We start from the raw sequence: 72,089 nt of genomic DNA, 5'->3' as shown, positions 1-72,089 counted from the left end.
CTTTCACTCCCAAACAAGGCACGTTCATGTAGGGAGCTACTGCCAGGGACCTAAGTTGCAGGGATACTATGTAGGGAGTTTAGTAGCAAGATATTTGTTTACATTATACTTGAACTTGTGCATGTGAGTACAATTGGGGAAGCAGGAAAATGGAAGAGAATTCCAAATCCTGCAATTCTGGAAAATAAGCTATTAGACTAAAATGCTTTCTTACATCTAGGGATCTCAACTGCTTGTCGGCTTTGTCGGTGATATTTTCATCGAGGGGGTACAAGGGCTTGTAGTTTGTCAGAGCATCTACCAGTAAAATACTTGTAACACAGAGGGATGCAACATTACGTCGGTGGGACAGGGGCTGAAAGTTTAGATGACAGTTCGGGGCCTATTAGGTTGGCAACTCTCTTTTGGACCCGGTTCAGGAGCGAAAAACTAGTAACAGATGCATCAGCCCAAATATGACAGCACTCCATACATGGACGAATGGTGGCTTTGTAGACCCACTAGATACTTTCAGGCGTAAGTAATTTTCTAGCACGATAGAGAGAGCCCATCTTCTTTGCAGCAGCCTTAGCAATAATCTCGATGTATATATTCCAACTCATGTTTTCTGTGAACGCTAATCCAAGGAGTTTGAACGAAGTGCTCTCAGGTAAAGTATCGCTAACCATATCTATTGTTGGTTGGTAAGGTTTCATGTAATTATGAAAGGAAACGAGATTTGTCTTGGCAGCGTGTAATTTTACCATACATTTTTTACCCCATTCCACTGCAGACTGAAGGTCTTCCTCTAGGGTTTCGGCCATTATATTAGATATATTCTCATTAGTTTTCCCCACGTGCCTGCTATAGAGTGTTGTATCGTCGGCAAATGTACCCATCTCAGAGACAATTTTAACAGGTAAATCATTTATGAATATAAGAAATAACAAATGTCCAGGAATCGATCCCTGAGGCACACCTGAATTTATATCAAATATTTTGGACGTACGCCCATCGGGGACAACCTGGATTCTTCTCTAATTTATGAAGGATTTAATTATGCTAAGCATTCGTCTAGTAATACTATAGGATTTTATTTTCATCAGAAGACCATCGTGCCATACCCTGTCAAAAGCCTTATATATATCAAGGGCTACTGCCCTCCCATCCCCTACCTTATCCATTGCTTGATATAAACGTTCAGAGATTACAGTTAAAATATCTGCAGTAGAACGGGCTTGCCTAAATCCATATTGGTGGTCTAACAGAAATTTAGCAGGTGTAAGGTGTTGGACTAGAGCTTGATTAATTAAGGACTGAAATATTTTGGCGAAAAGAGGGAGGAGGCTAATTGGGTGATAATTTAATGGGTCAGTTCTTTCGCCAGAGTTTTTGTAAACTAGTACCACAGAAGCAGTTTTCCAGCAACCAGGAAAGCAAGATTCGTTAAGACATTTGTTAAAGAGTTTAGAGAGAACAGGCGCGACCTCAGCGGAGCATTTTTTTAATAGCACAGCCGAGATGAGGTCAGGTCCACATGCTTTTGAGGTGTCTAGGTTTTTTATAATATCATGTACTTGGGAAGGCGTGATCTTCAGATAATCTAACGCGGTTTCTGTCCGCAGAGGAAAATTAGGGAGGGAATGGCTTGCTAGGTCCAAGGTAGAGTTTTAGGCAAACTGACGGGCAAGCATGTAAGCTTTCTCAGTTGCTGTGCAAACAACCTCATGATTGTTTGATAGTGGGGTTATTGTCGACTGCCCATCATTTACTACACTATTGTAGATTTTCCAGAAATCACGAGTTCCTAATTTTTGCGCTTCAATGCGTTTCCTGGTAGTTTCAGTATATTTACTCTTAGCTGTTGCTACTTGTTTCTTGCAATTATTTCTAGCTTCTATATATTTTTGTCTGTTTGTACAGGACTTATGTCGGATAAATCTACGGTATGCATGTTGCCTCTGAGCAATGGCAGCTGCGCATGTAGAAGTAAACCATTGGGGAGAATGGGGTTTACTGTATAACATCCGTGTAGAAACATTTGCTCCAATTGCTGCTTTGAACCATTCAGTAGTCTAATTTGCGCACTGTTCTGCTGGAAGAGAAAATATATTCCCCCATGGGGCATATCTGATGTGATCTCTAATTGCATACCAGTCAGCTTTATTGTAGTACCTTGTCGTTTTGAGCAACGGCTCTTAAACTTGGGGTTGGGAGTTTAGAGTAATGTCTATGATTATCACAGCGTGACCAGCATTACCGAGTGGGCAATGAGCATTTGTTACACAATTATAACGAATAGTTGTAATAAATAGATCCAAAAGTGAGGCTTGCTGGTTCTGGCGATCTGGGAGACAGGTCGGGAATGTTACTGTCTGTGACAGGGAATGGGATATAGCAAAGTTATGGATGGTGCTAGCAGCTGTGTCAGTGTAGTTAGAGAAGCCAAACCAATTTCTTTTGTGAGCGTTAAAGTCACCAAATACATGTATTTGGGCGCTAGTGTCAAGGGAGAGTGCTACATCTATGCTGTCAGAGACATCATTGATTATAGTACAGTCCTGAGTTGATGGAGAGCGATAAAGAAAATACAGGTAGCTAACGCTATGTTGTAAAGTTAGTTTAAATCACATGAACGACTGGTTACCTGATCCTAGTTTAGATTCCCTAGACATGTGGAGGGTGTTACGAATATAGACTCTAAGTCCGTGCATGTTCCTCTCAGAGTCTTTACGACAAAGTGGAAGATAACCAGATGTGTTAAAGATGTTATATGGGACTGAGGAGTGCAAGTTAGTTTAGCATAATGCTAATATATCCGGGGAGTTAGCTAGGAGAAATGATTCTGCATCATCTAAGTTAGTTCTAAGTCCTCGGATATTTGTAAATGCAAGCCTCAAGAGTGCAGGCGAATTGTTTGAGTGTGTGTCTGGTTTGAACGTTTTTTTTTGTTAGATTGAGATGTTATTTCATTTTATTTCATAGTTTCCGATCTGTTCAGGTTCTAAGCAAAATGGATGTGCATAGCCACCATCATGCAACACGAGTAGACCATCAGCCGGCTCCTCATCCACAGAAATGTGGCCTCGAGAATGCTCACAATAGATGAGTGCAGGGTCCCTTTCCATGCGCGGAATGGCACTAAAAACATCCCGATATTATACAACTGATGATAGAGCAGCCGCTCTAAGCGCTACGACAGAGTCAGGACTCCTGTACTGTCAGTCGGAAACAGCAACCATCAACTGTCAAACCGGTACTCTCAAACGTGTCCGACAGTAGCAGCCCAGTTCAATCATGCTAGCATGTATAATAAACAAGCACCCCAAGATGCCCGGATGTAGAGGAAGGAAATGAGGCAAATGTGGGGGACGGCAATTATTGCCCTAGTCAGGAAACAAGGCTAAGCACTGGACGTCTCTAATGAGTGCCTGCAGCCGCACCTCTGCTCCTGGCTAATAAACAAAGAAGGAGTATGGAAGCCGGGCGATAGGCGAAGTCTATTTACTCCTTAAGCAGCTTAGGTTTGCAAACCAGTAATATGATTTTCACCAACTTTAGGGAGGCAGTCATTCAGGAGTGAGGAGGCCTCCCTCCTCCGTTTTGTGCCAAGACGTATGAGGTCAGTGGCATAGGTTTACAAATCGGAGTTTTCCTTCTAGATGGATGACCTGATCAGATATACGGGACCATCAGTACCGAGAGGGGTTTCCCCGCGCATGGTGTCAAGGCCAGGTATTTCTATCCCCCCCTATGGATGGTTAGGATTAATAGAGTTAGTATCCAACTATTAGTACCTGCTTTGAAGTTACACTCCTCAAATTAGGGTTTAGATTGGAAGATGTGATTACGTTTAGAAAGGAGTTATGTGTAACTATGGGTTGTAGATTTGAAATTAACTTTTACTAGTAACAAAAAGATAAAATATGGATTTTGGATTAGTGACTAATTAAAAAATTATAGTATAAGGGTTAGGATGAGTTTCGAGATGCAGTTAGGTGTTAGTTTTCATGTAAAGATAATCACTAGTAAGTTTCCCATCTAAGTGAAAGAAATGTAGTTTGCTAATATAGATCACTTATAGTCAGGGCACAAAAACTGTGGTTAATAGGTATCTATTCTATAGAGTATAAATATGCATGAAAGATGTGTTTATATAAAAGATGGCTTTCTATGTGGTAAGGATATCTCCAGAGAATATCATAATTTACCCTATATGTGCTTCCGGGTTGCACTTACTCACTGCATTTATATTAGCTCTCTACTGCCCCCACACCAGCGGAGTTACTATCTTTCAAAGCATACCTGAGAAAATTGACCACGTCCTATCTACCTATCCTTGAGCTGATATTCATAACTGTGAAGACTTTAATGTTCACAATGTGGAATGGTTAACTCACTCCAAGAAGACAGATAATCAGGGGAGGTTTTGTCATGATTTCTCCATTGCTTATGACCTCACTCAGATTCTCACGAACCTACCTGTGTGCCCGATACTGACGGCCAGTGTGCAAGTCTCCTGGACCTTTTTCTCACAACTTGCCCTGAACTGTGTTCATCTTCCGTTCTGTCCCCACTTGGATCCTCCGTCCACTCTGTAGTGTCAGTTAAGAAAAAAATGAAATGTAATAAGTCCTCAGATGTACCTCTGCATCGTACAGTATATCGATACTCTGTGGTTGAATGGGATAGCTTCGGGACATTTATATCAGATCTACCTCTGCGTTTCATGTTTAAAACGGTATCCTCTATAGTATCAGACCTCATGGATGGTTAATTACAGGTATAGACCGTTTCATGCCCTCGAAAAATTCCAGCAAAAACCTTACAGACAGCCGTGGTTCTCTCCAGAATGTGCTGTTGCCATTGCGCACAGAAATCACTTTTTCCATTGCATCCAATGTACTGAGACTAAAGCCGCTTTCAGGACTTCCAGTAACCACTGTAAAAAAGAAATAAAGAACGCAAGAGAATTGCTCAGTCCGTCAAATTCAAAGTAGCTGAGCAGCGGTTTGGTTCCCACCAGTTTTGGCAAATAGCAAACAGGATCCTGAACAGAAGCGTGTGCTCTATCCCAACTATCATCAATGGACCTGAAGTAATCTCGTAAGCATCAGACAAAGCCAAACTCTTTGCCAAGAACTTTGCAGCTTATTCTACCCTTTGCGACCAAGGCCGCCACCCTCCAATATTTCCTCGTGTATCAGAAAACACGCTATGTGATATACAAACACCTGTACGTGATGTTGCCAAGCTAATAAAGAACCTTGATTCCAGTAAAGCAACCTGCCCTGACGGTATTCCAATTATAGCACTCAAAAGACTTCAACCAGAACTCCCATCTTACAAAACTGTTTAAACGTTGTCTTAAGGAGAATTGCTTCCCATCATCCTGGAAAATCTAATCAGTATGCCCTGTATTTAAGAATGCAGGTGATCGCTCATCTCCCTCTCAGTACATGCTCATAAGTCTCCTGTCCGTTATGAGTAAGTTGCTGGAATCTGTGTTAAATAGAGAAATAATCAACCATCTCATCAAAAATAAACTTCTTAGTGACACGCAATATGGTTTCCGTTCTGCTAGATCTACATCAGATGTGCTTAAAGTTATATCTCGTAGAATTAGCGAATCTCTGGACGGAAGCTACCTTTCTAGAGCAATTACTCTTGACATATCAAAGGCCTTCGGTAAGGTATGGCATAAGGGTTTACTTCACACGGTATAGCTTGAATTGTCTCCTCAATTATTAAATCAATTCTCTCTGATAGGTTCATAAGAGTAGTGATTGATGGGCACAACTCAGAATCACATCCTTACATCATTCGTAGCCATTTATACTGATGACACTACCATCTATGGTAGCACATCTAAGACCGTAAACGACCAAGTTTTCTCTCTCCTCTGATCTTGAGCAAGTGGTACAATAGGGAAAGAGGTGGCTGGTTCAAGCTTTTTTTCTTTTTCTCAAACAACGCTCTGATCCTCATCTGACATCAATTGAAATGAATGACTCTTGTCTTAGGGAGGCCTCAAGTTCTGACAAGCTTCTGAGCTTTACTTTTACTCCTGATCTTAAATGGAACACATACATTAAATGGACGAATTTGAGAACAAGCTTCTTGTTGTCTTTAATATTGCAGATTAGGAGCATCCCAGCGGGAGAGTTGTCCTATTTAGAGTATTGGCAAACTCCCACAGCGCACTGATAGAGATATTCAATTGTACATATCACTTCCCTCGTGGCATTAATGATATTGAACAATAATATGCTTTCACTTTCTTTATATTAATACGAGTGTAAATCCGATATCACAAATGGCGAAACATTTAGTCTTCGCTTGTGTTCACACTAATAAACCCGTCTAAATCGATTAAGTTTAAAAAAGAAAAGAAAGAGGAAAGAGAAAAGCGTTTGAAACTACACAATACGAAAGTAGCGAATACAATAAGACAGCATTAAAGTAGAGAAAAACGTATAAATCTATTAACAAATTAGAAAGCAAAAATAAACTCATTTCATTATGGAATCAGATTGTTTCACTAAATTTCCCTAATGTTGATTAGTTAAACAATTTAAAACTTGCATTCTTTCCTTTAACGACACCCCCCCACACACACGTATATATATATATATATATATATATATATATATATATATATATATATATACTAGTAAAAGAACCGTCGTTGACTGGGTTCAAAAACAGCCTACAGAAAATGGACTCTGATTTATGAAAGTATGATAGGTTATGAAAACGAAGGGTTGTAAAGAGATAGCTTCGAATTTGGGGGTATCAAAACCAAAGCAAAATATGATGAAAGTAAAAAGAAAATAGATAAACCCCATAATTTATTATACCATACCTGTTCACACTGAAGCACTTATCACAATATTATGTGGATCTATATTAAAAACCCTTGTTAAACTTTGTGAGATATTTCCATTTTATGGAGGTAAGACGCGAACGAACACCCTATAATTTTATTACACCATTTTTTATCAAACTGAAACATACTTATCAAAGTATACTTACGCAGATATATATGAAAAGTCTTTATTAAAGTTTGTGCCTATTTCCATTCTATGGAGGCCAAGCGCGAACGCAGACCCCACAATTTTATTATATATATTATTGTAATCAGTTTTTTTAAAATAGTGTGCAGGAGCCTATTCGCGACCACACACACAAAAACACACACACACAGACAGACATTCAGCTTCATATTATATATATATATATATATATATATATATATATATATATATATATTCATGACATGAAATGGGGGCTCGTCTAGCCGCATCGATGAGTTCTAATATAGATAAACAGTCTCTCTGTGAATGACTATATAAAATACACTTTTTTAGGTAGAACACTTTCGTAAATTATTTCGACTCATTCTTAACGTAATGCAAAATTCGTTGTACGAAAATAAACAAAAAGGATGCAGCACTGTAAAAATAGCAATCATATGCTTATATAAAGGCAGATGAAGATATCATTCGCAGGCGCCGATCCCATATATCAGACAGTACAACGGGCGTCTATCAACTAGATGGTTGAAGGCTTGATTAATTTGAGTTAGTTATCAAACCTTCAACCATGTAGTATATGGGTGCTAGTCAAGCCGCGTTGATATATATATATATATATATATATATATATATATATATATATATATATATACTAGCAAAAGTACCCGACGTTGACTGGGTTCAAAAACAGCCTACAGAAAATGGACTGATTTTTGAAAGTATGATAGGTTATGAATAAGAAGGGTTGTAAAAGATAGCTTCGAATTTGGGGGTATGAAAGTAAAAATAAAATAGATAAACCCCATAATTTATTATACCATACCTGTTCACACTTAAACACTTGTCACAATATTCTGTGGATCATTATTAAAAACATCTTGTTAAACTTTGTGACATATTTCCATTTTATGGAGGTCAGCCGCGAACGAATACCCCATAATTTTATTATACCATATTTACTGAAACTGAAACATAATTATCATACTTACGCAGATAGATATGAAAAGTCTTTATACAAGGTTGTGCCTGTTTCTATTCTATAGAGGCCAGGCGCGAACGCAGACCCCACAGTTTTATTATACCACCCCTATTTAAGTTAAAATATACTTATCAAAGTATTATTATGTACATCTATATCAAAACACTTGTAAACATTTTTTTTAATGTTTAAATTTTATATTTCCATACTTCGTGAACCAGGCGCGAACGAAGACCCCACAATTTTAATGAACCACCGTTCTGCCAGATCAAACATACCCATTCCTGTGTCTCGATAATCTTCTATCATCATATGTAATCAATTTTATAAAACAGCCTACCATATAGGAGCCTATTCGTGACCATACACACACACACACACACACATTCAGCTTTATATATATATATATATGTATATATATATATATATATATATATATATATATTCAGCAGTGCGTCTTTTTCAAGTGTTTTTTTTTTTACATTTCTACTTTTTTTACATCTGATGTAAAATGTTCTCCAAAATAACATTTCAAACTTTCACTTAAAAAACACTTTATATAAAAATATCTGAAGAGAACTGAACAAGGCTTAAAACGCGTTGGAACTGCACAACCCTCACTTTATATATATATATTTATATATATATATAAGGGAGATTGGAACAATAGTCTAAAGAGCAGAGTGTATTTCAATGTAATAGTAAAATTACTAATTTAATTAAAATACAGGAAAAGAAAAAGTGCTGGTTGTAATTTAGATATATAATAAGCTCGATAGGTACATATCTTAGTACTAATGTAATATTCAATAATGTGATTGATAATTTAAAATTCAAATTAGAATTAAATTAAAAATCCGTTTCACAAGAAGGAACAACAACAAAATCAATAATTTGTACGATCGTTTCGGAAAACAATGTTTTTATTATGGTAGACATTAAGCCACGGACAATAATTTTTACATATAGTATTTTTAAAAAAACAAAGTTTCCTCATCAGCAAAAGTATTGGGAAGGGTTTTTAATATATGTAAAAGACACCATAAATAAACCTAGCCTTAAAAGTAAGGCAGATGTAGCTGGAAAAAATTAAAATAAAAGGTATGTATTTATTGATAAGCAAATTAGTATGGGTTAAAGATAGAAATAAAATAGAATAAAATTATAAATCTGAATTTGGTTTAAATATAATATTATAATAATATATTTCTAATAAAATTCATAGACACACACACATACATATATATATATACATATATATATGTATATATATATACACATACATACATACGCATACACACAGATACATACATATGTATATAAATATATATAATTATTTACATTTTAATTCTTCGCCTTTTGAAATCAGCAATTAAGGTCAAAGTATTCATAGGGATGTTTATTGTAGCTTTTCAACTTATGAAATGATACATTTTTAAAAAGAACGCTAATAGAATATTTTATATCGGTTAGCGTACGTTTGATTAAAACGCTAAATTTAAAACTGAAGAAAGAAAGGGGAATATAATCTTATTTCTTTTATTAAACAATGCAAGAGAGATAATTAGTATTTAATTCATTATTAAGGAATAATAAATCAAGCAAACAAAATATTATATTATATTTTGAAATTACTGAATTTAATATTTGATAATTTATTTATTTATTGAAATAAAAAAATATCATAGGTTAAGGCTAAGAATATATTTAATAATATATAATAATGGTCGATATATCAGATCAATTAATATTAACCATAATATTGATGATCAAAATTTTTATTAATAAGCATATCAAGTTATAGTTTAATTTCAATAATTTTTACATATAGTATTTAAAAAAAAACAAAGTTTCCTCATCATAAAAAGTATTGGGAAGGGTTTCTAGTATATGTAAAAGATACTATAAACAAACCTAACATTTAGGCAGATGTATCTGGAAAAAAATTAAAAGGTATGTATTTAATTGATAAGTAAATTAATATGGGTTAAAGATAGAAATAAAATAGAATAAAATTATGAATCTGAATTTGGTTTAAATATAACATTATGATAATATATTTAAAATAAAATTTAAAAATTAAATACCAAGAGACACACATATATGTATATATACATATATATACATATATATACACATATACACATATATACATACATACACACATACACACATACACACATACACATATACACACATACATATACACATACATATATATATAATTATTTACCCTTTGATTCTTCGCCTTTTGATATCAATAATCAACGACAAAGCATTCATACAGATGTTAATTGTAGCTTTTCAACTTATTAAGTGTTAAGTTTTGAAAAGAATGCTAATGGAATATTTTATATCGCTTAGAATACGTTTGACCGAAAGCGCTAAATTTAAAATTAAAAAAAAGAAAGGGGGGATAATCTTATTTCTTTAATTAAAACAATGCAAGGGAGATCATTAGTATTTAACTTAATTTAATAATAAGGAATAATAAATCAAGCAAACAATATATTATAATCTATTTTGAAATTCTTGAATTCAATATTTGATAATTTATTTATTTACTGAAATTAAACAATATATAATAGGTTAAGGTTAGTAATATATTTTAATAATATATAATAATGGTCGATATATCAGATCAATTATTAATAACAATAATATTGATGATCAAAAATTATTATTAATACGCATGTCAAGTTATAGTTTAATTTTAATAGTGAATATTAATAAGTGACATTTTTAATGATTTAAGGTGGTTTATATTTATTAAATTTGAACCAACTTTTATGACTGCATGCGAAAATAAGTTCTTCTCTTGAATTTAAGAGAGTGGTTCTATTTTTTATATCTTCATATTTTAAATGTTTAGGGTCTTTTTTGTACAAAGTGCACATAATTTATCTCCTGGCTTGTATGCTTTGTAAGATCCTATTATTTGCCATTTTACATTGAAAGAAATATTGTTATCTTTGAGTCGCCAAATATGCTTGGATAGGGTAGTTTGGTTTAACAGGGAGTGATTTTTAAAAGAATATTTGTGCGTTGAAATTTTATGTTTTATTAAGCCAGATGTGGAACCAAAATATATTGCCTCTTGTTATGTGTAATTATTTTCTGGTAGATTAGGTGTTGGATTATTATATGGTGGGTTGGTCCGTATTTGATTGGTAGATTGGTTAAAGTTGGTGTCATTATTTAATCGGGTGGTTGAGTTATGGTTGCTATTAAATTCATTTAGATTTGGGGTTTTTGATACTGTGCAGCTATAGACTACATTTTTTATTTTACATGAGCCTTGTAGGGGACATTTATTTTTTCTTCTACCTTAAAACAAATACTTCAGAATATTTTTTTATTTAACAATCAGTTGGTATGGACACCTGTGATTCTAATATTTACAAAATATTACTGGCGGTAATAGTCTATAAGTTATCCCATCTAAATTAGAACTGCTCGATATGCAAGATAGAGCAAATAAATTAAATTGTGATTCAATGAATTTAAAAAAAAACCCTTATTGAAATGAAGTGGTTTGGTTTCATATTAAAGATTTTTATTATTCTAAGCAAGACAAAGAATACTTTTGAAAATGAATCTCCTTAACCAATAGGGTTTCGATGTCTACCATCTCATCAGAGGAGGGAAAATATTAGCAAATATTTATAAAGGTATGTACCCTATTTGCTAAAGTCGGTGAGACATGGAAAGTCAAAGTTAAAGTAATTAATTAGTCAGAAATCCTGTAGCAAGAGGATTTGAAGAAAAGGATATGTAGATCCAGATTGCTTGGTAAAATCCATGGTGGACGTTCTTTACAGCAGTTAGGTAATAAGGTCCAAGTTGTATATTTGGTAATCCGCATAGCTGAGTAGAAATCCGATTCGGGAAGTTCTTGTATAAATTTGTTTGTGTGCCCAGCGAAAATAATTCAAAGTCTGGTGGAAGCCTTATCATTAGAAGTCTATATTATTATTAGTGGGGTGAGGTGTTAGTTGTAGGGAGAGGAGGTAGTTGTGAATGGTAAAACGTGGGGTGAACACATGTGCATATATATATATATATCCATATATACATACACACGCACACATATATACATACGCACACATAGACACTCACACACACATACACACACACACATATATATATATACACACACATAGCAGGATATCTCTTTACATAAAGTTCAAAACTCATAAAAAAGTTTGACCGGTCGCTTAATTGAGGTCAGGTTGTGTACTGGATATAGAGACAGGACCAGTGAAGGAAAGGGAAACAAGAAGAAACATAGATATAAGAATAAAAATAAAAAGAAAAAGAAGCTGGCAAAACGCAAATGGAATAATGCGTTTTTTCTAAAATTTATACTAGTTTCATCTTAAATCCCTTTGTCAGTTTAAATCGAATTTGTTCAGTCATCTCAAATTATATATATTATTCATAAGATGTTATTCTTGATAATTTTATACGCATTTATAGGTTCCCTTAAAAGGGAGCATATGAACTTGATTTCATCTCAGCTGTACTATTACAAAAATGCTCCGCTGAGGTTGCACCAGTTCTCTCCAAAATCTTTTAACAAATACCTTTACGAATTTTGCTTTCCTGCCTCCTGGAAAACTGCTTCTGTAATACTAGTTTACAAGACTTCTGACCAAAGAACTGACCTATTAAATTATTGCACAATAGCCTCCTCCGTCATTCGCCAGAATATTTGAGTCCATAATAAATCAAGCTCTATTCCACCACCTCACAATTGCTAAACTTCTGTCCGACTAAAAGGATGGGTTTAGACAAGCCTTTTCTACTGCAGATGTCCCAATTGTAATCTCTAAACTTATATACCATGCACTGCATAAAGCAAGGTGGCTAGCGCAGTATCCCTAGATATATCTAAGACCTTTGACAGTGTATGACACAATGGTATTCTCATGAAAATCAGATCCTATGGTATTACTGAGCGACTACTTAACATAATTATATCTTTCTTAAATAAGAGAAGAATTCAGGCTGTCCTCGATGGTAATACGGCAAAACAATACGATGTAAATGAAGGTGTAGCTTGGGGGTCGATACTTGGGCCTTTATTATTCCTATAACACAGCTTTTCTTCTTATTGACCACTGTTTAAAAATACTGGAGTCTTATTGGCTTAACAAGTTGGAAATGATATATATATATATATATATATATATATATATATATATATATATATATATCCTTTGATAGTAAAATATATATAATGCCAATGTGTATATTAAATAAGAGTGTTGTTTATAAAAAATATTGCCAGATTTATTTAAGCTCAATAAAAATGAATTGCAACTTGAAATCGTATATATCATTAGTAAACATTTCCAATACAACAAGTATATTTGAATAAAATGCATAGTATTGCTTAATTGCATTGTACCTCTTACGCAGGTTTCGTTTAATGAAAAAACTAATAAGAAATCTCTATTAATCCGTATAAAATACAGTTTTTTAAGGACAAAATGTGAAAAAGGAAATCGAATGCATTTAAATTCATAAGAGTAAAACATTATATAATATTATAGGTTATTTCTGGATCGTTTCCGGAAGAGAACATTTTAAACTCAGATACCACGAGGGAGAGGTTGCCGCGTATATGCCGCCATCTTTTAATATCCTAAAAGTTATCGTGTTTAATTTTTAATGAAAAGGTACAATAATTCAGCCTAAAAGCCATGAGTAATTTTGTTCTTAAAATATAGACAATAAAAATCTTTAGTTAAATCATATAAGATTTACAAACAGTTTATCACAATTAAAGGGAAAATACGGAACTAAAATTAGCCAGCAAAATTACAATATGGTGTACACAGCTATTATAAAAAAAATCCTTTATCATCGTGTAAATTATTCCTAAATGAAGTAAAATACAAGAATCTTACACTGTTATTTAATTTTTTTTCCTGATAATAGCGCACTCTGCTGGAATATATATGCATATATATACATATATACATATACATATATATATATATATGTATATACATATATATATATATATATGTAAAAATAGATATACATTTTAGATGTGTGTAAGAAATTTTACTTCTGTTATTAAGTGAGTAATCTCGATTATACTGACCCAGAGATTAAAATAGAAGGATAATATAAAAATAAAGAAAATAGATAGAAAGTAATTAATCGAGATTACGTGATTGAGAGAAAAAGGAAGAGTTTGAATGTGTATACATGTGCTAATAGTTGTGAGCAGAATATCTGACAGCAGGTAGCACTCTCTAGGGAGAGTGCTCCATTATAAAAATCCAATACCCTGAAGAAATGTTAACTAAGTATTCTATTATTTAACTGACATTTACTAAAATATAACTTCCAATTCCAATTACGAGTATCACAAGCTTTTACCTACCATAGTAGGCAAAAGCTTGTGAGACTCGTAATAAATGTAGTTGTTTCAACCAAGCAACAAACAAAATAATCTGAAGTAACATAATTCTACCAAAGTTATCTCCCTTAGATCAATAATTAGTCTTTACACGTTAGAATTAGTTAAGTAAGCTATTTAATTTATAAAACTATATCCCTATCAAAATAATTTACTACCCCCTAACGATTCCAGTACCTTTATAAATTTACAATTAAAAAAAAATACTAAAAATATTTAATTACTGATCATTTAATTGGATATATAAAGATAACACTACATCACTAAAAGCCACCACTTTTGTTCTACCGTACCTTTGAGCAAATGACTGGTTAAATTTTTCGCAGGAACAAATAAGAAAAACAAACATACGAAATAGGGTGTTAAAGTGGACAGAAAAAGTAGCTATACACTGTGCGCTAATGTCTTAGTAAAATAGAGTTATCTCCCTCAGATAAGCGACGGCATCTCCAACAGCGCGGACAAAATTTATAGCCATTGACTTGTGATAAGTGCTTTCGTTAAGAGTCGGGCTTCTTTGTTTACAAAGCACTTTGGTGAAAGTGATATCAAACAAATTTTAAGGTTCGGATGACCAACATTGTATATAATGTAGCTTATTTAATCAAATATAAAAATTAAAAAATTGTTAAATTTTTACTTGTTTTCTACCTTAACTTTTTCTTTTAAAATTACAACTTTTAAAGGTTTTCGGGCATGCTGAAAACGACTATCGCATTTAACTTTTCCACATTTTTTTTCGGATATCAAGCAATGTAATTCATTATGTTTTAAGATGTGGTCATTATTACACGTGCAAGCGCGCAAATTTAGCCAGAATAAATATACTTACTCTTCCATAGCTAGCCATAACATATACTGACCCAACGGGTTACGGGTAGTGTAGTTAATAACTAAAATTCAAGAAAATTTCTTATTTGAGATTCAGAAGTAAAAACATTCGTCCCGTGTTCATAAATAAATTGAACTCTGTTTGCATATGAAACAGTAACACTTTTTAAGCTAAGAGGTTACCCCAGACACAACTCACGGAACCACGTGCCCTCCAAGCGGATATATTTGTCTGGCAATATTTCAAGGAGATAAGACGCGTATTGGTCCCCATCCCCAATGTAGGGGTGAGGAGACCGTACAATGTGACTAGACCTAGCGAATCGAGTTATTCGTTTATTTATTTATCTTTCTATTATACGCATATACAAGTGCCTGTACTTCTGACCTCTTGCTTGAACAGGTTTCTAGATAAACATCGACGTATGTTTTCATCCACATACAAACAAGAACATGGGTTCAGAAGGACGACACACATTAGTAAGTGAAAATATGATCCTAGGTTTTGAAATATTCCAGAGTTACATATTTTATTGCATTATAATATAAGTTGAAGTAAACAATAGAATCATGTTTCCCTTTCTTTACTGTTCCATGCTGATGCTGGTTTAAAGTCCATTTCCCACCAGGGATTTTATTTACATTAATCGGTTTCTCTTCGGCTTTTAAACGTTATAGACTTGTTAATATTTACGCATTCAAATTCGCGCGTTAATATGCATTAAGACTTTCAGGAAATGTAAAACTTGATACGATGTCTCGACTTAATGCCAAATGTATGTAAATTTAACGCATTACCATAATCTACACCATAATGCACTTTTGTTTTGCGACATTCCGATCAACTAACACATTAAAGATTTTAGTTTTATAAGTCTATCTAATAAAAAAGACGTATGGTCGATAACTTCATCATTCTCACTATTATTCAACATTTCGGGAATCGCCACACTATACATACATATATATATATATAAGCCTGAACAGTCCTAGAGTGGATGAAACGCGGAATATTCAGTGTAGCTTAATCGCCATATATATATTTTATATATATATATATATATATATATATATATATATATATATATATATATATATATATATATATATATATGCAAAGTAACTTTGTTAATTTACTTGTGTGTGTGAGGGAGTGAGTTCCCTATAGACTCTGAAAGGACTGAATCAATTTCTATGAGATTTTGGACAAATGTACTTCATGTAAGAGATAGTGTTCTTAGATAGGTGTGGTATCGGAATGTTTTTGATAAGTATATAATCGATAATCGAAAATATCCGAGGAAAGAAGGAGCGCTTTTGACTAAAATTAACACATTATGCAGCTTAATATCACAATTGTATTTGAGATATTTTTAGCACACAAGCAAAGAGGTCTGTCATATAAAAGCAACAGTAGGTTCTTTGATATGATATGGACGCGTTTGAAGTGAATGTTTATATTAAAAACACAATTAAACCATGATACTTGAATTTTGCATTTTAAACTTAAATTCAAGCCGTTATATATAATCTTTTTTTTTTATAAAATCAACCGCAAGTTTTCTTTACAGTGAAAAGTAGATTACAGTGTATTGTTAATTTAATCACTGCAAGTATACGCGTTAAGCTTCCTTCCTGTTCATCGTGATGTGTACTCAAGCAAGCAAGCAACTATTGGATTGAAAATATGGGCGATTTTATCGAATCGATGACAATAAAAATATGAAAATTTGAAACATTCGTTGAATATATATATATATATATATATATATATATATATATATATATATATAATTTTCAGAATCTGAGAGATTATATATAATTATTCTCACAGCCCAAAGAACGCCGCAGCCACAAGAGCCACGCCAGCCAACGAATCAGAAGTCTAAACCTCGAGTTTCGCCCTCATTTGAGCTCATCAATCAGACATATCCGCACCCTAGCATCCTGCATGCGAGGCAAGCACTCTACCAACTGAGCAAATGCCCCGCAGACAAGAAATTCTATTAACCAACACAGATCAAGCAAGCACCGACGAAATCCAGCTGGTGAATAGAACTACTTCATCTCGACAAGGAGCGTGGTAATCAAACCAGTTGACACCCAAGCCAATGTCTCACAAGTAGGGAGTTTGAACTCGAAAAGACGACGCCATCCAGCAGAGCTAACCTAACGAGCCATTTTTGAATTTTCAGAATGTGAGAGATTACATATAATTATTTCCACAGCCTAAAGAATAGAATTACTTGTGGGCGGGGCGTTTGCTCAGTTAGTAGAGTGCTTGTCTTGCATGCAGGCTGCTCGGGTATCAAATCCCGTTGCGGATATGTCTGACTTGAGCCCAAACGGGGGCGAAACTCGAGTCTCAGACTTCTGGTTCGTTGGCTCGCGTGGCTCTGGTGGTTGCGCCGTTCTTTGGGCTGGGTAAATAATTATATATATATATATTTATATATATACATATATATATATATATATATATATATATATATATATATATATAAATTAAATGAATACGGATGTCTTTTACAGTTTTCTTTGGCTAGAATGTGTGCTGTTTAAGCCATTCGTACGTGTTTTTGTTATTCTGAATATCATGAAAATATATGTCTTTGTAATGAGCAGAATCAATTGTTTAGTTATAAAGTGTTCTCTTTAATGAAACCTGGAAATATTTTTAACAACCTCACTCTCTCTCTCTCTCACTCACTCTCTCTCTATATATATATATATATATATAATATAAAGCTGAATGTGTGTGTGTTTGGTTACGAATAGGCTCCTATATGGTTGACTATTATAGAAAACTGACCACATATACTGATAGAAGATGTATCGAGACACAGGAATGGGTATGTTTGATCTGGCATAATGAAAATTCATTAAATATGTGGGTTCTGCATACGCTCCTGGTCCACAAAGTATGGAAATAAAAAAATTACAAATTAAAAAAAAAACAAAAAACGTTTACAAGTGTTTTTGATATAGATGTACATAATAATACTTTGATAAGTATGTTCTAACTTAAATAGGGATGGTATAATAAAATTGTGGGGTCTGCGTTCGCGCCTGGCCTCCATAGAATGGAAATAGGCACACGATTTAATAAAGACTTTTCATATCTATCCGCGTAAGTATACTTTGATAATTATGTTTCAGTTTGATCCTCATATAATGGAAATATGTCACAAAGTTTAATAAGGGTTTTTAATATAGATCCACATAATATTGTGATACGTGTTTCAGTGTGAACAGTTATGATATAATAAATTATGGGGTCTATCTATTTTATTTTTACTTTCATCATATTTTTCTTTGGTTTTGATACCCCCAAATTCGAAGCTATCTCTTTACAACCCTTCCTTTTCATAACCTATCATACTTTCATAAATCAGAGTCCATTTTCTGTAGGCTGTTTTTGAACCCAGTCAACGATGGGTACCTTTGCTAGTATATATATATATATATATATACTTATATATCTATATATATATATATATATATATATATATATATATATAGTGAAAGAGAGAAGTAGAGACAGTTACGTTTGTCCACATGTTCAAATATTGGTACATGCACGATTTACATAAATAGGCCATAATGAATATGAAAACAAAACTGCTCTCAAAGATGATTTATATTTAGTTTATTTTAGCTTAATGTAAAAGGGGTAAACACGGGTGAACGTCTTTCGTGAAAGTTCATATACGTTCATCAATATTTATTTGAAATTAATTAACAAATATTCTTCAAATTTCAGTAGATAATAGAAATAAATCTTTTATTAAAAAACTTACATATATCACATTTACAATAAATCTTTCTTCTGGTCTGTACTCTGGGTACAATATTAAATGAAATAACTCTATAATTAAATGAAATGACTCTATAATAATATATGCGAAATATGGATAAATTAAAATATAATATTTAAGCATATTTTACTCATGGTCAACGTCGGACGCATCCCGCTAATATTCTTACAAAACAATATATTAATTTATTTGTGTTTAATAGTTAACGAACACAAACGTATTTCAAGAAATAGTTGAATTATTAGAAAATGATTTCCACTCTGTAGCGAAATGGAGACATAAATAAATGGTGACATTTAATACTACTAATAAAAATGTCTTTCATTGACAATTACGTTCATATGTTGATTCTTATGTCTGCTTGACAAGTCTTCTCTTCATGTTCTCGGCGTCATTATTGAACAGGGTTTTCATCGTCATCATTTCTTTCCTGAAGACTATCTGGTTTAAGAATATTTTTCTGGAATTCTATACTGTACACAATAATCGAACAGCACATTTATTTTTTTAAAGATATATTTTTTACTTTTACATTTGACAAAGAACCCCAAACATTTTAAGCCCTCGAGAATTGAGCTGACATTCGAGTGTCTCTAGCGATTTAGACTTCCGAGCATTTTGTTCACATTGCTCGGGACCGAGTTTCAATTTACACTGACGCGATTTTCACTGCTTAATTATTTATATTCGCAGTGAAAAAAAATAGAAAAATAGAATGAAGTGAAAAGAAAGAAATAGAGAGAGGGGATGATACATATCATCAAGAAAATGACAATAACAGAATACAATAGCCGGCGGTATTGCGAGTGTTGCGAGCCTGTCGTTGTTTTATCGTTATTTCCATGGAAAGTGCTCGGCTGAGCGCCAATCTCTGACCCCCCTCGCCAATCTTTTACGAAAAACACCCGTCTAGCTGAAACCACTGTCAGTAATTTTCCTTCTTTCTTAGAAATGCACGCCTGTGGAACTCTCTTCCGTTTGTCTGTTTCCCACCTGACTACAACTTGGATGTCTTCAAGTTCAACATAAACAAGTTCCTGATAAACAGCCCCCTTAAGTAAAACACTTTATCAATCTCCATTACGAACGGTTACTACGATTACACGCAATAAACCTTATCCCCGAGTGGCCCCTGGGCCTTGATAAGTGGTGCCTTCCATATAAAAAAAAAATTTAAAAAAAAAACCCAAAAAAACTCGCAGTATTTTCAATTCCGCATATCTCGAATGATTGGTTAAATAGGTTCATTGCTCCCGATCTTAAGCAGTAACTTCGAGTCTCTAATTTTATGAACGCTCTCTCAAATCAGGTAAATCCACACTAATTAACAATACATCAGTCGCTATGTTTTTCTAACACTTTTTTCAACCCAGATAGACCTGAACACATTTCAGCGTCCTTCATATATAGCAAGTCGGCTTATCGTAGTTGCTAGATTCACGAGTGTCTTTACCTGATTCTGCTTTATTCTTATTAAAATTCTATCAGCAGCGGGGGCCGATATTTAATCGGGCTGATAATTACTGCTACAAATCGCCTAGATATTGTTTGATCCATTCCGATACTACACCATCCGAAAAAATCATATGCCAGGTTTCTTAGCTCTCGGTTTGTTAGCTGGTAGACTCACTCATTCATTATTAGAGCTACTAGCTATATTCTTAGGCCGAACGGGTTCCCAGTAAAGATTGATATCTTTAATTCACTTTTGAGGGATCTGTTAAGTGGGGTTGAGGTTTGATTAACTATGTTGTTTAAATATATTTTTACATAAATAGCTCCGATCTACTTGCCAGTCAGCAAACTTTTACCCCTTTACCGAAGAAGTATACAGGTTCAGTTGTGCGAGTGCAGTCAAATGCATTTTTCCACACGGGATTGCGAAGACTGCTGAGAGATGTAAAATGGCTCATCCCTCATTCAACCTTCCCAGACCTGAGAGAGATATTTGGAAATTTAAAGAAAATTAACGATTTTGGTTTTTATTTTCAGAAAGAAAGCAAAACAATGAAGTATAAAACTAAAACATATAGCAACAAAAAGCAAGTAATGTCTTTTATACGAAAACCAAAAAATAAATGACATTTTTACATTTAAAAAAATAAATGACTCTTAAAAATAAAAACAGGAGCGAGGAATTTAAATTATCTTCATTTCAGGAGAGAACAAAAAAGAAAGAAAGGAATTTAAATAATGTTCTCTTGCACGAAGGGCCAAAAGAAAACAAAACAGCACAACTTTCAGTATTGCTTCACGAAATCAGATATGAACTCTGCTTGTTGGAACAAATGTCACAACAAATGAGAACAGAATTATAAATATCCTTTTTGAGGTGGGGGCTAGAGTTATCACATGTAAACACCTTATACCCGACTTTACTTGTCCTTTCTGGTCTTATAGCATCATTACTTGAAACAGAAACATTTGAATACTCTTCCGAGAATCCCTGTTCCCCATTTCCCTTGTTTTACAAAAGCATGGCTTTAAATGAAATGTGAACAACCATCTTGTACATAACTTTTCATTTAGGATGTCTCCTATCGATATGACGCCAACTCTATAACAGTCTTTTATGTCTCATGGATAATTTACCTTGTTTCGATGCATAAATGCAAAAATTAAAAAAATGCATAAAATTTTTCAACTTTCAAACTTTATACTGGAGGTCATGTATTCATATATTCATGTATCCATTATTGTTATTGCAAAATATCATTTTTTGTAAGTGCTATTTAAACAGCATGGACAGAGCAACTCAAGGGGACAAACATGAACATAGATAATGTCTTGAAAACTGGAGAATAAAATTAGGAGACTGATAGACAGGCCCATATTTTACAAAAATACAAGAATATTTATACTTAATGTACGTTCGATTATTTTCCTTTTTCGCCAAGGAAAATTCGATTATCGAACTTAAGCATGAGAGATCCACAAAATTCTATTTCAAGCATACAGTCACACAAAAAAAAAAAACGAAAATTCTACATCATACTTACGCATGGCAAACTATAAAAATCAATTTCCAAATTAATAGCCGCAAAAGGCTAAACTTCTATTTCAATCTAAAGCATGGCAGACTAAATAAATTATATTTTAACTTGAGAACGACAGACTAAAAGAAAATTTTATTTCACACTTAAAAATCACAGACTAAAAATTATATTTCAGACTCAATAGTGACGAAGGAACATTCTATTTTTGAACATGACTGACTAAAGAAAATCCAATTTCAAACTTTATCCTAGCAGACCAGCAAATTGTTATTTTAATTAATAATTATCTAGGCCAAACGCCATTAGAATTTAAAATGATGAACATAAATGCAAATGAGATAGATGAGATTGATAAATTGATGATAATTAACACTATAGAAGAATTGAAAAAAATCTGTACACACCGACCCAGAAAATAACAATTGTTTTCTCCTTGTCAGAAAAATACGCCTATGGAATATGAGAACTAAAGGATAAATACATAAAATAAATCTATAATCTACATCGGACTCTCCCTTAATAATATTTAATACGTAAATGTATCAGACAATCCGATTGCAGCTAAGGACTTTCACTTTGAAGAAAGTTTTTTTTTATGATAATCTCATAGGATTGACTTTTAATAACACATGGAATTAAAAAAAATGCATAACCAGCGAGAGAAATTGTACTTCTTTTACACAAAGATATACGAGCACAATTATTTACCAGTAAATGAAAATTGTTATTAATGTTTTTAAGTATTGCTTGAGTAGCACGTGTTAAATACTGGCGGTGTCCGAAGTGTGTAGAATCTTTATATAACTTTTAGCCGTGACCAATGTGTCGCATTTTATTTGATTAAATCAAATGAGAACCACCTTCACTTGCATGGTAGCTTACAATCGCGAAAGCAACTTGTTTAGGCATCCTATATATATATATATATATATATATATATATATATATATATATATATATATATATATATATATATTAGTAATGGGATGATTCCAATATTCTTCCCGATTCCGATACAATTACCGATTCCGATTTTTGTAAATGTTTAAAATCAGGGATGCATATTGCATTGCTATGATGACTGAACTTATGCATTCGTTAACTGAAAGTTTCAACCCTCTATTACAGATATTGAGGGTTGTAAACACTCATATAGCCACATCTGTCATGTACGTGGACCAGAAGCAAAGATGTGTCATTGGATCTTTCCATAAAGAAAAAAAATCTATCAATATTAACTGGCGCCTGTTAAACGTTTACGAAACCGATGCAGTTGATGGCAGCATAGATGGGTTTTTCGATTTCTTAGTGGCGACAAACACGTGAGAGAATAAACGCCCTGCACAGATATAAACTCATCCCTGCAAAAGGGAATTGAGAAAAGAAGTGACTATGTAGAAAAATAAATTCCAAAGAACAAAAAGTCGCTCATTTTAATGGTTACACTTCGTAGCTCTTCAAGATTTTGATAGTTAATAAATAGTAGGCCTTTCTTTTAGGAAAATCCTAGTATATATATATATATATATATATATATATATATATATATATATAGAGAGAGAGAGAGAGAGAGAGATAGAGAGAGAGAGCGAGAGATGAAGAAAGATGGGAGGGAGAGACCTCACTTTTCGAATGACCTAGTGTATAAATATATGTATATATATTTATTTATTTATTATTTGTTTTACATAAACATCTATATGTCGATACGCATTCATGAACATGTTTCAGTCAGCCAGATACAACAGTATTAAGCGTGATAATAAATTTGTAAAATTTTAAATTATACATCGATTAAAACCTAAGAGAAAAGAAAAACCCAAATATATCTTATGGTGAGTGGTAGAATAAGACTGGTCATTAGGTATTAATATTTTAAATTTCTAATACTTCCCATGGTATATTTGAAATTGTAAATTACATATACGCGTACCTTATTATCCCACAAGCTTAAACCTGTGTGGAATTTATAGTGAATCACATTTGATCAACATTAAGCGTAGGATTTATTCGATATACAATTCTCAAAATATTATTTGTGATCTTTTAAATAAATTTTACATTATAATTGTTATCATCATTATTACTTTATCACAGCTATTATTGTTATTATTATTATTATTATTATTATTATATTAATTGTTATTGATATTATTTTTATTATTATTATTGTAGCCCCACACTGATGAAGCTCGGCTAGGACCCCTTTTTACCTGGAAACTTTGCTCGTATCGTCTGCTCCTTCTCTGCGGGTTGTTACATTGAATCCTGTATGCTGGAAGCGAATATCGAAGCCGCAAGCAGAAAGAAAAAAACAGACACGTGAAATTCTATTCTACGAGGATTAATTCACGAAATTATGTACAATGTTTTTACAAATATCGTTCAGTTCTTAGTAAGTTTTTCAAAGACTCAAATCGTCACAGACAGCGTCAGACGAGCGGAGGAGGAAAAGGAGTCACGTCTTCAGGGAACGGCAGATTACTTCGAGTTTCGCGCACAAACTCTTCTGGACTGCTTCGAAACTGGCTAATTTCCGTGCGGCATTTGTATTAATAGTGGTGTATGTGGTCGGGGGTGGAATCTCCCCAGCCAATCAGACCACGCCACGAAATCGGGAAACAGCAGATTTTGCGGGTGTGCAATTCACCAATTTTGTGATCTGAGATTTACAGATATATTAAATTCACATGACCCCTAAGCTCATCCCTGTCAGTCCGACATCTGGCTTTTGAGTTCGCTAAGGCCAGACAGTGTTATGTTATTGTTCTAAGTTCCCTGTCATCAATTTTAAATGCAAAATATATTTCTCTGACTTCCAAACAATATCTATTTTGACGATGAAATAAAATATATATTTATATTCTCTATTTCAACTCCTCGGGATATCTGTCGCTACCTCGAATTGATTAAAACAATCTTAGCATAGTTATAAGGCCCTCCTCAGGCCCCTGGGGGATCTAAAGCTCCCCAATGGGGAAAATTGCTCCCTCAGCTTTATGACGTCACAGACTCACTAGGAGCTTTCACACAAGGCATAAAAAACCTTAAAAACAACCTGCGTTGTTCCTTTGAAACTGAATGACAACAAGTCTCCCAAGATTTCCTGTACTCTCACCTCTTTGAATAGTATTTGCAAATAAATTTGCATAATTGCAACATTGATTTCTCATTGGCAGCGGCTATTGGCCTTCACTGGAATTTGAGTGGTAATAAGCCAAATTCCCAGATTTCTTCGCATGTATCTAGCCGAGATCTGGTCAGTGCTCTCTTTTCGATTTTCCCTTCCTCCTAGACTCTACTACTTGGCTGAAATCATCAGAAAACTTATCGAGTCTCAGAATATACAAACTCGTGATTTCTCGAAAATTTATAACAGTGTAGTAAATAATGGACAATCGACAATTCTCCCACTATCCAACAATCTTCAGATTGTTTGCACAACGACTAAAAAGGCAAATCCGCTTGCCCAAGGTTTTGCCTCCACTTTGACTCAGCAGGCAACTCTCTTCCTAATTTCCATTGTCACACTCGATGACCTGAAAATCCGTCCCTCCCTTGTGTGACATGCCATAATAAATCTAGACACCTTTACGGCATATAGGCCCGGTCTTATCTGCTATACTATTAAAAATGCTCGGCTGAAGTTGCTCTGGTTCTCTTCAAGCTCTACAATTAATATATTAATGAATCTTACTTTCTCTACTGTTAGAAAATTGCTTTTGTCGTACAAGTTTACAAGAATTCTGGCTAAAGAACTGGCACACTTAATTATCGCTCCAATACCCTAGCCAAAATCTTTGAGTCCTTAATCAATCAAGCTAGTCCGCCGCCTCACTGACAAAACAGTTTTATTCTGCCGATTATATGGATTTAGACAAGCCCGTTCTATTGCAGATATCCTAACTGTAATCTTTGAGCATATATATAAAGCACTAGATAAGGTAGGTTAAGCTAGGTCAGTAGGCCTAGACATAGCTAAGACATTTGGCAGGGTTTCTTACGATGAAATCAAATCATATGGTCTTGCTGGACGTATACCTAACATAATGAAATCCATCTTAGAAATCCAGGTTGTGCTTGATATTTGTACATCAAAACACCATGAAATAAATTCGGATGTTCCGCAGGGGTCAATGTTAAGGACCTTTTATATTCGCTGATAAAATTATCTGAGATGGGGTGATTTGTTAATGACACTACACTCTATAACATACACGAGAGGAAAACGAATTAACACATAGCTAAGAAAATTGCTAAAACTCAAGCGGAAGACTTCGAAGTCTGTAGTGGAATGGGGTCGTAATTGGTTGGTAACGTTCAATGCTACCAGGACTAAGCTTATTTCCTTTAATAATTACAAGAAACTTTCTTAACCACTGAATGTCATGGCTAATTATACACTGGCTGAAAGCATTTCCCTCAAACTCCTAGGGTTAACATTCACAGACAATATGAATTGGAACATTGCGGCAATTGCAAAGGCTGCTGCAAAAAAGGTGGGCGCTCTCCACCGTGCTAAAAAGCTACTCACACATGAGAGTAAAAGGCCACGGTTCGCCCATGCATGGATTATTGTTACCACATCTAGACTAGTGTATCTGCGACTAGTCTATCGATTCTCGACAGGGTTAAAAAAAGAGTAGTCAACCTAATATATGCTGAGCTATCAACTAAGCTCCAACCTCTGTCTTATCACCGACACGTGGCATCCTTGTGCCTGTTTTAGAAGTATTTCAATGGAAAGTTCTCTGACGAGCTCTGAGCACTAGTAGCCCATCGACGACAACACCATCGACAAACCCGAAAAGCAACAAAATACTACCCTACACTGTAGAGATTTCCAGATATCGTAACATTCTACTCAACAGATTTTTCCCACGGACTGCTGCACTTTTGAAATTAACCCCGGGCCCCTGCTCCCTGACTGTATTGACGTGCGGAAACGCAGGTGTAATATGAACAGACATCGCGCTGTCCAACTCCAAAGAAATTGTCCCTGAAAATCTGGTCACAAATTGTAGCCTCCTCACGACTAAGTGGCCAGTTGCCTTGTTTGGGATAAAACTTCAATAAAAAATATCACGTGGCGGTCGACTTGAATAATTTTGGCTGGAAACATCTTGTATATGCAATATCGCCTGAAGAGGTCCCTTGTAATTTGTAACTGGCTGAACGAAACATGTTTATGAATGTGTAGCGACATATAAATGCTCATGTAAAATGAATACAATGCGTATCTTGCCCTATTTCGGTATTGAACACTATTGTATGAACCTCATTAGTTGCTTCACATTTTGAAAATATTAACCTTGAATAATATATATATATATATATATATATATATATATATATATATATACTAGCAAAAGTACCCGTCGTTGACTGGGTTTTAAAAACTGCCTAGAGAAAATGGACTCTGATTTATGAAAGTATGATAGGTTATGAAAAGGAAGGGTTGTAAAGAGATAGCTTCGAATGTGGGAGTATCAAAACCAAAGCAAAATATGATGAAAGTAAAAATAAAACAGATAAACCCCATAATTTATTATACCATACCTGTTCACACTGAAACACTTATCACAATATTCTGTGGATCTATATTTAAAAACTTTGTTAAACTTTGCGACATATTTCCATTCTATGGAGGTCAGGCGTGAACGAACACTCCATAATTTTATTATACCATATTTTTTCAAACTGAAACATAATTATCAAAGTATACTTACGCAGATAGATATCTAAAGTCTTTATTAAAGTTTGTGCCTATTTCCATTCTATATTTGTGAACCAGGCGCGTACGCAGGCCCCACAATTTTAACGAATCATCATTATGCCAGATCAAACATCCCCATTCCTGTGTCTCGATACATCTTCTATCATTATATGTGATCAGTTTTCTATAATAGTCAACCATATAGGAGCCTAGTCATGACCAGACACACACACAGACGTTCAGCTTTATATATATATATATATATATATATATATATATATATATATATATATATATATATATATATATATGAAAAGAGAGAGAGAAAGAGAGAGAGAGAAAGAGAAAGACTTACTCAGATACGGGGGAGGAGATGAGTTATGGAAAGAGACATATAGATGGAAATTAATTACCCTAGATTAAGAACGAGCGATTTCGTCATGTCTTACTCGCTTTAACAACTGACCGGAACAAGAAACCATAATGCACTACGGGTAAAAATGACATCAGATTTTTAACTTGCGTATTCAACTGAGCCAACTTTTGACCCAACAGCTGCCATGTATTCCGAGTTTGCTGGCTTTTGAATACTCCGTCATGATCATTACCTCACATAACGACCGCACAGACTTGACTAGTTATTTTTTATGAAATAGGTGATATCCTACTACTACTGAAAAACACATGTGCAAACACTTAGAACAAACTACTGTTTTATTATTAAAAATAGCTCTAACAAAACGAAAAATTAAATAATTTCTAATAAGTTTATTGAATCATTAAAATATATAGTTCTATCAAAAAAAACATAATTGTGCAATAAACTGTGTTTTGTAATTAATTCGTAAACTTGTATATATATATATATATATATATATATATATATATATATATATATATATATATATATATATATATATATATATATATATATATACTAGCAGGGGTGCCCGGCGTTGCTCGGGTGTTTGGAGGTGTATGCTGTGCAAAAAAAGCAAAAAAAAAAACAAAAAAATGGTTAATTTTTTTAAAACTTTGACCCCTATTATGACCCCTTAAAATTTATAGTTTTGGGCTCAAATTACTTTATTAAGTTAGATACAGGTTCAAGGAACCTATATCTAAAATTTCAAGTGTCTAGACCCAAAATTGTCGGAGGAGTTTGGTAGAGTTCTTAAAGGTCAAATCGTTGAAATTTGACCCCTTAACAGACAAATTTCTGGCTGACACCAGTCACATCAATTTTCCCAAATCTCAGTACCCGGTATTTCAAATTTCGAGTCTATAGACTAAAAATTGACAGAGTTATTGCGTAGGGAAATGTACACAGACAGACAGACACACAGACACACAGACACGTTCACTTTTATAGATATATAGATAGATATATACAGTAGCTTCCAAAACATCCAAAACTAAGTGACAAAATTTTAAGACCTAATAATTGTTACAAATAACAATGAAAAGCTGATAGTTTGACAACTGGTAGTCGTTATCATCCATAATAATATACTAAAATTTAAATCATTTGCAAAGGATAGAAAAAGAATTATAACAATTATTTATTTATTTTGAAAATAGGAATATTCAGAAGTAAGGGATAAAATTGAGAAAAACAATGTAAATAGTATCCTATATTTAAAGTTTTTGATTTGCTCTAAAGAATAAACTTTACTTAGTCATTTGTAAATGTTGCATCAGCCGGCACCATGGCGAAACGCAAAAAGACTTGATTACTCTGTAAGACAATCTATTGTGAAAATACACACGGAAATGCACACCATTAGATAGATTTCAGCGAAAGTGAAACGTTCCAAGAGTGCTTTAGGCAGTGTTATTAAATCCTACAATGATACTGGCAAAATAGTTAGTGTTTTTAAAACCGGCAGACGCCGCAAAACTTCGGCAAGAGAAGATCGAATAATGCAGCGTATGTTATTAAGGCACCGGAATTGCACAGGAATTAAAAGGGTTATGAATAGTACCTCATGTGTTAATGTGTCAGGAGAGACTGTTACTAAACAACTGCAAGAAATAGGGCTGTTTAATCGAACCCCAGCGAAGAAACCAATTGTTATTTCGACGAATAAGAAGAAGAGTTTGCAAACAAGTATGTAATTTGGACATATGAAAATCGGGAATAAGTATTTTCCAGTGATGAAAGCAAGTTTAATTTATTTGGAAATGACGGAAAAAGCATCGCAAAGAGACGTCTTGGTGAAAGATTAAGTGCAAAGTGTACTACGAAAACTGTCAAGTTTGTGGGGGGAGCGCTATGGTATTTGGAATATTTCTAGCCAAGGTACAACGCCTCTTGTCCGGTTACGCGCAGATCTATAAACACATTGTTCAAGATCATGTTGTGCAAACATACAGAATTCAGGTTTCGATAAAGCTACCTTTATGCAAGATAATGTCACAAGGCAAAGGTGGCAATGGGTTACCTTAGAGAGCAAGATTTCGGAATTATGGATTGACACCGCAATATCCTTACTTAAATCTAATAGAAAATCCTTGGAAGAACTTAGGAGTGGCAGTCATGAAAAGAGGATTTGTGAGTGAAATGGTCTAACAGTAGTATCGAGGATTGTAAAAAACTGATTCGTTCTTGTAGTCGAAGATGTGCAGCTGCCATTGGGAGCAAGGGTTAATTTACTAAATATTGATTGTACATGTATTTTATTGCTTTTTTAGATGTTTACATTGTTTTCCTCAATTTTATCCCTTACTTTTGGACATTCTTAATTTAAAAATAAATAAATAATTGTTATATTTCTTTTTCTATCCTTTTCAAATGATTCAAAATTAAGTATATTATTATGGATATAACGACTACCAGTTGTCAAAATTTCAGCTTTTCTTTTCACAGTTGTTATTTCTAACAAATATTAGGTTTTAAAATGTTGTCCCTTATTTCTGGACGCTATATATATATATATATATATATATATATATATATATATATATATATATAGCGTCCGGAAATAAGGGACAGCATTTTAAAACCTAATATTTGTTAGAAATAACAACTGTGAAAATATCGCGAACCATATATATATATATATATATATATATATATATATGGTTAGCGATATTTTTTGCAATAAAACAGCATCTACTACTAACGAAATTAACGGCAACTACTACTAACAAATTCACTGCAGCTGAGTAAAATATACAGTATACATTAGAATGTTGAGGAAAAATAATTGTTATATATATATATATATATATATATATATATATATATTAAAAACTGAATTTTCTTTTTCGTGGTCGAATTATTTATGTGCTTTTTTAGCTTTACCTGTTCATTTTTATGTGAAATGAATGCGAAGAAGCACTCAAGAAGTGCGTGTCAATACCTTAGATGGGCCCACTTACTGCGAAAATGAGATGGTTCAATGGGTAGAAAAGACGACGCCAGAATCGTTCAGAGAGTGACTGCTGAGTTTCCACTGGTAGTATAACAGGTCGTATCGACGGAATTGTTCGTATTGTGTCGGGTCGTGTCGACGGCGTTGTTCGGAATGGTGTCGGGTTGTGTGAAATTGTTCGCAACGTGTCGGTTCGTGTCGCGTCGGTTAGCATCGCGTCATGTGGATATTTGGGATCTTGTCTACTGTATTCTTCGTGTTGAATCGTGTAGATAGAATCATTCGGGTTACGTTTGTTGTTCGATTGACTTGACGTTATCGCATTGGTACTGACGTGTGCGATAACAATATATAGTTTTTGGTTCCATCTCTCTTTCTACGTAAAACCACATTTTAGACTACCATTCTTTTTTTTCTCATCTTTTTTCCTTTGCTTTCTTAAGGGCTCTTTCCTCTCTTATTCTTTGTACTGTCCACTTTTTATCCCCATGGATTCCAGTGATGAATAATAATGGGCCAGGTGCCCTGCATCAATAGTTCACACCCAATAACGATTAATTAAATCCCTCCTCATGTAAACAATTTGAGTTATTTTCCAGGAGCGCACATACCATTTCATAGAACACGTTGCTAGCTAGAAAAAGTCAACAACCTAAGCGACAACAACGATGATAGACTGCACGACAACAATCTTGGGTGTAATTTCCCTGTGGAGAAACTTGCTGCTCCCCAACTCGACAACAGTAACTAAACAATGAGGTCCACACCTATCTTCACTATTTGTGATGCGGACATTAGGAGGAAATGTGGCGAAGGTAATGAAAGACATGATTCACACAAGCAGCAACGCATCTGTCTGTCCTGTTAATTAAAGAGATTAGAGAACGAAAAAGAACATATACATTTCAGATTGTAGATGGGGCATATATATATCAAATCATTACTTTGCATATGTGGCGAGTTGTGGCTATTAGAATGGCTAATTGAAAGGACGTTTTGGCAGCCAACAGGGGAATATATATATATATATATATATATATATATATATATATATATATATATATATATATATATATATATATATGGCTTTCTACAGTTTTGACAGATTATGGATACCCAGTGTAAGAGCGCCTGCGCGTGAAATTTTTGTGGCAAAAGTTGCGCAATCTTCAACCAAACGTTCCCTGAGTCGATATTTTTGAATACCATGCACAAGTGGAGGTTCAAGACGTCTGGAAACAATGCCGAAATAAGAAGAAAGCACATACAGCGCCTAGAATTCCCAAATGGTCAGCCGTTCGGTACTAACCAGGCTCAACGTTGCTTAACTTCAGTGTCCTGACGAGAACCGGAGTGTCAAAGTTATTATGCCGTACAAACACACACACACACACACACGCACGCACACACACACACACACACACACACACACACACACACACACACACACACACATATATATATATAGGCGAGAGAGACAAAGTGATATTAAAAAGTACAGTTTAAGTTAATAGGAGTTGGTAAAAATTGCAGTGTTGATGAGAAAGAGAATCATTCTTATTTACAAGTTTGGACTCAGATATTGACATCGTAAAAACTATGGGTTTACTTTTGTTTTTTCTACCTACCTCTTTTTATATGAATAAATAACATGGTTTCTATTTGCCTGCGATAAGCAACCCCAAAGAGATCATGTCTCAATATTATTTTAACATACTGCTCTCTCTCTCTCTCTCTCTCTCTCTCTCTCTCTCTCTCTCTCTCAAGACAGCTATGAGAATCGATCTCCTTTAAACTTCAAATATATCGTTTTCTGTGAAATTTATATGTGCATAAAATTCTCGGTGAAAGATATTTGAAATGGTTCAGAATATCTTCTTTAGTCTTTATGTACCTAATTTTATGTACTCCTATCTCTAGGAAAACTATTAGGAGAGAATCATTTTAGAACTTCAAATTCGTTCATCCGATTTTTTATTAAAAAAAGTTTTCGAAGATTAAAGCTTATTCAGATTATATTCGGTGGCGAAACTGCATGATTAGTACACAAATAACGCAATATAATTCAATGAGCATAATAAAAAGTACATAGTATTGATTTTCGTAAAATTGCAAGCAAAGTCGGGTCTACCTGCTAGCTAAATAATACAATATGTCATCAAATATAAAAAGTACATTGTATACTTCTTTAAATGTCTTTTTACGTACTTATGTTGTTCGCCCATCCCCTGTAAAGTGAATTGATTCAAGACATCGGGAATATAAAAAGCAAATCCGAGAACGTTGGCGAAAATTGGAGACTGGACGCGAACTAATATTTTGGCTAGGGGCTCGTTTGACTAATAGTTGGGTGTGTGCCATTGATTATATTTGATGAGTGACATTGATGAAGAAATTGTCAAGACAAAGTATATCCGATCAAGAACAGCAGACAAAGAATAATCAAATGAGCCATTCCTCGAGGCTGCATAGAACACGCAATCTTGTAAAAAAGGGAAGGAAAGTTGGCAGTTGAAAATTCGATGTTTTTCTTTATCTCCATCATAGTCAATCGACTGTAACACACTACTCATCGTCTTTTTCATCTCCTTTTTCTATTATTATTATTATTATTATTATTATTATTATTATTATTTTCATTATTATTATTATCATTATTATCATTATTATTATTATCATCATTATTATTATTGCTGGCTCACAAGGAGCTTTCACACGGGTCATAAAGGTTTTCTCGTTGAGAACAACCTGTGGTGTTCCCTGGAAGCTGAGTAACAATAAGTCTTCCCAGATTTCCAGTACTGTCCACCTCTTTCGATAACATTTGCAAATGAATTTGCATTATCGCAACAGCCGCTTACCATCGATTTCTCGTTAGCAGCGGCCATTGGTCTCCACTGGAGTTTGAGTGGCAGTAAGCCTCCCCAAGGTACTAGTTCTCTTTGCATTTGTCCAGCGGACGCCTGGTCAGCGCTCTTTCCTCAGTCTTTCCATCCTTTTTGAGCATTCTCAAGTATTTGGAATCATTCTTTTGGGGGGCAGTGACTTGGTAATCGCGATGAGTATGGAGAACTTATAGATATGCAGCTTCGATTTCGTTGGTTCCATGTAACGTTTCGTGTTTTGTCTCTGTAGGTAGCTCGTCTGGTCCGTGCATGTGGCTAATGTATTAGTCTCTGCATTACAAGGGTTTCCTTAATATTTCAACTGTTTTCATTATTGTTATTCGCTGTATCTTCCTCTGTTTCTAATTTCGCCCATTCTCTTCTCAAAGTTTTCCGGAATTGTTCCTAGTGCTCCTACTATTATAGGTACTATCTTGATTTGTTTTTATCATCCAAATCCCTTTCAGCTCTCTGGCTAGCTCTGTGTATTTGCTCCGTTTCTCCTTTTCTTTGATATTTTTCCTATGGGCAGCTGAAACAGAAAAGTCTACGATTTGACAGGAATTTTCTTTCTTGTTAATTATTACGACATCTGGTTTTCTTATTTGGATGAGTTTATCCGTTTGTATGCCCATATCCCATAGGATTTTTGGATTGTCTTTTTTAATTACTGTTACTGGCTCATGCTTGTACCATTTATCGTTGCGTTCGAAATGCAGTTGTTTGCACAATTCCCAGTGCACTGCTCTTCTCACTTGGTCGTGCTGGTTCTTGTATTTTGTATATATATATATATATATATATATATATATATATATATATATATATATATATATATATTGTTTATTGTTTCGTCCCACAGAGTTTGCATTTGCTGCTATTTTGTGTTTTGTAAATATTTGTTTTGATATGGTTGGTTCTTATCGAGTTTTTTGTGATGCCTTTATTAGGGATTCAGTTTTTCTGTTTATGTGTCCTTTTCGCATAAATGTCCAAGTATTTTAATTAGTCTCATCTTTCATCCTTTCGAATCTTCCGTGTAGTTGTTTCCCTTCCCATTTTTCTTTTCTTGTCCTATCCTTTGTATCTCTGTTTTATGTTTTCTTGATTTTTTCGGTGTCTCTCGCTGCCGTGATTATTCTTTCAGTATTTTGCATTATATATTTTTCTAGTTCTTTTTTTGGTGTCATTCACCCAGTCTTCTATACATACCATTCCCCTTCCGCCGCTTTTCCTTTTCACGTAGAGTCAGTCAACATCGCCCGAGTGTAGTGCGTTGTGAATGATCATGGGTTTCTTGGTCTTCTGATCGAGGTGTCTTAGTTCTTCTTTAGTCCACTCTATGAACGGTCTAGCCAGAGTATCTTACTAGTGATACTGCCCATGTATTTATACCTTATATTAGGGTTTATTATTATTATGTTATCATTTTTACGGGGAGTCAATACGTTTTCGTTCATTCGATGTTGACATACAATATCTATCAAACTGATTAAAGATGTGTGTTTTCAGTTAAATTGCATCTGATGAACTATTTTGTGATATAATTATCCAGTCCTTCTCAGACATGTAATGTCATAATCGCCTCTTGGTCCTCATAGAATACTATGCTCAGTTGACACTTTGTTTTAAATGTTGCACACTTTCCAAAATTTATCGCAGCAATAACTGTGATATTTCCACTTGCCGTTTTCCAACGAATACCGTGCGATGTCACAACCATTTATAACTGGATATTTTCAATCTCTTGGTTGACGAGATTTCAACCAGTAAACACGTATCTGATGCGTTGTCCTCAATAAGGAGCACCCACAATATAGCTAGATAGAATGAAACTATCTGTCCGTCTATCTTTCTCTTGTTACTTATCTCTCACACGTACAAATATTATGGGACCCTTTAATATTTTCTGTGACTGTACATCTCTGCCTTGACACCATTTTTATAAGTGAAAAATGGCGTCCGAGTTGTTTTATATTAACAGAAACAGAGACAATCAATAAACTGGTTTCGAACGAGAAAACAGTTGTATAATTGTTTATACACCTAGCAGTAGCAAAAATATATTAATCTCTCTCTATCAACTCGAAGCATGTATCGACAAATGACTACATATAGTTTGGATTCAAATATTAGATTCGTGAAAAAATAATGTCGTTTGGACGTGAGGTTGAATGTCGAAAAAACGATATCTTTATTATAATAGACTGATATATACTTGTTTAATCAATGTCGAGAAAAAAAAAACACTCGAACTACAGACATTATCATGAAAATAATCCCTCCTGACAGAATCGGAGCAAGGAAAAGAGGAATAGCCAGTAAATGAAGTATTGTTTAATAATGGCGTGAAGAATCACAGTAATAAGCGCCAACGTTTGGGGTAGCACTGATCCTCGGAACTCAAACCCGTCCGATACGAAAAATTAGAAGATATATATAAATTTGAGCGGTATCGTGAGTCTAGGTGGCATCATAAAAAAGACGTTTGTTTTGTTCCATGGATGGATACAGGTATATATATATATATATATCCATCCATGGAACAAAACAAACATATATATATATATATATATATATATATATATATATATATATATATATAATCACATAAATTAAGCCTGATGGATCCTAGCGTGGGTGAAACGCGAAATATTGTGTAGCTTAATCGCCATATATATTTTATAACTTACTATATATATATATATATATATATATCAATATATATCAGTTGGCGAAAGACCTAAGAAACCCCATGAACAAAATTAAGAAAATAACAAGATTATTATTAAAAGAAGAAAATCATTCGATTTAAAAATATTTTCTTATTTTCTCTTTTTATAATTGAAACGTATCTTATTACTTTCGGATCGTTAAATATCAGTCATCCGAGAAGGAAGAATGTATTTGTAGCTATGTTCCCGCAATTAAACTATCTGTGCCCTTCTGCTGTCGTCTCATTCACGTGTGATGATGTTAGTTGCACGCGTGATTGTTGAAAAAAAATGCTTCATTGTGATCTGTTTTAGGCGAGTCGACATCAAAATGTTTAAAAAGCTGGCAAAATCTCTAAGAATAATCATTAATAAAATTAAAAACTTTAGAAATGAATGAACTTTAAATAGTTCTACTATGAAGAGTTCTCTCATACAACCCCGCGTGCAGGTAACATCAGCACATATCCTTGATACAAGAAAACGAAGGAACAGATATTTTACTTATAAAAAACAATAAAAAGATTTCATTGTCTTAATATCTTTTTTCTTTTAATAATATTTTATTCCTATAAGTTCTTGTCAAAATAATTTTTTTTGTCCAAAAAAATAGATAGACCTACGACTTACTTGCTTGTTTGTGTCTTGTCATAGACGATCGATTGATTCCATCTTATAAAAATGGCATCACATGTGAATTTCATATATATATATATACACTTGTGCCCGATATTATTCATACCCCCCCTTGAAAATTGAGTTTATTAGGTGTAACTTTGTGAGAATTTATTGTTTACGTCCATATTGATACATATTCTTAATAAACCTCTTCTGATCACTTTCGTAATTTTAAAATCTCGGGATACTTGTAATAAAAGAAATATACAGCTATTTATAAAATCTGCAATGTTCAAAAATAATCATACCCCCTTATTTTTTCAGTATTAATCGAGTTTCTGACTGTTTGTTTCTTGTTTGATTCTTATTTTGAATGCTTTTATACAACCTTTGATTAATTTCATTTCGTTTTTTGCATTTTTCAGAAATTAAAATGATATCAACTGAAAACCAATAAAAGAATAAAAATTATTAGAATGGGGAAGAAAAAAGAGCTTAGTAATGATCTTAGGACTAAAATTGTTAATTCACATAAGGATGGTTTAGATTACAAGTCAATTTCCAAGAAATTTGAGGTCCCTACAGCAACAGTACAGAGCATCATCAAAAAATTCCAGAGCCACCACACAACAAACAACTTGATTGGTAGAGGAAGGAAAAGGAAACTGTCTGCTAGAGCCACCCGGAATATTGTAAGAAGTGTTAATGCAAATCCAACCACCACTACTAAGGACATTTTAGAAAATCTGGAGTCTTCTGGCATAAAAATATCAAGGCAAACATTGCAAAGGACTCTGCATGAAAATAGTCTGAAAGGAAGAAGACCAAGAAGGACTCCATTGCACACCGTAAAACACCTTGCAGTACGTCTAAAGTCTGCTAGGACCCATGTGAATTCTCCAGAGTCCGTTTTCTCAAGTATTTTGTGGACTGACGAAACAACAATTGCATTGTTTGGCCATATGGATGCTTCTTACGTTTGGAGGAAGAAAGGAGAAGCTTACAGCCCAAAGAACACCATACCCACGGTGAAACATGGTGGTGGTAGCCTAATGTTTTGGGGCTCCTTTTCGGCTAGTGGTCCAGGTAGTTTGGTCAAGATAGATGGAACCATGAAGAAGGAGCAATATTTGGAGATACTCCAGAAAAACATTAGACAGGATGCGGAGAAGCTCTATTTAGGACCAAACTGGGTCCTTCAACAGGATAATGATCCAAAACATACTGCCAAAATAGTCAAGAAATTGTTTGAGCATAATCAAATTAATGTTTTGGAATGGCCTAGCCAGAGTCCCGACCTGAACCCTATCGAAAACCTCTGGCACATATTGAAAACTGAGGTTAAACAGCGGAAACCTAGAAATTTGAGGGATTTGGAGAACTACTGCATTGAAGAATGGTAAAAAATCAGTGTTGATGCTTGTAAAAACCTTGTTGATAAATATCCAAAACGGTTACAGGCAGTTATTAAGAATAAAGGGCATGCTATTGACTATTAGTAAGAGAGGTATGAATAATTTTGAACTAGTGCCATTATTGTTTTTCTTTGTATAATGTTTCAAACTTGCATAATTTATTTATTTGTTGAGTTTATATTAAATGCTTATGCTTGATTTATTGTTTGAAATCCCTTTAATATTGTCTACCTTCTGGTTTGAGCAATATTCGTATAGAAAGCTCAAAGATCCGAGGGGTATGAATAATATCGGGCACAAGTGTATATATATATATATATATATATATATATATATATATATATATATATATATATATATAAATTTATATATGTACTTCAATCTATGGTCCACCCTCGTCAAACTTTCACAAGAAACACTAGACTAGCTGAAAACATTATCAATAATTTTCCACACTCTTTATCTGTGCCTAAACATAAACATAGATTCCATGATCAAAGTTTCTTCCTAAGAACTGCACGCCTGTGGAATTGTCTTCCGTTTTCCTGCTTTCCAGCTTACGATAATATGGTTGTCTTCAAGTCCAACGTGAACAAGTTTCTGATGAGCCGTTCCACTTAAGTTAACAAATTTACCGAACTTCCATTACTATCGCTTACTATATTGTCCTTTTGACTACTCTACACTCTTTAAATCTTATCCTTGAGTGGCCTATCGGCCTTGATAAGTGGTGCCGCTTATGTAAAAAAAAAAAAAAAAAAGAAACGGCCCGGTCGTGCAGTACGCTTAAATGTGATAGTTTTATTAATGCATATTTCGTAATTTTTATTATATAAAATATGTAGTAATAATTTAAAATAAAATAAAATGACTCGTTCGGCACCACCGAGAATCGAAACCAAAACGATTAACTTACAATTTACTTTTTCCTTTCACGTTCATGCCTGAGCTATGAAGGAAGGTTTGTCGCAAGGCTAAATAGTAAGATATGAACCAATAGATATTACGTTACCCATGAATATTCGTAATGCCGCTGTTCGACCTTTACCTGGCGAATTCCATTTTTTTAATTTTCACACTTTTGCACCGATTTTCTTCGGCTAAAACTCAAACATAAGTTTCACATGGATTCGAACACCCTATATATTTCATATTATATCTGTAGACCCAAAACTGAGTGACGAGTTTTGTAGGCAAACTATTTGAAACAAATATATATATATATATATATATATATATATATATATATATATATATATATATATATACACATAAATATATATTAAAAGAGGTTTGTGTTTACTATAAGCTTTCTACGCAAATATTACGCAAGTATAACTCATGTATAATATCTGCATGAATATAATTACATGTAACAGTAAACTAAATATAACCATCACATACGAAAAGCGAAAGAACTAATAGAGAATTAATTTAAAGTAGTGTTTAAAAGAATATTAAAATTAGCAATATTTTTTTGACCCATATATCACAAAGTTTTATTTTCTTTTTAATTAAATATAAAAGGATGTTTTAATATAAATATCAGTACACAACAACATCCAATTTTATAGGAGAATATACATATATATATATATATATATATATATATATATACATAATTAGTAAATGGATTTACTTTATTTTTAAACAAAATATTTTTGTTGTTGGCGACGATCATGCTGTTGCTGCTGATAATCGCTATATTTATCAATAACAATAATTTTCGTCTTATTACTTTGTTTTAATTAAAAAACCTTGATTCTTATTTTCTTTTTAAAATCATCCCACTATTTGTCAATAATAAAATTAAATTGAATTTTCTTCTAATTAAAATGTTGAGTCCAATATATTTAAAATGAAACGCAACATTTGTTCTAAAAATTAGTTAATTAACTATCTCAAAGTAAGATTTTTGGTACTTTCATCTTCTAATAAGGCAGAAAGTACATTTTTAAGCGATTGTTGACTATTGTTTTTTTTTTTCAATACAAAACGTGAAAATTTCATAAGGAAAATTCAGGCGTTGTCCGTTTTTGCCAGCGATAAATGGAATTGTAATGTAATCTGCTTTAGACGTATTATTTAAATGCGAGAAAAACGGTTTGTAATATTTACTTCTTTTTTGTAAAAAGGTTACTAAATTTATAATTTGTGGGTGAAAGTAGATTTATTTTTGGCCTGCAAATAAAAACAATGCAAAATCTTCATACTATTTCATTGAGATAATATGGATATTAGAGAGACAAAAGGCAAACTTTGATTTCCTGATTCTTTTCCATAGGGAGAGAATAGTATTTTGAGGATGATTGTACCATTATATTTCATCACACGTTAGGCATAAGTTCTGAAATTTTTAGATGAGGACTGATTGTTTATATCACTTTTATATATCAAATTATTGTACTTAACTAGAGTGTTATTTGTTCAACGTGTCGGTAAGATTATCCTTCGACCGTCCTCAGGTATGTTGGCTATTGTCTGGAAAAGAGAAAACCGTTCCAAACAACAAGAACCAACATGCCTGAAGACGGTCGAAGGACAATCCGACTGAAAGGCTGCATGAATAACACTCAATATGAGAACAATAGTCCGATCAATATAAGTAATATAAACGTTAGGCAGAAGTTTAGATAAAACGAAATACAAATTTCAGATGCCTTTATATTTAAATAGAAATAAAAGAAAGCTAAAACATGATAATCTTTTTATGCATAACTGTTAATATAAATAATCAAACGTATGAGACATGAAACATACGTTTATAAAAGTAGACAACATTCCATTATATATTAATGAGAAATCTAATACTCCATTCACAGATTTGATAGAAATCTCAAAGCTAATAGACAAACGACGATCGATTGATTCCAGCAATATAAATACGAGAGTAGTTCAGAAAGTAAGCCTCATATTTTCAACTCAAAAATGTTCAAGAACTAAAATAACGAGAGTGCTACCATGAAAACGAGCGACCTTTTGTGTAACAGCATGTTTTTACTACATAGCCACTACCATTCAAAATACATTTTTTCTAGAAATTCAATGACACATCACTGCTTCTCATGCACGTCAATGACATGGGTTGCTTTACTAGAATCTTACACCGTTAATATCTGCAACAGAGTAATGGTGTCTTTAGGTAATTCATGAATAAGTTCATTCATGATAGTAATGCCATTCGCAATCCCCTCTGATCCATTCAAGCGTAATATAAAGTAGGAGGCATTTCTTTTTGAAATGCTTCCCGAATATTTTTCCAACTCCCAAATATAACACTTTAAATCATAGCCAATATAATGATAAATTTACTGTTACTAAAACAATAAGGTACGAAATAATAATATCAAGCTAAATAGAATATCAAGATTGTTTAACCCGCTTATAACAGAATAAAACACACAACTCGGAAACCTATAACATAATATATAATCTGTTCACCACCAAATAGTAACCTATCTGAAATTCGCAATAGAAATATTAAAATTAATTTTGTTGTATACGTAAAATGCAATCATTATTGAAATAATTACAATACTGAGTAATAATACCGACGATAGTGTCAGTTATCGTAGTATTGTTACTTATAATAGCAATGTATGTAATCATAGATTTGAGTGCTGATGAAGTAATATGTAATTGAATATACAAAAAGCCACAGAAAATAATTTATACTAACGTGAAGTGAACATATCGAAATAATACTGTCTAAATATGTGGACAAGGAGACCAAAATATCTGACCTTAGTATCCGTTGGGAAATCTGTTAATTGGCTCCTTGCAATATAAATACTAAAAACGGAATGTTATACACAGAAACATATTAAGTTAAACTTATAAAACAATTTAAATCATTAGAAAATAAGAAACTATCTCCAAATGCAGATACATAATTGTCTACGTTGTTTTACAAGCAGGAACAGAAAACAATGCAAACAACCGTACTTTGGTGGATAAATAATTAACAGTTAATAAATACAAGTAGACCACACACACATACACATACACACACATACACACACACATATATATTTGATTTACTTATTTTTTAATTTACTGTGAATTATATACACACATACACACACACACACATATATATATATATATATATATATATATATATATATATATATATTAGGGTAGGTCGATTTTTAACTTTTTTCTAAAAATCAAAAACGTTAATGGACCGAAAGTTGTGTCTATACCTATTGAATACTCATACCAAAAATTAAATCTGAGTCTTCAACGGTTTTTTGCGAATTTGACATAAAAGATTTTAAATAAACATATTGATTTACTTGTTTTTTAATTTACTGTGAATTATACACACACACACACATATATATATATATATATATATATATATATATATATATATATATACACGGCTTCCTTCAGTCTTGACAGACTATGAGTACCCTTGAAAGAGTGCCTGCGCGTGAAATTATTGTTGCAAGAGTGTCGCAATCGACAACCACACATCTCTTGAGTCGACATTATTGAATACCAGTGGCAAGTGGAGGTTCAGGACGACTGAAAACAATGCGGGGATAAGCGGAAAGCACATACAGCGCCTAGAATTCCCAACTGGGCACACATCTGGTACTATGCATGCTCAACGTTGCTTAATTTCGGTGATCTGAAACCGGTCTGTCAACGTGATATATATGACGGGGTAGCATTTAATTCACCACCAGCTGCCTGGATTAAACGAGCAGTAACTACCCAATTGGAGTAGATGCTTCCTCTCACTGATAGAAATAAGCCCCTAAGCGTCTGCCCTACACCAATTTGAGCAATGACTCACGGCAATTGCGTAATTTCCTGTGTTTTACTACCGTCTTCCGCTGGAGTGTCTTCTCCAGGTCAAAGTGCCTGGGCAAGATGTTAGTGTTACCCCCTCTCCACGTCGTCAATGTAATTCAAGGGAAGGACAGGGTCCGTGCGAGTTGGGTACTGACGAAGTCGCAGGGGTTGCGGAACGAAGCTATAGACAGCAACGAATTGCCTTAAGGACTCAAACTCCGGATTAACCTTGAGGTTGACTCCTGAAATATCACCTCTAATTGGTGAATTGCGAGAACAGGGGTGATTCGAGATCAGAGTTTTCCTTCTTTCAGGTGGTAGACTCTGGTGGATTGCCGAGTACCATCTACTGGGAGCTACTAATTTTAAATCGCCAGTTACTCACCTGACGCACCCATCCTGTCAGCAAAACAGGTTCGCTGGGATGTTTATGACTAAGTCTCAGGTGAAGGCCAGGAGAAGGACTCGATTGTCAGAGATTATAAACGTTAGCATATCTTTGGAGTATTTTCTCCATCTTCTACTCCCGGTAATATCCAACTATTGAAACCTATGCTTAATGCAATACATGCATATATTGTAATGGAAGTGTAATATTTAAATGAAATCTGAAGATTATGGCACGTTTATCGTAAATCTGGAATTCATTTATAAAATGAAAGCGGCGCTGGAGAAATAATGGTTTCTGTTAAGAATCATTTTGTGTTGAACTTATAAAAGTGAGAATTGGAAATGGATATTGACTGAATGTATTTTCTACCGACTTTTAAGGAATAATTTTTGAGAAAGGCAGTTTGTTAGTAACGAATCTAATAACTTAGATGTGGTGTTTTTGATATACGGGTTTCAGATACTGATTGTGAAACATTCCTTCAGAAAGTGTTTGTCTATTAGGATTATAAATACAAAAAAAAATCAACTTTAATTACATACGCACATTCACATAATTAAGCAATCAGAGCAAAATTCTTATATGTAATTTAAAGTTTTATTTATATTTTCGGATAATCTTTTTGTGTTAAAAACTAATGAATGTTCAGTATGTTTCACTAATATGTTTTACATGAATTGATTTTTATTTTGACACGAAAATTATTAGAAAATCTGCTAATGAGACAAAAAAAAACCCTAACAATAGTTAGTTCTGTGGTGATATATTTGAATATGGGTAACTTAGAATGAGATCACATGTATTGAGTTCTCTACTTCTAAGATCTTGTATCAATAATATATCCTCCTTCATACTGCTTATATATCTATATGATATAAAACTAATTTTGAGTATCTGGCAATCTGTCTGCAGAAACGATTCTACCAAACTGTATTTTTTAGTCTGCAGACTCCAAGCTTGATATATATATAGAGAGAGGATGTGACCTATGAAATAAAATTGTCTTGGTTATTAGCTGGGAAAAATAGATTTTAAAGGGTCAAAATTAAAAAAAAAATAATGAACTTGCCAAACGTAAATCGACTAAACGTGTTTCTTATACGCATACGCAAATATACGTTTATACGTTAATGTCGGTGAATTTTGTGTTTTTATATTGATCCGCTGTTAGCAGAGATGGTAACGGATTATTCTGAAGTTCTAAATGTTCTGATGACATGCAATTGATATGTTTTTAAAAGTTCTAAAATCACAACTATATATTGGGTCCAATATTATAAGCAATAGTCAATTGACTCTATAATAATAAATATGAAAGTTGCTTTAATTAAAGCATCGTATTTAAGCGTATTTTAAGATGGGAGCGAGCGACATGCTAGTATGTATGTATATATATAATTATATATATATATTTATATATATATGTATATATGTATAAATATATACATATAAATATGTATATATAAATATATATATATATATAAATATATATATAAATATAAATATATATATATAAATATATATATAAATATATATACATATATATAAATATGCATAAAATAAATATATATATATATATAATTATATATATACATATATAAACATACATATATATAAATATATATATAAATATATGTATATATAAATATATATATAAACATATATATATATATGTACAAATATATATATATATAAACATATATATATATAAATATATATGTATAAATATATATAAACATATATATATATATATAAACATACAAACAAATATACATATAAACATATATATAAATATATATATAAATATATACATATAACTATGTACAAATATATATATAAACATATATATATAAATATATATAAATATATATATATAAATATATATATATATATAAATATTTACATATAACTATATCTAAATATATATATAAATATATATATATAAATATATATATATAAATATATATATATATAAATATGTATATAAATATATATATATATATATAAATATGTATATAAATATATATATATAAGTATAAATATATATATATAAATATAAATATATAAATATATATAAATATAAATATATAAATATAAATATATATATAAATATATATATATAAAATTTATATATAAATATATAGATAACTATATACATATAATATATATATAAATATATATAAATATATATGAATATATATATAAATATATATAAATATACATATATATATAACTATATATATAATATATATATATATATAAATACATATATAATTATTATATATAAATAAATAAATATATATGTGTGCAGGCATATTGTATGTAGCTATGCACACCTTATGCGTTAAAATTCTAATTGAAAAAATAATATTTTAACTTATTATAATGCAAAACAAACTTTCAGGAGACCACCTGAATAATATTAGCTATCAGTACTTTAAAATGCAAACAGACAAATAATTATATTAAAAAGCGATATTTCACCCACTTCAAATTTTGTGTTCGTTAGCTAAGGTAGTAGAACATTCGACAGAAGTGTTACTCACTAGTATTCGGGGTTAGAATATCGAGGTTGATGCTTTCCTCACACATGACTACATTAAACAATGAAACGGCCGTCTGTTCATGAACATATATGCGTCTTTTATCAATATTTTAAGGTGGGAAGACTTTTAATTATTTATATTCTGTCCAATGTGTTTGGCGCTAATGTATGTCGGGACATGCAATTCATTTGGGAAAGTTGTGCTGTTTTAATTTAATTGTCTCATGTATTTCCTTTGTATCTATGTAAAAGTTATGTAAAACTTTCGTCTGGTGTCAGTAGTATATTCAGTATAGTAAAGAAAGTGGACATATAACGTCATATAAATCAATTCTCGTCTAATCGAAACAATAACTGAATGACAACCAAGAAGTTTATTTGATTGAAGCGATGTTATGCTACTTTCATAGCTCTTTTTAAAACTCAATCTAATTCTCTCTCTCTAAAAAAAAAAAAAACTGTGTTAACGCTTTGCCTGATTTTCCTTTCAAATATTTTTATACTAAACAACAAAAATTGTGTATAGTTATCATTATATGTAAATCTTCGCATGTTCGTACAGCCGGGCGAACAAGAAACAGAGGAAAACATTCAAAAGAAAGTAGTCACATGAATGTGCTGTTACAATAAAAGCTGTCTGGGATGTGTGGAACTCTACTCTGAAAGATCTGCACACGTTTCAATCATGAAAGTAACTGTTTGAATTGTAAGTTGAGACGATAAAGGAAATATTAAGTTTGACAACGATTTCCGTTTTAATGTGCCATCTAATATGAATTAAGTAATAAATCCCTCACACTATAAAAAATTAAACAATTTTTTATGTTCTTAAGACTATAAGAAATGATTATTTTACATGGACAATTAGATTGCTAAAGAATTCCAATTTATATGGATATTTTAGTAACATATTTAGATAAATAACAATAACATACACTGGCGGAGGTGGCATAGGAGGTACACACACACACACACACACACACATACATATATATATATATATGGATATGTTAGTAATATATTTAAATAGCAATCACATGCACTGGCGGAGCACACTTATTTCGTTACAGGTGACATAGTAGGTATGCTTATATATATATATATATATATATATATATATATATATATATATATATATATGCTAGCAGGCTGACGGGTCGTAAAATACGCTTTAATATTATATTTTGATTAATGCACATGTCGTATTTATTATTATATTATATTGGACCTAATATAGAGTAATGATTTAAAAAGTAAAAATGCGCTACCACCGAGAACCAAAACCGCAGCATCAAGCTTTCGATTTACTTTATACCTTAAAGTTCACGGTCGAGCAATAAAGAAATGTTTACTGCGAGGCTAAAAATTAAAACATGAACCAATAGCTACTATGGTAGGGGTGAATATTCGTAATGCCGTCGTTCAACCTTTACCTGCCAAGTTACATTTAAAAAGTTTTTTCACACTTTTGCGCCGATTTTCCCCAGCTAAAAACCAAATATAGTTTCGCCTGAGTTCTAATACCCTATGTAATAAGTTTCATGTCTGTAGACTTAAAACTAATAGAGGAGTTTAATAGGAGAGGAACTGAAAGTTAAAAAAAATACATATAACCGCACTAGCAGGCCGGCCGGCATTGCCCGTCGTAAATACGCTTAAATATGATACTTTGATTAATGCAGACTTCGTATTTATCATTGTACTAGCTTGGATACCAGTTTTTTATCCGGGTGTTTGGAGGTGTGTGTTGGGGGGGGGGAGTGGGAGTAAGCAAGCAGGCTCGAACACGTACCGCGAAGGAGGAAACGAACGTAATAAAAAAAACGTGACGCCATCGCCAAATCGGAAGTGACGTGGGTTTAAATTAAGACTAGTTAAGCGAAAAGAGGAGATGACTTTTGACAATATTGGCGAAAAAAGCGACCCCTGCATCTAGAAAAGTGCCTACTTGAGGGTGAAGGAATTAATGTTTTTGGCCAATTTTTCGATATTTATTGCCCGAAACATCGAGCTTCAGCATGACACCAATCCCGTGGAAATCCGTCGCCTCTGTCGAAAGTTTTAGACAGACATACAAGCATAGCACATACATACATTTAAACAGACAAGTGAGATTTATATTATAGACTTGCCTGGGTGCCCGGCGTTGTCCGGATGTTTAGAGATATATGTTGAGCAAAAAAAAAAGTGGTAGTAGGCAAGCATTTTCGAACCCGTATGACAAAAGAGGAAAAGAACGCGAAACGAAAAACGTGACGTCTTTGCCATTGCGTCCATCGCAAAACCAGAGGTGGCGAATGTTTAAATTAAGGCTAGTCAATCGAAAAGAAGGTATAACTTTCGAAAATATCAGCGTAAAAAGCGACCCTCCTTGTAGAAAGGTGTCCCGTTGACGGTTAAGGAATTAATGTTTTTAAACAATTTTTCGATATTAATATTCCGAAGGGTTGAGCTAAAAAACGATACCGACTCGTGAAAATCTGTCGACTCTGTCCAAAATTTTAGGAAGACGTACAAATAAATATACATACATACATTTAAACGGACAGGTGAGAACTGTATTATAGATTATATTGAACGCAATATATAGTAATGATTTAAAAAGTAAAAAAAAAAAGATGCCTCGTAAACCACCACCAAGAATCCAAACCAAAACATTTAGCTAACGATTTACTGTCCCGAACACATGTATACTGCAAGGCTAAAAATTAAAACATGAATTAATAGTTATTACGCAACTCATGCATATTCGTAATGGCGTCATTCGACTGCCACCTGGCAAATTCCATTTCTTTAATTTTCTCACTTTGCGCCGATTTACCCCAGCTAAAATGCAAATATAAAGTTTCGTTCGAATACCCTATATATTAAATATCATGTCTGTAGACCAAGAACAGACAGAGAAGTTTAGTAGGTAATATTTTTAAACAATTATATATATATATATATATATATATATATATATATATATATATATAATTGTTTAAAAATATTACCTACTAAACTTCTCTAAACTTTTACCACTCGTTCAGCTGGTACAACTGTTCGGATATATCGCGTAAATCGAAGTTATTCACCATATTAGCATGATTTTTTTATTGTATTGAAAGTGTTGTACCATTGTGTAGATTTGACGTGAATAGCTTCTTTGGTTTCGATCATTGTTCGCAGTTCTAAGAAAGAAGCTTTGCTCATGAAATCTACGTTTGGATTTAGGCACAGATAGAGAGTGGGGAAAATTATTGACAGTAGTTTCAGCCAGACGCGTGTTTCTCCTGAAAGATTGGCGAGGGGGACGAGGGATTGGAGTTCAGACGAGCACCTGTCATGGAAATAACGATAAAACAAAGGCAGGCTAGCAACGTCTCTTCTGTGGGAGAGAGGTTGCAGGGAAGAGAAAAAGGCCATCCCCCACTAAACCACGAAGTCTATTTTGTACTCTGTCAATGCATGATAGGCTGTTTTAGCAGCTCCTGTCCAGATGTGGCTTTTATACAGATAGAGAATTGCATCAGTAGTGCGGTATCTTCTGGAGCGGTAGAAGTATCCAACCATTTTCCCAGCTCCCTGGCAACAGATTTGATGTATGTGTTCCATTTCAGATCAGGAGTAAAAGTCAAACCCAGAAGCTTGTCAAAACATGGAGCCTCCCCAAGACGAGAGACATCCATTTCAATTGATGCCAGATGGGGATCAGAGCGTTGATGATTAATATATATATATATATTCATATATATATATATATATATATATATATATATGATATATATATATATTCGCCTATATATATATATATATATATATATATATATATATATATATATATATATATATATATTCGCACGTATACATTTTATGAGATAGGCTTAGCAATAACTATAGGCGAAAATGTATTAAAAATAAACCAAGCATTAATTCATAACTGGAACACAAAATGGGTACCGTGATATAGAAATTACATATAAACCAGGATACACTAATTGATATAATAAACTTAAAATAGCGGAAATAACTATCATTTGATATACACCATCCTATAACTAGATGCTAAAAACTAAACTGGCAATAAATTCCTTAATATCGCAGAAAAGCTCTTCTCTAAAACAAAAGATATTCAGTAAAAATATAAATACAACAAAAACACCAAACAGAAAATAATATAAACACGGAAAAATTAAAAAAAAACAAAACAAAACAAAATAATCCAAAGGCAATCATTCAAATAGAAGCAAGAAAGTTAATAATGAAATAAAAGAAACCCCGTTTATTTGCTAGCTACGAAATAACTGCCTTGTTTACCAAAGAAATCTTGAATAGATTTTAAAATTATATGTTACGACTATAAAAGCACATTTTCTGAAATAAAATAATATATATATACACAGGAAGCAGCTTTACTTGAGCCTAACAGTACATAGAAATAATCTCCAACCACTTAGGTGTTAAGAAAAGTTCTATTCATTCGACAAATTCACAAAAATATTGTGTCATTCTATACAATAGACAAAATACAATAGAAAGGTGTTAGCCGAATCTTTGTCTGATTAATGACAGGTCAACTTAAACCCGCAGGCAGAATAACAATGTATCTTATTGGTTAGCTAGTTGAATTAAATACTATGCGTATATATATATATATATATATATATATATATATATATATATATATATATATATATATATATATATATATATACAGGCAGTAAAAAGAAGTCCGCACTTTTTTCGAAAACTGCAAATTTAAGCTAAATTATTTAATGTAACTGTTCAAACAAACTATACCTCATTTGATAAGCTTTTATTCTTTTATAATTTTACCTGTTCGTATTTGACTTTTGATTGAAATATTCTAGTGTTCAAAACAATTAAAAAAAAAATCAAATTGAGGAACCAAAAAGAAAGTCCGCACGATGGAAAATTTTTATTTAAATGTAACTTTAGGACATTAATGCAACACAAATTCAACGGGAAGACAATAAACTAGTTAATATTTAGTAGCATAGCCCTTCTGCAATTTGACAGTCTGCAATCTTTTGGGAATTTTTTGAATTAGACTGAATCAATACTCCGGAGAAAGGGCATCCCACTTTTCTTTAATTTTTGTCCAAAGTTCTTCAAAATTTGAAATTTTATCGTTGTATAGCTGATACTTGATGTAATACTATACGTTTTCGATAGGATTGAGATTTGGATATTGTGTAGGCCAATCCAAACACGGAATATCATACTCTTCCAAGAACCTCTTGACATTGCCAGCTGTGTAAATGGCAGCATTACCCTGCATGAAGATGGGGTTATCATCCAAATTCTTACAAAAGTAGGGTAGAAAATTCTCAGTCAACATATTAATTCAATCTTGCAAGCTAACTATAGGCCCTGCACCATTGGTACTAATAATGCCCCACACTAAAACCGAACCTCCACCACCTTGCAGCGTTGAAACTGAGCACCTAGGATTAAATTCTTCGTCTTTCCTCCCACGCACGTACTGCCTACCATCACTGCCTAGCCTCTTGAACTTTCTTTAATCGCTAAAAAGTACTTTTGACCAATATGAAGAGCCATGATCTTCATTGCAACTGACGAAGTCCAGACGCCGCTGTCTGTTCTTTACAGAAATCATTGGCTTGCGTATTGCAACATATCCTCGCAAATTAAATTCATTAATCTGTTCTTGATAGTAGAACGAGAGCAGTTTTAACAAGATTGCACTGTTGTTGGATTTGGGGAGCTGTTTCAAATCTGTTTCTTAGGTTGCGAATCTTGATAGCATTGTCTTCCCTGTTAGAAGTAACTCTAGTACGACTAGATTTATGGCCATCACGAACACCGACGGTGTTTTGGTGCTTTTGCACAGTCTTTCCTACCGTCTTCACATCACATTTAAATTTGCGGCCGATTTCTCGATCGGATAAACCAGAAAGCTGGAGATTAATGAGCTCCTAACGATCACTAAGTGAAAGTCATGGCATATGGACTAAATGTTACGTTATATAACCTGGAACAAGAACAATTACGATTAGAAATGCTTTGTTGTCTGTTGGTTTATATTTTAAACTGATTTAAGCTAGTTTTAAGCGAATTTTTTGATCCGGACTTTTTTTGCCTCCTCAATTTGAAACTATTTTTTAATTGACGTGAAGACTAGAATATTTAAATTAAAATTCAAGTATGAACAGATAAAATTACAGAGGAATAAAAGGCGAATCAAATGAGGTATAGGTTGTTTAACCAGTTACATTAAATATAGCTCAAATTTGCAATTTTTAAAGCAATGACAAGTGCAGACTTGCTTTTTTTATACATAAATTACATGAATTAAATGCAAATTAAATTGACAATACCCGACGCGGGAAAAGAGCTGAGGATTCTATATAGTTTAATTGTCATATATCTTAATGTTATAATACCTAACTCTAGTCATTTATGTAGCCCTATCAGATTAAATACTGAAAATCAATGATAATATATATTTTGGTATCAAGTTTTATGTGGATACATGAAATAATATCAATAATATATATATATATATATATATATATATATATACATATATATAAGTGAAAATGTATGTCTGTATGTGTGTGTCTGTGTTTTTGACCAGAAATTTGGCTGTCAAAGAATCAAAGTTCAACGATTTATATATATATATATATATATATATATATATATATATATATATATATATATATATATATATATATATATATATATACTAGCATTATTACCCGGCCTTGCACAGGAGTTGCTTTGATTCCTTTTTTATTTTTTGATCTGTATCTTTGGCAATTCCAATATTTTCTTTTCTTTTTTTTTTGTAATCCTAAAATTATTATAGTAAATTTCAGTTATATTGGCACTTTACAGATCAACGTGGCCTCAACACAGTGGATGTAACCTCTCAGCGACAATCCAATTCATCTGATTAGTCCCCTTAGCAGCTATTCTCCCCGCACACGTAAATTTTCAAGTCTTATAAACTTTTTCAAGTCTTTTAAACAGTTAATGAAAAAAACAACAATTTTTTTAATGTAAAGACATGTTTAGATGTGTTTGTACTGTAATTAATTGAGAAATTACCGTCTGCGAATTTTTGATTAAAGAAAAACAACATTTTATACTAAACACTTAGTTTACAGCAAACTTAGTTAAAACCGTTTTATTTCAAGTTTTATTATTTTAAGTAACTTTTTTATTTCGAGGAAATAATCATCTTTTCTTAGTTTACGATTTTGTTTTTCCAATAATCAATTATCACGTGTAATTAAATCACGGAAATATTCCAGTTTAATATTGCAAAATCATTGATATTTTAAAAACCTACACCCACGTAAATTTTACAATCATTGTTACATGATAAGGGCTGTCCCCTTTTCATGTAAGTATAAAAATACAGAGATTTAGTTAAAATGAAAATGAAATAGAATAGACGAAATTCGAACCTCGTAAATTAGGTTTAGAAATAGATTACGAGAGATAATTCGAAAATGGAATGTAAAACAAACCATTGTTTAGCTTAGAGATAAAATAGTTTCAAGAAAAGAATGTGCGTTGACAATCTTGTTATGAAAAAATCAATTGAGGAATGCAACTATACAAGATAATTTAATAAACATGTTTTTAACATATTGGAAAAATAAGTTACTGAGAATATAGGTTAAAATTCCTTTTGTAAACAAAGGAAAAAGTTTTGGACACCCATGTCCAGAACACGTGAAAGAAGACACATGTTTTAACATGTGTATGACGTCATGGAAAAAGGGGAAGTTCTAGATATAGTTAGAAACTTGGAAGGAAACTGAGGGGAGAGTCAGTTGGGATTCGAACGTCTAGAAGCGAGACGGTCACTTTTGAAATTAGAATGTGAAGCTTTTAATTCTTGACTCAGAAAACCACGACCGGTCTGGAGAAGAAATAAACCCATCATGTGTTTTCATAAACGTCGTCTTTGTGTTGTAATTCTACCAAAAGGTAAAGTGAAAATTGTTATTATATGTCTTGTATATCATGTGGTTTAAAATGTCTTGACATACACATCTCATATCTACAATGTGAACTCTACATCTCATATCTACACTTCTAAGTAATGAACATTATTTAAAATATATGAATATCATCATAAAACGAACAATCTCTCTCTACAACATCTAATCTCTCTAAGACACAACAAACTCTCAATAAGACTCTCTCTAAGTCTTTCAACATCAGACTTAATAAGACGCTAAGACTCTCACTATTAAAAAGTCCTAACAACGGACAATAACAATAACAATAACAAGAAATACGAACAATAACAATAATACTAATAATGAACAAAATACAACATTATAAATAAATTTCTCTCCAGTTATCGAACAAAAAGTTTAATAATTTATGTGCGGCGTTTGAACCTACCGACCATGTCAGGCAAAAAAGCAATAACATAAAAAAAACAAAAAAACAAATGAAATAAAATGAAACACGCGAATGTTCAAGTCTTATAAAATTCTGTGCAGTTAATGAAAAAAACATTAAGACATTTACGTGCAGGTTTGAACCTACAGACTACGTCATGCAAAAAAAAAAAATATAAATCACAATTAACTTACCCACAGTAGAATTTTCACGACCCATTGTTCTCTCATTGTTGGTAAGCGACAATATAGGAATTGCTTTACCTTTTATAGATAAAGTAAAATAACGGTTTCGATTATCGGTAATTATCGGTAATTATCGGTGGTATGCTGTGACAAAACTTAGCTAAGATCACTTCCAGACTAATACACTACAGTTTTGTCAATTTTAAAGAAAATCTGTTCAGCCGTTCCGGAGTATAGAAGTAAGGAAGGAACTCACACACCCAGACAAATTTGCATTTATATAATTGCAGATATTTATTCATTATATATATATATATATATATATATATATATATATATATATATATATATATATATAAAGACATTTTGTGAGTGTGTTCGTTTTCTATAAACTCGGAACGGCTGGGACGATTTAAAAAAAAATTCACATGAAGATACATGAAGAATCTACGAGAGTTCTCACGTAGATGTTGTACCACTAGGCGTCAAATAAGTATCGAGATCAATAATAGAAAAAATTCGATATAAAGAAGGAAGTCTAATTTTGAATAAAGTTAACACTTTTATAAAATCTACATCCCAAGCACATTTGAGACATTTTATCACCGCACAAGCTGAAAATCAACTGTTTATTCTTTTATAAGACAGGCGCGCATTCGAAATCAATGTTTCCTTGTAGAGTACAATTGACGCATAGTACTTTATTTTTGTACGTTTAATTATAATTCATGTAATGATGTAAAAAATAATTTCATAAAATCAACAGTGGGCGTGTTCGACATTAAGGTTTCTGTTTAGAGTACAATTGAACGAAGATGCTTGTCCTTTCCATTGTAAACACTGCTGCAAGCTATTATTTCAGTTAATTAAAAAATAAATTAACCGTAGATTCCCTACAGTGCAATTTGGACTACAAAGTATTGTGAAAAAAAAACATAAGTGCGGGAAGGAATGTAAAACTTCCTCTTGAAGCACTGCGGGTGGGTTCCCCAACTCGAACAGGCAATTAATCGATTCGATTAGAAAAAAAAAATAATTTTAAGCAAGTAAAATGCTTGTTTATTTTCCTAATATTGCGTTGTGATTTGGCTTTCAAGCGCACTTGATGCGTATTTTATTTTATTCAAATTAAATCAATGCTTCTATAATGGAACTCACACGCTTGACACACTCACGCAACCACACAAACACACACACACAAACACACACACACACCCATATATATATATATATAACTATTTACTATAATAATTATTAAATACCTACAGACACCAGTGTTTCATCCGTTCGGGAATCATCAATTTCTATATCGTCTAGCTGGCCATTATATAAGGTATAAGCATAAGCCGTGATACTCAAAAAGAAACTGTTTCGAATTTCTACGTGAATGTAATCGCATATATATATATATATATATATATGAAATTTGTTACTGTGAGTCCAGAATGAGTTTACATATTGTTTCAGCTAGAGGAAAATCCTCAAAAAGAAGAGGAAATATCCGTCCATCTATGAATTCTGACGATGCTAGTCGGATATTTCCTCTTCTTTTTGAGGATTTTCCTCTAGCTGAAACAATATGTAAACTCATTCTGGACTCACAGTAATAAATCTCCTATATATTGCCTTGACTACACATTGAGCACTCTAGTCCGGTTTTTTCACCACTGGTAAATATATATATATATATATATATATATATATATATATATATATATATATATATATATATATATACAGCCTTTAAGACTTTACGCAACTGGTCTCCACAGTCGGTTGAAAAGTTCTTGGGGCGACTCAATGTCGTAAATCACTCGCCCGCCAGTCGATAAAATTTCTTTAAATAAAGAAACGGGAAAAACTCATTTATTTTACGACCCTCAAATATTCGGTGACTTAGAATGACCTATATCTCATCGTTTTTCATTCTTTCATCTCTAGCTGTGAGACCATTTGTATATCGTATTGAAAAAAGAATGATCACGCTAAAGGTCAACAAGAGGTCGAATTTATACATTCGGTGTGTAGTCAAAATGTCGCCTTCATTTAGCTCTCTGATTTTGAAATTCATTTGGAAAAAAATTCTTCGACGCCACAACTACATATACTTTATGCTTACAAAATTAAAAAACGAACATTTGAAAGAGGAAAAAAACGCATCGTTCTGTCAAGCATCCGAAGAAATGATTCTTATTTCTATGGAACAATAATATGAATGATGCTATATAAAGAAACTGGTGTTGTATTTTAACGTTTTGTTGAATATTTACTGAAATGTGTGTAGTAATAAAATAGTTGATTTACAAGAATTAAACAAATATTTTCTTAATTTTTTGAATTGTTGTACAATTATTTACTATTATTGACTGAAACAAAGACATAAAGTTGGACGAGTAAAAATATTTTGGGGCGAGTAAAATTTCCCTCACACTCGACCGTCGGTCGAGTGATTTTTTTTCAAATCTGAAAGGTTATATATATATATATATATATATATATATATATATATATATATATATATATATATATATATATATGCAATTACATTCACGTCGGGATTCGAAACGTCATATGTCTTATGCTTATACCTTATATAATGGTCGGCCAGACGTTATAGAAATTTCACAAATATTTCGAGACAGTCACTGAAAATACTGAATATAACCCACTATAGATGTATATGAAGATCTTTTTAGAAAAGTCGATGAGAACAAAAATATCTTCCGTTTCTCGGATATCGAATGAACCCCTTTGAGATATGTGCTCACTGACTGGAAACTATTTTCATATACCTGATAGGTAGAATAGTCAAAAAATATTTTATTTATGCACGTCTTAGATGTCTTCGAGAACAATTATATAAGAACGAAAATAAAAGAAATGTTACTTTTGCTTCTTGTTTTACATGAAAAGTTATTTATTGAATATCAAACACTATTCGATATCTTATGAACATTTAATAGAATACAGAATACTTTTGTTTCGAATAAAATTATGAATATTGCTTTTACTACAATGATTAATATACGAGCCAACTCATACTTTTTTAGGTTTGATCTTGTGTGTTGCTAATACTAATTCAATGCTGCTGAGACTACGCTTCTTTCATTTAACAATTACAAGAAATCTTCTCAACCACTAAATTTAATTAGTCTCCAATCTTATAAGTCTCACACCATCAACCATATGCTGACCTCTGTCCCATCACTATAATTTTACATCTGTATGGCTCTTTTACAAGTGTCTTAGTCGATCGTACATCGACGAACTCAAAACACGTGAATCCTCTAGATATAAAAACTCCAAAACGCAGCAAAATGTCAAATTTACACTATAGACATCCCTTAACGCCGGATAGCCTTCTACTCTAATAATAATGTATCCCCCCCCCGAATTTCTAGACTTTGGGATTCTCTTCTGGGTCCCGGCTTCCCTGACTGTACTTAAATGCAAAAGATTGAGTGTAATGTGAACAGACGTCTCGCTACTTAACTCCTTACATAACATATCTGTAGATTTGGTCCCAGGTAGTAGCTCCTAATATTAAAGTTTCACTGTGTCTTAAGATAAAATAACGTTGAATAATACGCTGCTTCTGTTTTCTTTTGCTATTTCTATGACTATTACTACGTCCGCTAACACAGTGGCGTTTTTTCAGCTATAATGATTATTTATGTGACTCCTCATACTAATATAGAGGTTATTGCAAATTCTACCATAACGATTTTTACTACGTTTATGATGATTAAACACATACAATATTCATAATTATTAATATTAGCAAATAAGACAAAATGAATTGGAACAATTCTTTATATATCTGTAGAGAAGTAAGAGTTATCTCTTTAAACAATTTCAAAAATAGAACAACGTCTTTCGTTTAATCAAACGGTGAGACAACGCCACATTCCAATATTTAAGGATTGAAGTTCAGATTGAATACATTTTCCAAACACAGAACAAAAATATCAAATCAGGAAATGACATAAATATTATTTATTTTGGAAGAAAATAATTCTTCCCAATAATAAAATAAAAATATGTTACTGAAATTTAGCGACTTCTATTTCTTCAAATAATTAAACTTATGCTTCTTTATATATATATATATATATATATATATATATATATATATATATATATATATATATATATATATATATATACTAGCATTTCAGCCCGGCGTTACCCGATTGTTTGGAGGTGTGTATTGAGCAAGGAAAAAAGTGGTAGTAGGAAGCCAGGCTCGAACCCGTACTGCGAAGGAGGAAAAGAACGTGAAAAAACGTGACGTCTTTATTGTTACAACCGCCGTCAAACCGAAAGTGACGTAGGTTTAAATTAATGTTTTTAGTCATTTTATCGGTATTTGTTGGGTTGAGCTTCAAAACGTTACTGATCTTTTGAAAATTTGTTGCCTCTGTCGAAATTTTAGGCAGACATGCAAACATATATACACATATTGTATATATAGGTGGCTCAAATTTTCAACCAAAACCGATTAAAAAACTTGCCCTGTCTCTGAATACCCTTTTTGTAAAATTTCAAATGTTTAGACCAGAAAATGTCTAAATAATTTGGTAGAGACCGCAGAGGTCACATTTTTTTAAACTTTGACCCCTATTATAACCCCATAACATTTATCTGTTTGGGCTAATTAAAGTTATTAAGTTAGATCCATGTCCAAGGAACCTATATCTAAAATTTCAATTGCTTATATCCAAAATTGGCGGGGGAGTTTGGCAGAGTTCTCAAAGATCAAATCGTTGACCTTTGACCCCTTAACAGACAAATTTCTGTCCGAAAATGGATTACAAAGATTTTTCCAAATCTCCATACCCTGTATATCAAATTTCGAGTCTGTAGACTGAAAATTGACAGAGTTATTGCGTAGAGAAATGTACACAGACAGACCAACACACACAAACACGTTCACTGTTATAGATATACTAGCATTTTAGACCGGCGTTGCCCGGGTGTTTGGAAGTGTATGCTGAGAAAAAAAAACAACAAAAAACAAACAAACAAAAAACGGTATTTTTTTTAAACGTTGACCCCTATTATGACCTCTTAACATTTATTGTTTTGGGTTCAAATCGAGTTATTAAATTAGATCCATGTCCAAGGAACCTATATCTAGAATTTAAGTGTTTAAACCCCAAATTGTTGGAGGAGTTTTGTTTCAAAGGTCAAATCGTTGAATTTTGACCCCTTAACAGCCAAATTTCTGGCCGAAAACCAATCACATCGATTTTCCCAAATCTCAGTACACTGTATATCAAATTTCGAGTCTGTAGACTTAAAATCGACAGACTTATTGCGAAGGAAAATGTACACAGACACACAGACGTTCACTTATATATATATATGTATGTATATATATATATATATATATATATACATATGTGTGTGTGTGTTATTTATATTATTAACCGAAGACGAGCGCCAGATCTAGATAGATCATAAAATACGCTTGAATATATGTTAATTCATGCAGATTTCGTATGTATTATCATAGAGCATCTGCTCTATGAAACATCACATTTTACTTAAACTATAGTATTGATTTCAAAAGTTTAAAAAAAGTTGGGCGCTATCAGAAACTGAAACATTTATCGCTCCAGCCGCCTTCCCTACCGACATACGAGATATGAATAAGAAGTATGTTATATTAAACGATTTGAGGGCCTAAATTTTATTTAAGAAGGCGAAGAAACAAATGGAAATATATCGACAAGTTTAAATAAACATTTTGCATTTCAACTTGTCTATTTAATTCTCGACGGAATTAATAACCGGCCCATCCCTCTTCAACTCACTACTTTTCCAGTGAGTCATCGGCTGTTGGTTTACATCTTGTTATTCTATCATTCATTATTCAAGCTTTGTCGAACGGTTCTTCCAGAATGGCCTTATTCACCAGTACATTCGCTAAGTGCGACACCATATTTTAAAATCATATATATATAAAGCGAAATCCGCACAGTTACTATCAATCTTTTAAATATCGCAAACATTTAAAATATTCTTATTTAATACAAATGGTCAAGCGTCGACTAAAATATGATACGCATTCTTTCTGGGATACGGCAAATTTCAAACCGCCACAATATTCCGTTGTCATTTCAACAGCTACAGTGTCACTTTTCCTAGATATTATGTCAACAGAATTTCCATAAAAAAGACAAACAGTTCAGCAGTATTTTATTAACATTGCTTACTCTTTGGTTTTACGGTTTACAAAGGAATTCATTAAAAATGTATACTACATTCATTTTTTTATCGTTTGAAGGTTATTTTTTTTTTGCATTTAGTAGAGGTTGATTACTGTCAAGGAGTAAATACGTGCACTATACCCCTAAAAAGTCTTACCTTACAGTTGTCCCCAGAAAGAGAAGTTGACAATCGGAAAATCTTAAGCAGTTACAAAAGATTATTTTGCTAGGTCGTTGAACGAATATGAACCCAGAGACTATGCATACATCAGCAAGATCACGTTGCCACGGAGACATATGAGGTTGATTAAGCTCAGCATTATGCTATGAACACACATGGGAAACATATTGAACGAAACAAATATGTTATATTTGGAGCTGTGCATGTAGCAACTTTGCGTACGCCCATTACTGAATCAGGTTTATAGTTGCATAAAGGGCGTAAATATGATGTGCACATAATTATCAATACCACTCAGATGTTCAAATAAGTACAACTTGAAGACAATGTAATGCAAATGGAACAATATAAAGGTAATGTAAGTCAAAAATGAATAAGGGAATTATTAGATATCTGTTGTTCTGGTGGGAAATTTATTCTTCCAGATTTAGGTACACCCCCTGAGTCATTAATATTACTTATTGATAACACGTTGTATAATTATACACATTTTTGAACACCATTAGGAGTTATAATAAACAATTTAGTATGGCAAGCGTTGGTGCTGAACAAATGTACAAAGGGTCCCATATGCCGACATTGAAAGTTTGTCGACATATTCAACATAGAGTTGGTTTCTTCAGTCAAAGTTGAAAATTATTTTCGAATATATTTCATGTAGGATGATCAGCAGGAGCCAATGACAAGATGTAACTCTGCATCCAACGTAAATTTGAGATTGTTCTTAAACTTTAAATTCATATGAATATAATCAGTGATCAAGCTGTCCGAAAAATAGGAAATAATGTTCATGATAATAATAAGATATAAAAAACGGCCATTATATTTCAACTAACGAAGCCATTTTGAAAACTTAACTTCCACATACATGCAGATGATCCACTAGTTATTCACTCGTAAGTCCATTTGTAAAGTAGACAGCGAATATATCTTATTATAAGTAATACAACAGTTAGAATTGTAAATGTAGCTGCAACAACTTCTATGTAAAACATACGTCTTTGCACGTACACTTTTGTGTATTGAAGTTAACACTTATTATACATGTGGTACTCTAAATAAGATCTTCAGTTTCAGAGAGAGTATAGATCACGCATTCAAATCAATGTCCATTTAATAGTGACGCAATGGTTGGTGAATTTATCTCCATACTTTTTAGAATTAGGAATGGTAAACTGCCAAAACTAAACTAAAATTTGTATTACTCCAAGTATTGGATCTATTGTTTCGTAACTCATAGAATTTAGTCGCAAGGAGTACCCAGATATAGCTGAAAACTATCTGCATTCTCAATAGTTAACGGAGAAAGCAATTCTAGTTTCTAAGAATGGCACGGTACATGTTATTAATCAACAAATTCTTAACGAAATTCCAGGTAGCAATGTAGGTATTATGTACTTAGCAATTTAAAAGCAGTTAATATTTTACTTAACTTTCTCTATATATCTCCTCGGCCAACACCATATATATAGTGATTTAAAGGTTATGAGAGCTTTTTGAAGCATAAAAACAATGTTTCTTTTTATATTTAATATTTTTATTGTTATTTATTGTATATTTCAAGCGTATCTCCGCTCTTGGTCACAAAACGTATCGAAATGAAAAAGAAAAAAAGCCGTTGAAAAAACTGGAAATTTGTTGTATGAACAGCGTTCATTCCTAACAATCAGGTTACAAAAAAGTTCATGTGGAGTATTTTAGCCGTTTGTGGAAGAATATAGTATTTTTTATTTAATTTTTAATTTTTTAATTTTTTAAAATATTGCAACGTAGTAGCGTTTAATTCAAACGGGAAAAATGGACGCAATTGATTTCAATATGCATAATGAAATTGAAAAAAAAGATTGCTAAACGGTAAAAGTAATGTAATTAATAGTTATCATAATAAGAGTACAGTAAAGTATTAATAACAAAGGTGATAGTTTTAGATAACAATAATGAAACTCCGCACGAGGGCAGGGTTAGAGACAATGTCGGCTTTTTAATGGCGAGTAAATTCCGTTCCACCCTCTATAATATATATATATATATATATATATATATATATATATATATGTATATGTTTATATGTACATTTATATGAATGTAAATAATTATTTTTATACCTATGGACACTAGTGTTTTATACTTACAAAGTCCTTTGTAGGATAAATACAAGTCGTGAGATTCGAACACGATGAGAAAGTTATCTTTTGCTTTATAGGCTGAAATTCTACTTGTAGGCTACCAGAAATTGACACAGAAATTGATTAAAATTGTGTACCTATAAATGCTAAACCATCAGGCATCAACGCCAAAGAGAAAGTATTCAACGACAGGAAGTCGAAATATTGCATTTTGCACTCCGGCTGGTCACTTTTTTCTTAATTCCTTATTTCTAAACTTTATTTTCGTTCCGGGGTTTTTATATTTTTAAATAGATATTCACAATTGTTGTACATCTACATATTCTAGTGTTTAATACTTATGCAATCAAAAAGTGGATCCCAAGAATTCCAAATTTTCTTGCAGTTCAAAAATATTCGATATAAATAACCTTCAGTCTATATCTGAGTTATCGACCGATGTTTAGTCAGGAAAATTTACTTTATCGCCATTCAACAATGTGAGGAACGCTTTGCATCGTCTTATTAGTAGGAGATGTGTGCCTTGACTTGATGCCACTCCACCGACACTTTAAAAACCATATTTTTCTTTGAAGTTATTACAAAGACAATGTTTGCGAACGCAATCCTTAGACTTACAAGAAAGAATGTCTCAAAGCAAGGTGTGTGTAATATAATTTAGTGATGAATGAAGAATAAGATTGAAACAATATATATATATATTTTTTTTTTACAAAGGAGTCACCACTTATCAATGCCTTGGGGTCATTCGAGGATGAGGGTTAATGCGTGTACAGTGATCCAAGCGAAATGTGGTAGTAATTGTTATTAGTGGAAATTTCGTAAATTGGATTGCTTAAGAGGGTGGCTCATTAAAAATTTGAATTTTGTAGTCAGGTGGAAAGCATGGAACACAGAAGAGCGCAGTTCTAAGAAAGACGATTTGTCATTTTTATATTTAAATTTAGGCACAGATAAAAGGTAAGGAAATTATTGATAGTGGCTTCAGCTGATGAGTGTTTTTCGTGAAAGTAAAGATAGGGGGGACTATAGATTGGAGCTCAGACGAGCACTTGCTATGAAATTAACGATTAAGCAGAGACATGCTCGCAATGCCTCTTCTGTGGGAAAGAGGTTGCAAGGAAGAGAAAAGGGCACTCCTCACTAGGCTACGAAGTCTATTTTGAACTGCTTCAAAGCAGAATAAATTGTTTCTAGCAGCTCTTGCCCAGATGTGTCAACAGTACTCTATCTTTAGCCCTACTTAGTTCTTATACAGGTAGAGAATTGCATCAGCAGTGAGATATCTACTGCCGCGGTTTTTCTCAGCAGCCGAGGCAACGGATATGATGTACGTGTTCCATCTCAGAAGTAAAGGTCAGACCTAGAAGTCTGTTTAAACCTGGAGCCTCCCAAAGACAAGAGTTATTCATTTCGATTGATGCTAGACGGGGATCAGAGGAAATCAGATCATGGAAAGATAGAAGCTTGGTCTTAGATGAATTAAAATTAACCAGCCACTTCTTTTTCCATTGTACCACGTGATCAGGATCAGAGGAGTAAGAATCAGATATAACTTAGTCGTTTATGGCATTTGAAGTGTTACCATAGATGATAGTGTCGTCAGCATAAATGTCTACTAATGATCTTAGGGTGTGATTTGGGAGATCATTGGTTTAGATCAGGAAAACTGTTGGGCCCAGGATGGACTCCTGAGGGACTCCAGCATTAATATTGTAAGCTTCTGATTTCTGCCCATCACCCTCTACTCTAATGAACCTATCAGAGAGAAATGATTCAATAACTGAAAAAATATTTTCAACTATACCGTAGCTAGAGTTTTTGTCGAATAAACCTTTATGCCATACCATGTCATTGATATGTCAAGAGCAATTGCCCTAGAAAGGAAACCTTCACCGAGATATTCGCTAATTCTATAAGCTATAACTGGTAGCACATCTGTAGATCTAGCAGTACGGAAACCATATTACATGCCACTCAAGAGGTTAATTTTGCTGATGTGGTTGACTACTTTTCTATTTAACACAGATTCTAGCAACTTACTTATGACGCACGGGAGACTTATTGGTTGTCATTGAAAGGGAGATGCGCGATCTCTTGAATTTTTAAATACAGAACATAGTGATGAAGTTTTCCAGGGTTTTGGGAAGTATATTATGAAGAAATCCCAAAGCCACACTAAATCCGGACAGTAAAATGAAGCGAATCTTTTTAATAAAAACTATTGATACGTAATTTTTATTTGGAATATTGATGGCGTGAAGCATGATTTCACTGAAAGGCAACGACGGAATACCACTGGTACATCTGAGCATCTGAAATATTTTTTGTATTTACTTATCTCTACTGTACAGCCCATTTATTACAAAAATAAAACGCTACTAAATTTTCTCTACTTAACCAATCAAAGTTGCTAGAGCTTCAATATCTGGTTCTTTCTTGTAGGTTTCTCCAGTAAATGCTCAGCTTAATACAACAATTGCAATCAATTTTACATTTCTTCCTCTGTATGACTTCTATAACCTCGGGTGTATAATTACAGAGAATAATTCCAAGAACTTTCCATCAGTAGAATTCGTGGTTATAAGATTGATTTGCGGCTGATAAGAATATGGTCACTTCAAATCCAATGTACAAAAACATCATTTTTCATACTTGCTGTCATAAACCATTAAAGTATATTCATTAGATTCATTCTATTCATTATTTCCAATCTTATAATTATTATCACCATTCAACAGATAACCTATTCGTATCCTTACACACGATCTCGCTCAACCCTGATAGGTTGTGATAATTAGTATATATCTATATCTATATCTATCTATCTATCTATCTATCTATCTCTCTCTCTCTCTCTCTCTCTATCTCTCTCTCTCTCTCTCTCTCTCTATATATATATATATATATATATATATATATATATATATATATCTCGATGTCCCTTTGCGTATTTCCTATACGAACACCATTCGAGAATCTACATAAACAATGAAAGCGTAATAATATGTAATATTTCTCGTGGAATAAGATGCAAGAAGTTCAGAATTTCTTAATCATTTTTCAATGAAGCTAATGAAATCGAACCTTTGAAAGTTCAATCATATCTTATTCTCATGAAATTTAGGTCATATACATAAAATACGCCGAGGAAGCTAATCGAAGTAGTATATGTGTTACCAGAAATAATATATTTTCTTAAAAAAAAAAGGATCAGCGTTTGCGTGAAAAAATCACAGACCTTTCGTTCGACAACTTCCGGCGGATTACGTACACTTCCCTAAAATATTCCGACGATTGCCCGATTTTTATTCCGCATAACTATCGCAGAATTTTATTAGATCCTAATGAATTACCTTGAAAAAATGCGAAGGTTATGTTCTCGATCGAGATTGTATTTAGACTAGCGTTAATATCGCTTGACGGATAGTCACCAAACTTGGTCTAAATATCCGCGGTCTAAATTAAAACTGATTTAATTTCGAGATATTAGGTTCAAAGTGTAAGGTCACGGGGAAAAATACAAATGACAGTGTTTGCTAGAATCTTAATTTTATCGTAGCAACTCGCTACCTTACAAATATATAGGCATATATATACCATCAATGTTAGTCTTCGAAATTTCTGTCACGGTTGAAATTTTTACGAAGTTTTAATTTCTGATTTTATTTTAAATGTAAGGTATACATCTTATACCCATTAATATCAATAACGACTAAGCAAAACTTTAGTTTGATCAGGTAAAAATATTTTGACGTACAAAGGTCAAATATCATGGTTCAACTGTGCTCTAAAAATATTCATTTCGAACGCGCCCCTGTCTTATAAAATAATCTACAGTCAATATTTCATGGCACAACTTTGGGAATCCTGGAGAAGTAATACATACATAATATCTCGGCAAGCCTTTACGTTTTCAGACGATTTAATGCAGTTTCAAGACTGAATTATGTCCTCCTTGATGTTTAAGATGATTGGCAATGACAAAGTTGTTTCGGACATGTACACGTTGCGTTAGGATCAGTTCAGAGATAGTGCATAACTTTCACTACGAAATGTTGACGACTTCACATTGGTTGTTCTGGGAGTAACAGTAGTAATACTATAATTTGAGAATCGAATGTCAACAGTTGAATGGATCTCATTTACACAAGAATTATTGTTTTTAATCGCATATAAAGGAAAGTGTCAATGGTGTTATACATACGATCACGTACGACAAACTGATATTAGCTATTTAATTTAAATCGTATATATTGCAAACTGATCTCAGTGATGGGCGTGATAGGGTGTGCAAAACACACATATAAACCTTATCGAATACATATCCGCATTATCTGAATTAATTGTAAGACTAATTAAAATTCACATTCTAATTAAAATTCTACAGGATTTTATGTAGTCATGTATGCGTTAAACCTATTGAGAAAGTAATTAATCTTCTCTACATTACGCAGTGTCTACTGAGAAATGTTAACAGCTTCCCATAGTTCTTCCTGCGAATAAAATAACTTAAGGATCAAATTATATATAAGATTGTAAAAGCAAAATAAATATATCATAATTTTCTCACTGTACGATTACACCGGTTTATAATAGATCATTGAAGTTAAACGACATTCACCCTAGTCAGCACTTAATATGACCATTTCGGGATAGCGAGTACTCTATATCAAAAAAAAATCTCTACAAACTAAAATTGATCTGAATTAATCACATTCCACATATAATTGCCTGATGATAGCATGCGGTAAATCCTAACAACACTATTCGTACAAGAACTTGCATTTATTTAATTAAAGAAAAACAAATAAAAAAAAAAACGAAAAATGAATCCGAATTTTTGTTTCGGTTCTTACGGAAGTTGCTCAACACAAGGCACGGAGCCGCTTTAAGTAAGACCCCTAAAAATTAACGACAAAGGGAAGAGATGCTTATCCACTTTGATAAGATAAAGTCTGTATGTAAAAGAAAAGCAGTAAACAGAAAGAAGAGGTCAACAAGCTTGCAGTTCTCGGAAGGTTCTCCGATAGGAAGATGTATTATAACGGCGTATTATAAAATCAACGAGTTAAACAACCTGGAACAGAAGGAGCCGGAAATAAATCACGCAATTACCAAGAACATATGCCGTAAAAGTACTTATAAAAAGGACTGACTAGCAACATGACTTCCGTAAGAGAGTAGATACAAAAAAAAAAAAAAAAAAAAGAGATGAGCAAATAAATTGCAAATAAATTTATCAAATATCCTACAAACAGGACAGAGACTCACAAGTTAAAATATAACAACGTTATTTTACTTATTAGCTGATGTTTAATTTGTAGTAAAATGGAGAAAGAATAGCCTGAAGCGCGAGAAAGTGATTGCAGCTATAGAAAGAACCGACCTTACGAGACGGATAAAGAGAAATCGATCTAATGTGTGAACTTCAGCAAAGATTTGATTTCTTCTCCGATTGTTCGTTTCAATTATTCTCATTCTTCTGTTTATTGGAGAATTTACAATAACGTTTGGAATATTTGGACATGATTGTCAACCTGAAAAAAAATGGTCTCAGAATAATGTTGATCGTTTCAACAGAAAGAATATTAGACTAATTAAACCAATGATTAAAATACCTAATTCATAAGAGTTTCCTAATTTGTTTAAAGAAAACTGTTTAATTTGTACTAGCGCTATTAGGAGGCGGCTTTGCCGTGGCTTAAAATACGCTTACGTATGATGTTTTAATTTTTCTAGATTTCGTATATATTTTTATAGAGTCGTGAGTTAAAAAAAATAAAACAAAATATTTAGGTGCCATCAGCTAGAATCAAAACCGAACGTGTAGCATTCAAAGCTGGTGTGTTACCACTGTGCCTAGATGACACATATATAAACCGATTAAAAAATTAGAAATTTAAAAAAAAAACTAAGATGAATGTAAAAAATATGTTCCGATTTTTAAAAATTTTGAACCATTTTTAATCTTTTAAAAACAATTTTATCCGGTTAAAGATCCACAAAAGAACGGCACGTAAAAAAATCCAAACATTCGAGACCCCTAGCGCCGCTCTGCGACTTTTAATTTCGGAGGAGAACGAGTATTAAAATATGTAGACCGACAGACAGACTGACAGAGAGACCGACAGACATATAGCCGTTTATATATTTAATTAATAATTAAAAGTATAACTTGTTAATATTTCCATTAAAATTATCACGGTTATTATTAGATTTAATGTATATTTAATATGTGGAAGTTGAATTAAAGCGAAATCTCAGTGATTTGTTAAAATTTTTTGTTATTATTTGTCCTTACACAAAACGTGTATTGAACAAATGTCAACATTCTTAATGGCTTTTGCTCTTCTCAAGTAGCAAAATTGACATTTCAGATTCAGTAACTCAGATTCGCTGACATTATAACTTTTTTATATACTACAGTGATGATACTAAACTGTGTGCGTCTATATAAATATATGCGTTTGTATAAAGTAATAACCTAGATATTCAATCTTGTGGTGTAGAAGTATCTATATATGTATGTATGTGCTAAAAGGTTTTATAACATACATTAATGCATATAACTATTTATATCTTATTTATGTCTACATATTAAAATATGACGCTTATATAATATATATGTGTATGTGTCTGTATATATATATATACATATACATACATATATATATATATGTACATAAACATCATATTTTAATACATAGACATAAAATATAATATATATAATTATATGCAGTAATATTAACGCATACATATTTAGACATATATATCATTTATAATACCATTATATATATATATATATATATATATATATATATATAATTAGTTGAGAGATTCCAACGAGAGAAAGATGTATATTTAAATGAGAAAGGTCACCAACAATTGCTATGTATTTTTAAACATTATTTTATTATTCCGTGTTTTGATTTTTCATTTAAAAAAGGTATCATATTAAGATCATTGTAATAATGTTTTTAAATCATTGAAATAGTTTTTTACGCGTTTTAGATGTTCTGTGAAGCGTCCTCTTCAGAAAGTATTCAAAGTGTAAAATATTTAAAATAGAAAGAAACTAACATCTAAAAATCCAAAAAATCAAAATCAAAATTAAATGAAAACATCCCTACCAATTACCCCTGTTTCAGAGAAGCTGCCCCCACATCACACACATTAAAAACAAACTTGTATTACATTTGTTTTCTTAGGCAAGCAATTTTTTTATCACATTTTCATTCCAAACAAGACACGTTGCCACTTTGATGTAGGTGGCTACAATCAGGGACATAAGCTACAGGGGTACTATGCAGGGAGTTGGGTAGCAAGATGTCGGTTCGCGTTACACTTGAACTTTTGCATGTCAGTACAGTTGGGGAAGCAGGAACCTGGAAGGGAATTCCAAAGTCTATCAATTCTGGGGAAGAAACTACTGAAGTAGAAGGCTCTTTTACATCTCTACTGTGAAGAGGTGGGATTTAGCTGCCTCTCGGGTTCATCGGGGTATTTACGTCGAGAGGGTACGAGTGCTTGCAGTTCGTCAGTGCAAACATCGTTAAAGTACTTGTAGAACAGGCAGAGGGATGCAACATTTCATCGATGGGGCAGAGGCTGAAACCTAGATGACAGTTCAGGATCTATCAGATTGGCGACTCTCTTTTTAACCTTGTCTAGGAGCGAGAGACTAGTAGCAGATGCACCAGCCCAAATATGACAACAATACTCCATATATGGGCGAATGGTGGCCTTATATAGGTACAGGATACTTTCGGGCGTTAGTAACTTTCTAGCACGGCAGAGAGAACTTACCTTATTCGCAGCGGTCCTGCCAATACTCTCAATGTAAGTGTTCCAACTCATGTTTCCTGTGAATGTTAGGCTGAGGAATTTAAAGGATGTACTTTCAGATAAAGAGTCTTTGGCCATTGCTATTGGTGGTAGAGAAGGTTTCTTGTAATTATTGAAGGAAACAAGTTTAGTCTTGGCAGCACTGAATGTGACCATCCATTTTTGTCCCCATTCCACTACAGATCAGAGGTCATCCTCTAGTGTTTCTGCCATTTCTTTAGATATGTGTTCATTTGTTTTCCTATCATGTCTGTTATAGAGCGTGGTGTCATCAGCATATATACTCATCTCACAGACAATTTTGTCAGGGAGGTAATTTATGAATATTAGGAATAATAGAGGTCCAAGGAGAGACCCTTGAGGCACTCCCGCATTTATATCATATTGTTTATATGTAAGACCGTCAAGGACAACCTGGATGTTTCTCTTATCTAAGAAGGATTTAATTATGTTAAGTATTCTTCCAGTGATACGGTATGACCTGATTTTCCTAAGAATACCTTCATGCCATACTTTGTCTAAAGCTTTAGATATATCTACCCTCCTCCGCTTTGTCCGGTGAATGGTATATACGTTCAGAGATTACAGTTAGGATGT

Source organism: Euprymna scolopes, chromosome 1, assembly GCF_053919585.1.
Source record: "Euprymna scolopes isolate OS-2025 chromosome 1, ASM5391958v1, whole genome shotgun sequence".
Taxonomy (NCBI): Eukaryota; Metazoa; Mollusca; class Cephalopoda; order Sepiida; family Sepiolidae; genus Euprymna; species Euprymna scolopes.
The sequence above is the reverse complement of the archived record's forward strand: the minus strand, read 5'-3'. Positions refer to the sequence as shown.